The sequence below is a fragment of the Furipterus horrens genome, unplaced genomic scaffold, assembly GCF_987537825.1.
Source record: "Furipterus horrens unplaced genomic scaffold, mFurHor1.1.pri manual_scaffold_3, whole genome shotgun sequence".
Taxonomy (NCBI): domain Eukaryota; kingdom Metazoa; phylum Chordata; class Mammalia; order Chiroptera; family Furipteridae; genus Furipterus; species Furipterus horrens.
Window position 1 is genome coordinate 41,790,266 of NW_028327173.1, and position 72,089 is coordinate 41,862,354.

The following is a 72,089-nucleotide window of genomic DNA, read 5'->3' on the forward strand; positions in this document are numbered from 1 at the left end:
CAGGTATATAACTTCATAATAGAATATCTGTATAGTCTATTGTGTGCTCACCACCCGATGTCCAGGCTCCTTCTGACACTGTATTTGACCCCATTTACCCTTTTTACCCTTCTCCCAACCCCCTTCTCCTCTGGTAACCACCATTCTGTTGTCTGTGTCTATGAGTTTCATTTTTTATGTTTGTTTTGTTAGTTCATTTGTTGCTTTTCATTTCATATTCCACATATGAGTGAAATGATACGGTTCTTGTCCTTCTCCATCTGACTTGCTCCACTTAACATAATACTCTCAAGATCCATCCATATTGTCCCAAATTACAACATTTTATCTTTTTGTTTTGTCTGAGTTGTATTCCATTGTATACATGTATACCGCATTTTCTTTATCCATTCACTATCAAAGGACACTTAGGTTGTTTCCATGTTTTGGCTATTGTGAATATGTTGTAAGGAACATAGGAACACACATATCTTTACAAATAAGTATTTTCAAATTTCAGGTAGTTACTCAGAAGAGGAATTGCTGAGTCATATACTTGCCAGCAGTTAACAGCATCCAAGACTTACGGTGTGCTGACTATTCATTTCTTCATTCAACAAATATGTGTTGAGGGTATTTCTGTGCCAAGTGCCTTGCAAAGTGTCCTATGTGCACTCTTTAATTTAATTCTCTCAACATATCTGTAGAGCAGGTGCTGTTCACTTCATTTTTCTAGTCAAAGAACTAAGAGAAATACATACTTACCATGACTCAATATGTTAAGTACATGACAAAGATGCAGAAAATGTGCTCTGGAAATCCCAAAAAGGGAGAAGCCACATCTAATTAAGAGAGGGAGTGCAAGGGAGGCTCTAAAGAGGGCCAGATCAAATGTCTTCCTAGCAGATTTGGGTTCCTTTGGGGATGGGCAGGTTCCTTTGGGGATGGGCAAGTCCCTTACTCACAAAAAAAGCCAACTGCTCATAGGCCCCCTGGTTTCAATGTGTGGAAATGTAGACAAGCCACTCCTCAGGAGATTCCTATGTCAATAAGCACTTTGTATGGTTGTCAGAAACAGATCACTTCATAAACATAGTCATAGGCACCAAGAAGAAAGTGTTGAATTTTTCTATTTGATTATGAGGGAATGTAAGGTCTTTTTAAAGCAAACTGCTGTTCTTTAACTATTTCAAGTTAGTGACATTTATTTTCTCTAAATAAAAACTAAGTCAGTGTGGTATATGTTGTTACAGAGCTGTGCACATGATACCTATCAGGTAGATAGGACTAGTCAGACTGCACAACCATTCTCGGCGGTGCATATAGACTCTTAAGAAGCTACACCATCGTCTCTCGAGACGGACGGCTGCCGACGACGACGACGAGATAGGACTAAAAGGAGAGAAAAAGAATATTACATGTTGGCAGGGTGTGGTGAAATGGACCTTCTCAGAAACTGCTGAAGTTGATGGGAGTGTAAATTGTTATACCCTTTATGAGGATTATTTGGCAAGATGTGTTAAGAGGTTGAATGAATATTCATACCCTTGAACTTCATAATTCCCACTCTGCATTACTCTCCTAATGAAATAAGGAGAGACTTGGATATAGATTTATAAATCAGAATGTCCCACACACTCTGATTTTTTTAAAGGACATTAAATCAAAAACAGTTTAAACATTCTGCAGTAGAGATTGGTGAGGTAAATTATCACAAATTCACATGATAGATGTGAAATAAAATATAAGCTCCATCAACATAGGGCATCTTCATCTCTTTTGTTTGCTGTAGTATCCTCAGTGCCGATCATGGTGCCTGGCACATAACACACACTCAGAAAATATCTGTGGGATGTATTATATGATATATTGTGGTTGGAAAGCGGTGCTGAACTGTACCTCCTGGCCCTCACCTGAAGCTAGTTGTGAAAACTTTGCCTCAGTACCCTCATCTGTACAATAAAGGTGAACACAGAACCGTTTGCATAAGATCGTGTCCAGGATTGAAGACCATGATAAACACACAAGCTAGCATAAACATAGAAGCACTATTATCCATACAAATGAGAAGGGAATGGTATGGTTCACAAAAACTAGCACTTCAACTATAGTCAAGGAGATTTTGCAATAGGAGGGTACAAATATAGTATTTATATTTAAAAGACAAGATTGAAGCTAAGTGAGGTGATCTCTGGACTATGAGAAACACTCTAATTTTCATGAGCAGAGGAATATTGTGCCCCTGAAAGACTTTAGCTAAAGAGGAAGTTAAACATGTCTATACCTCAGTCTCTACATTTTTAAGTCCTGAAGGAATCAAAGCAGTTCAGCAGGATCTGAGGGAAAGGGAAGGGTGGGGGTGGGGAGGATTGAGAGGTGGGAAGGGGAGGAGAAGGGGTTAGGGAGGGGAGAAAGGAGAGGGGACAGGGAGGAGAGAGAGAGAGAGAATCTTACTGTAATCAGTTATTGGAATGGCAAACAGGAGTTTTCTGAAAACTTTATTTGCATCAAGCCACATGTTTAGTATTGATTCTTGATCTTTGCTTGCTAATAAGAGGTTCCCCAAATTAAATTAAGTTCTTGGCATACTTCTAGAATTTGTAGAGGACATCTGTGAACCTCTGGGTAAGTTCTGTCATTTGCTATTTCAAGGTTTTCCTTTAAGCACTTCTTTGACTCCAGACAAAGCACGTGCCCAGACCTCTTTTTCAGAACTTAGTCTAAGAATTTCAATTAGATCTTGTCCTAAAGGGTAATTCATGCTTTCAGAGTTAGCCATAAAACTGCCTGGTGACATGGGCAGCCCACAGCAATCTGTGGTTAAGAGCAGTGATCATTGTTTCGGGGGACTTTGTGCTTTAAGGAGATACAGACTTCATATGATGAAGTTTGAAGGTGTTGCCCAGGCCACCAGCCTTAAATACAATCTGGGAGCCCAGAGGAAAGGCTATGTCACAACGGCATTTTTGTGTCTTCATCCCCGCTGCTCTATTGTTAGGCTGGCCATGCAGATGAAAAATGGGAGAGGAACCAGTCCTACATATCCAGTAAAATGCAAATATCAGCTACCGAAATCAAGGGTGAGAGACTCCTGATTAATAGGACACTTAGAGTATTTGGGAGTACTTTTTAATCACAAAACAAGGAAAATTATCTTCTGTTTTAAGTTGCTTTTAAAAAATCAAGGCAGAGGCATTTGGTGAGGTGGTGTGCTCCCTGAAATGCGGATTCCCAGGTGGCTGGCCAAGAAATACTTCTTCAGTGAATCTGGTGTGGCCACAGTTGTATGCATTTTTAATAAGGATCCAGGGTGAAACACACTAATCTGGGAAGACTTCCTTTTAGGAAATAAATGCTCATTTGCTTGAGAAATTACTCTAATTGGCTTTTTTGCGCTCTGCAAACATAGTTGCCAGGGCTCATCTCCATGGGAGATGTCAGAAAAACAAGATGAGACTTAAGGGTTTTCTATTGTCAGCCCTTGTGGTAGTCTTAGTGCTTGAATTCGGGAGAGAAAGGAAGTGGCCCGGCCCCTGGAAGCAGGCTGTGCCCAAGAGTGAGGAGGCTGAGTCACTGCCTCCAAGAGAGGATAAATACCACTGACATGTGGTGGGACTTCTAGCTTTAATTGTTTCCTCTCTTGTGATGTGACTTCCCTCCTTCATCACCAAACCGTCAATAAAATGCCCTCTGTAACACGGCTCTGGGTTGGTGGTGTGTTGGGGTATGAAGAAGAGAGGAGCACACTAGGAATTCTCAGTGAAACGTTAGATAGATCTGGAACAGCCATGAGGAGCAGAGACAGGAGAATGAGAACTGGGTGAGAACTGAGGTGGAGGAGGAATTCATAGAACAAAAAAGCAGGAGTTCATGGGGCAATCTCCAGAAATACAAGTGGCTCTCCCTTCAGAACCTGGGAAATATCCTGGAAACCCAGGGTTTGTGAAATATCATCCGTATACAAAAATTACTCCTTTGTAAGTGTGTAGCTTAATCAGTTTTGACAAATTTATACACCCATGTAATCATCTCCACAATCAAGATATTCACCACCATCACCTAAAAAGTTTCTTTCTGCCTATCTGATCAATCAACCCCCAAACACCCCTGACCAGAAGAAACTGCCAAACAACTTTTTGTCGCTGTGCTTGAGGTTATTCTTTCTAGAATTTCACGTAAGTGGAATCATACAATATATATACTTTTCTATGTATGATATTTTATGTTCTTCCATGTGTCACATTTTTCAGAAGACTGATTGATGGATTGAGTGAGTGATTGGTTGATTTAATAAGAAGTATTTCATTATATGGATATGACAATATGTGTTTATCCACTCATCCATTGGTGATCATTTGGGTTGTTTCCAGTTTTGGGATAATATCAACAAAGCTGTTATGAATATTGTGTGCAAGTCTTTGTGTGAACATATGTTTCCAGTTCTCTTATCTAAATACCTGGAAATGGAATTGCTAGTGTAACGTAAATATACATATAGGTATATGTTTAACTTTATGAGAAAGTGCCTATTTCCCAAAATGGTTGTATTTTTTGTTGTCACCAGCAACATATTAGAAGTTTAGTTCCTCCATATCCTTGTCAACACTTGATATTATCAGCTTATATATTTAGCCATCTTAATGAATGCATCCTGGTATCTCACTGTGGTTTTAACTTGCATTTCCCTAATGACTCACATATTTATTGGCCACTCATATATCTTCTTTTGGAAAGTGTCTTTTTAAAGTTTTTGCTCACTTAAAAACATTTTTTTTTTGGTCATTTTTTTGTGTTGTAAGAGTTCTTTATATACTCTGGTTTCTGGTCCTTTGTCAGATACATCTATGACAAATGTTTTACCTATCTATGGACTGCCTCATTATTCTTTGCTGTTGTGTTTGGAAGAGCAGTTGTACATGTTGATCAAGTCTAATTTATCAAATTTTTTTCATACTATTTGTGTTCTATTGAAGAAATATTTGCCATCATGAAGGTTGTAAAGATTTTGCTCTATGTTTTCTTCTGTAAACATATAGCTTCAGATTTTCTATTTAGATCTATGGTCCATTTTAAGTAAAATTTTTTTGTGTTATGTTTTTCTTTAAATATGCTTTATTGTTTATGCTATTACTGTTGTCCCAATTTCTTTCCCCGTTGTTCCCCTCCACCCAGTGACCCCCCTCCCTCCAGTTGTCACCCTCCCCATAGTCCATGCCCATTGGTTGTGCATATAGTTCTTCTCAACATCTTCCTATCTATTCCACTCCCTCCTACTATGCTTCTAATTCCTGTACCATCTCCCTTTCTTTACCCCCTCACCCCTTCCCGCTGACCACCCCCCAAAATATTCGCCATGCCTATAGTTCTTTTCCCACTCTTGCTGCCTACTTAGTTTGCCTTTGTTTCAATTCCCTAGCTTCTGTTGTTGGTTGTTGTGATAGTTTTCATTTTAATTTCATAGTTTTGATCCTCCTTCTCCTAAACAAGTTTCTTTAACATTTCATATAACAGTGGTTTGGATCTGATGAACTCCTTCAGTTTTACTTTGTCTTGGAAGCACTTTCTCTACCCTTCTATTCTGAATGACAGGTTCACCGGATAGAGTAATTGTGGTTGCTTTTCATTCCTTTGAATATTTCTTGCCAGTCCCTTCTTGCCTGCAGAGTTTCTTTTGAGAAATCAGCTAATAGTCTTATTGGGACCCCTTTGTACATAATTCTCTTCTCTCTGGCTGCTTTTAAGATTCTCTCTTTACCATTAATTTTTGACATTTTGATTATAATGTGTCGTGGTGTGGTTCTCCCTGGGTCCAGTTGTTTTGGAACTCTGTTTCCTGGACCTGTAAGTCTATTTCCTCCCCCAAGTTCGGGAAGTTCTGCTTCATTATTTTTTCACATAATTTTTCAATTTCTAGTTCTTCTTCACCTTCTGGCAGCCCTGTGATTCAGATGTTGGTCCGCTTATAGCTGTCTGATAAATTTCTGAGCCTCTCCTCATTTTCCTCGTTTTTTTGTTTCCTCTTTCTGCACTGGTTGACTGTTTGTTCCTTCCCTATGTTCCAATTTGTTGATTTGATCCCTGGTTTTCTTTCCCTCACCACTTGTTTCGTATGTGTTTTTGTTCATTTCATCAGGAATAGCCTTCATTCCTTCCCCATCTTGTTTAAGATCTGCTGATAGATCTGTAAGCATTTTTATAACCAAAGCTCTGAACTGTGCCTCAGAAAGATTTTCTATCTGCTGCTTCATTAGATTAGATATTTGCTGTCTGGTCAGCTGTGTCACTGGGATCTCTATCATGATCTGTGCCAACCTGACAGTTTTGTGTTTACCTTTGCTTCCTGGGCAGGGCTGTCACACCTCCTACACTATAGGGGGTGGAGCTCTGTGTACTCATCACAACCGGGTGACCCGTCTCACCACCCTGTGGCATTTTGTGTGGGGGTCGGTGTCCAAGATGGATTCCTGCCGTTCACTCTCTGCTGAGAGACTGGGAGCCTCCTCCACCGACCCCACCCCTTCCAGGCCTCGCAGTCCAAGGCAATGGAGGTCTGCCTTCCACGGCTTTGGAATCACAAGCTGATGGGTCTGGTCTGCAGCTGGGGGTAGTCCCTGGGTGCTTCTCACCTCCCCTTAAATACAGGTGTCTGTGCTTACCACTGTTCTGCCTCCGTTGTTGCTGCTGCTGCGGACAGCACAGCTTAAACTCTCTTCCCCGGCTTCACCCCTCCTACCTGTCTGGATGAGCACCACTTTTTTATAACTTCATACGTTGGACTTCCATTTATTTTCTGGTACTTCTGGTTATTTCTGGTTTTGCAGTAGTTGTATTCCTTAGTTGTGGAGGGAGACAGATCGTGTCAGTCTAAGCCTCCATCTTGGCTGGAAGTCTCCTGTGTTTGTTTGCTTCTATGTCCCATGTAGAGCTGTCGCTCCTACTACGTTGTAAGGGGCGGAGCCTTAGGGATTTGCCAGTAACAGGCACCTGTTTCACCATGCTGTGGTGCTGTATGTGGGGGAGGGGTCTGAGAAGGAACAATGCCACTTGCCCAGCACTCGCCCTTTTTCCAGGCACTTCTCCCACTTCCGCACCAGACTGGCGCTCCTCTAGCTGCTGCCTTGGTCGTCGTCCCAGAGTGGGTGAGTCTGCAGATGTTCTAGGTCTGTGGGGGCCCTTTAAACAAGCAGACTCTGCTTAGAGATTGGCAGTTTCTGCCTCCGTCCCAACCCCACTGGTTTGCACAATCAAAAGCAATGAGGCTTGATTTTCCCTGGTGCTGGGACAGTGAGCTGTGTGGTCTGGTGAGGAGCTGGGAATGCTCCCCAGGTGTCCCTCCTAACTTTTTAAAACACGTAACTGCTTTTGCCAGCCTGCTGCTGTTGCTGCTGCTGCCACCACCACACCGTGTCCTCTCTGCCCCAGCTCTGCCCCTCTTACCTGTCTGGATGAGTATTTCTTCTTTATATCTTTTTATTGGATTTCCATGCAGTTTGATTTTCTGGAACTTCTGGTTGTTTCTAGTTTTGAGGTAGCTGTATTCCTTCTTAGTTGTGGAGGGAGACACAGCATTTCTGTCTATGCCTCCATCTTGGCCAGAAGTCTGTGTGTTATATTTTAAGTTAATAAGTTAATTGTCTTATTCCTGATCTTATGATGAAAGCATTTAGTCTTTCACCTTTACATATGTCAGTTATAAGTTTCCATTTATGCTCTTTATTAGGTGGTTGAAGAAGTTCCCTTCTGTTCTTAGGCTGAGAGGTGCTTTCCTTTTTATAAAAAAATGAGTGTATAAATTTCATCAAATGATTTTAAATTAAACTTGTATTCCTGTAATAAACCACCTGAATGTAGTATCTATTCCCTCTTTTTTTCCCCTAGATTTTATTTGCTAATTTTTAAAAGGGCTTTCTACATCTATGCTCATGAAGAATATTAGTGTGTAATTTTTTTTCTTACAAAGTCTTTGGTATTGATAGCAGGATAAAGATTGCTTCTATAAAATGAATTGTGAAATGGATTATGTAAGATTGGTACTATTTCTCCCTTAAATGTTTGATATAACTTGCCTCAAAAATCTTTCTTGTTAGAGAAGATTGGAGAAGTTTTAATAACAACTTCAAATTCTCTAGTAGATTTAGAGCAATGAATGTTTTCTATGTCTTCTGGAATTAGTTTTGGTAATTTGAATATTTCATAGAATTTGTACACAAGGTTGTTTATAACATTACCTTTTATCGTTTTAATTTCTGTAAGAATTATAATGTTATCCCCTCTTTTATTCCAATTGTTGATCATTTGTGCCTTTTTTTTCTCCTATTTCATGGGTCTATGGAGAGTAATTCATTTTTTGATGTTTTCTAAAAGCCAGGTTTTAAATTCATTGTTTTTCTCTAAGATGATTATTCTATTTTCTGTTATTAATTTTGCTTTTGTTTATTATTTTCTTCTATAAATTTGTTTTAAAGCAGTTTTCTTTTTCTAGTTCCATATGGTGGATCGCTGATTTTGAACTTTTCTGATTTTATAATATAAGCACTTAAAGCCATAAATTTCTCCCTGACTACTGCCTTAGCTGCAACTTGCAAATTTAAAGTATGTTTTCATTTTCATTCAGTACAGCACATTTTCTAATATACTTTGTGATTTATTTTTTTCCCTATGAGTTATTGAGAACTGTTTTGTTTAATTTGCTAATATTTGAGAGTTTTCCAGACATGTGTCTGGAAATATGATTTATAACACATTTTTATTGTAATCAAAGAGCATAATCTATATAATTTTAATACTTTTAAATTTACTGAGACTTCTTTTATTGCCTTGCATATGATAGATCTTGTTAAATGTTCCTTGTGCACTTGAAAAGAAGATACATTCTATGTTGCTGGGCAGAATATTCTTTAAATACCAATAATGTCAAGTTGGTTGATACTTTTGTTTAAGTCTGCTATAGTTCTTTATATCAGTTACTGAGAGAAAAAGCATTGGAATCTTCAAATATAGTGGATTTGTCTATTTCCCTTTCTGCTCTGTCAGTTCTTCTTGCATTTTGAAGATCTGAGGCTGGGGTTTAAGATTATTGTGTCTTTTTGTGAATTGAACTTCTTATCACAATGAAACATCTCTCTTTATCCCTGGTCATATCCTTTTTGCTAAAGTCTACTTGACTGATATTATTGTTGCCAGTCAAGCTTTCTTATAACTGGTATTTTCACAATACATTTTCTGCCTTTTACTTTATGCTTTTATATTTAAAGAGGTTTCTAACTAAACAGCATATTTTTGATCCTTGCTTTTTCATCCAGTATTTTAATACCTGCCTTTTAATCTATGTGTTTACACTACTTATAGTTAATATAATAAGCAATATTGTTGTGCTTCAACCTACCAACTTGCTTTTTTGTTTGTTTGCTTTTTCTTTGTCTTTCTCAGTGTTCTTTTGAATTGAGTATTTTTTATTATTGTGTTTTTATCTTCATTATTGGCTTATTAGTCTATCATTTTATTTTAACACATTACTTTATTTTAATTTAATTTTATTTTATTTATGTTTAGTGGTTGTCCTAGGCAGGTTTTGACAAACTGTAGCCTGCAGTCAAATCTGACCCACCATTTGTATTAATAAATAAATTTTATTAGACATAGTCTGGCTCATTTATTTATGTATTGTCTAAGGCTATCTATCTAGTTAATGAGTTTCATGCTATAATAGAATTGAATAGTTGTGATGATGACCATCTCACCCACAAAGTCTACACCATTTACTCTCTGACCCTTTACAGAAAAAGTTTGCCAACTCTTCCCCTAGGGTTTACTATATGTCCCTTTAAGTCATCACAAGCTACCTTCAAATAATATTGGGTTGGCTAAAAACTCTGTACAGCTTTTTCTGTTAGATAAAAGACACATTTTTAATTTTCACCAATAACTTTATTGATCTGGATATTTTGAATATGTCAGCTATCTCTTTCTCTTGGCTTCTAGTGGTTGGAGGCTAGGGTGCTCCTAAACACCTTCCAATGCATAAGACAGCCCCACAGCAAAGAACTATTTGGCCAAAATGCCAAAAGTATCAAGAAACTTCGAAAACCACTTTTGACATGTTCGATCAGTCACAGCACCTTCTCCATACACTGCACAAATCTCTTTTTGCTTTTCAATTGCATTTTTACCTTTCTTGAAATAATAAAACATAAGATGCCAAAATGTTTCATATTTACTTCCATTTTCAATATTAAAATTCCTGTATAAAAAAATTCACCTTATTTTTTGTTGTTGTTGTTAAATGCACACTGATATGACAGATGTCACAATACAACCTAACAAAATTGTTTAAAATGAAGTTAAAGACAACTAAGCACTACTAAAGCTATCTTACGGGGGAAGAAAACAAACATTTTGGCCAAGGCAATATTATGCCATTTTACATATAAACTCTGTAATATAATGTACTTCCATTTCCCCCTTGTTCTTTGTTCTACATTATATTTCTATATATATTAGATGTCCCAGAATATATACCCTGCAATTCTTTTTGCTTTTTTGAAGAAATTAAGAAATACAAAGTGTTTTATATTTATTCATACATTACTATACTTTGCCTTCTTTATTTCTTTTCTACATCCAAGTTTCCATTTGTTAACATTTTCTTCCTGCCTAAAGAACATCCTTCAGTATTTCTTATAGTTCAGGCCCTCTGGCAAAAATGATCTCAATTCATATTTATCTGAAAGTCTTTATTTGGTTGTTATGTTTAAGAATATTTTCATTGGCTATAAAATCCTCAGCCAGCAGTTTTTTAAAGCACTTTAAATTTAGTGCTCCACTGTCTTCCCGTGTTGTTTCAGATGAGAAGTCTGTCCTCATTTTTTCTTTTGTCTCTCTGTACAGAATTTTTTTTTTAATTTTTTTAATTGGCCACATTAAAGATTTTTTCTATATTACTTTTTTTCAAAATTTTGGTTATAACTTAGTAAAGTTCTCTTTGTGACAGTGATTACAGTTAATTGAGCTTATTTTTCATCAAATTTAGGAATTTTTAGTTATTATGTATTCAAATATTTTTGTTTCCCCTTGCCCCAACCTCTCTTTCTGGAATTTTATGTTAGACAACTTCAAATTGCCCCAGAGATTACTAAAATAGTGTTAACTATGTTTTTAAATCATTTCTTTTACATGATTCATTTTGGATAACTTCTATTACTATGTGTTCAAGTTTACTAATATTTTCTTCTGCAACTTATAACATATCCTTAATCTTTCAAAGAATTTTCATTAGCCTATATTACATTTTTTAATCTCTAAAATTTTTATTTTGTCTTTTTTATATCTTCTATTCTTCTCCTCACTTAACATTCATGTTTTCCTTTGAATAACTGAATATAATAATAGCTGTTTTAATGTTTTTGTCTGCTAATTCTATTATCTCTCATTTTTGGGTCTGTTTCTACAAATAGATTGTTTTTCCTGATTAAATATCACATTTGCCTACTTCTGGGTACGTCTAATAAATTTTTACTGGACACTGAGAATTGTGTTTTATGTCAAGTATCTGGATTTTACTGTTTTTCCTTTAGGGAGTTTCAAGCTTTGTTCTTGCTGGTTAGTTTGATCCCTTCCAGACTTTTCTAGTGCAAGTCTAGAGAAGTCTTACTCTATGGATAGTGTAATCCCATGATATGGCATGACACTCTTGTAGTCTCCACTGAATGTCTCAGGTAATCTGCAAGGACATTCTATTCTTGCTGGTTGGAGTCTCCCAACACAGCTTCCCAGTGATGCACTGCCTGGTTTTATGGATTTTTGCTCTAGGTATACATAACCTACCTTCAGCAAAGATGCTGAAGTACTTTTTTATGTTGTTCTCGGCTTTCTGATACCCAGCTCCACAATTTTGGGTCACCTCAGCCTCCCAGAGCTCTGATTTCTGACTTCTCAGCTTAGGGAGACTGCTGCATGCTGCTTGGGGATTCCCCTTCCTGCAATGAGATCCAGAATGTGATTCCAGGCAGAGGGCCAAGGGCTTACCTCACTTATTTTCACTTTCTTGGGAATCCCAATACTGTACTGTCTGTTGTTCAATGTCTGTAAACAGTTGTTTTATATAATTTTCCCAGTTTTATTATTGTTTCTAATGGGAGAAAATGTCTGGACCCTGTCACTCCATCATGATCTGAAATGGAAGTTTAGCTATTACATACTTATTTGTACATTAGGCAGAAGGGTAAACCTCAAGAGTAAGAAGCAGGGATATTCATGTTATAACAATAGTACACTGAGTGATATCTAAAACGTAAAGCATCCTAGTTTGCACTAATTGAAGTGTAATGTCTAAGACAAGGAAGATAATAATTCCAATTATTCCCACTCCACACACACTAGCCTTTTCATCCATTCATGTTGAATGAGTTTTAGTCATTTTTCATTAAGAAGCTCATAGACCAGGAGAAATAGACAAGTAACGTGGAAATAGCAATGCATCATGATAGTTATGTAGTGCAGTAGAGATAAGTCCAGGGGTTATGAGAACATAAAGGAGGAATACCTATTCCAACCAGAGTAAAGTGGGTGTCAGAAGGGACTTTCCATAAGGATAATTACTCATGAGTCATGAGTGGAGTCCTGATGGATGAGTAAGAATTGATCAGAAGAAGGAAGTAGGAGGAGAGAGATATATAGCATGCACATGAAAAAATCTATTTTACTTTTCCAGAGAATTATAAGTATTTCAGACTGGCTGAAGTGTCAAATGGAAAGAGAGGCATGGGGTGAGAAATGTAGGAACTGAGTAACATAAGGTCTTATTAACATTTTAAAATTTATTATAGGAGAACTAAGGAACTGTTGAATAGTTTATTCAGGTGAATAACATGGTCTGGTTTGTGTTTTAGAAAGATAACAATTTAGAAAATGGGGCTGTCAGGGGAAAATAATGATCCATCAGGAAGAGATAGCATTAATACAGGTAAAAGATGATTTGGGCTTGAGCTGCAATTGGAAATGGGATCAGGATAAGTAAATGAATGAAAGATGTTTAGAGGCATAATCAGCTGAGCCTGAGATTGGTTAGATCTGGGGAGTAAGGCAGAATGTGGAGCCATAGATAGATAGCGCATGGGGTTTGGGTGACTTGAATATTCTATTAAGGAATAACAGATTTTTTAGTTTTTGTATGAATTATTGTCTTCTCATGGATGTGGCTCCAGTCTCTTGATTGCTTGGGCCTGTGCACTTTCTCCGGGTGTCTGAGATTGTTTCCTGTCTGCTAAGCCACCTCTTCTAATAATCAGAATCTGTGTTGTGCCAAAACTCTGCTTGCTCTTCTGATTCTGCCTGGATTACTAGGTCAGGCAATTATCTTGGGTCTGTCTCACTGCTCTGTCTGCTCTGGACCCTGTAGCTCCAGCTAGACAGTTCTGTCTAATTTTTTTTCTATAATTTATGCAAAATTGTGACACAGAGCTGACAAAATAATACTTAGAAATCCACACTAGAAGGAATTAGGCATCATGTAGTATAATGCCAATTTTGCAGTTAAAAAAATTAAAAACATAGCTTTATCATTCATACATTCACTAATATGTGTTGATTTTACTGCCCTTCCAGGGTCAAATAGGACTAATTAATAATTACAACTCTCTCATATATAGAGGTTTAAGATTTTTATAACATTGTATAAGGTAAGAAAGATGGTTGTTTTCTTGCATTATGAATGTCAAGAGTAATGGACAGAAAGTTCCACCTATAAATGTTAGACCTAAGAACTGACTGAGAAAGATTGATGGGACTGTGGCAAAGATTGCTAGTTGTCCCATAATATGAATTTTCTTCTCCTTTTTGGGTAATGGAACCTTTAATTTTTAGGTGAGTACTGGGCCCATAATTAAAACCTTGTAGTTAAGTAGGTATGTTAAAGTCCTAGCAGAAGAGAGATTATGCACTCAAAACGAGATAAGCCAGGGAAGACTTATTTATAAAGGGTCTGTTTACTATAATTGGATGAAAATGAGCTATAAATATAGTACAGTAATCCAGAACTCATAGCAGCTAGGCTAGTACCTCCTTTGTAGCCAAGTAGGATGAAAGAAGCAAACCATTAGCAGAGCCTAGTAGAACGAGACAGATAGAATCAATCATTTTGCAGAGATCAGTAATCCTCAGTTAAGGGACAGAGCCAGTCCAATGAAACCTTGAAGGGAGGGATCCAGAGAAATAAATACCCTGATCTCACTCACCTATTTTTCTGGTCTCCTGCTAGAGCCCCTATTGTCTGAACTAGAACCAGAGGTTACCATCTCCCAATGATGTGGTCCACACAGCCTCACAAGACAGAGAGCAGATGAAAAGGAAAAGTCAATGGGTCTAGACAGGCAAATGGAAGCTAGCTAGCATGTGGGAGTTATGTAACTAAATTTTGACCAATGCGGACAAACCTTTGAAAAGAGGGGTATGTCCTCCTTCTTCCTATAGGCTGGATAGATGACATGACAACTGAGATTTAAGATGGAACTTACATTCCTGAGATTGGTGGAAAACTATAATAGAGAGAACTTGGATTCCTGAGGATCAGGCAACTAGTTCTAGTCACCTACATTCATTAGTTTCGGTCACCTATATTCACTAGTTTTGGTCACCTACATTCACTAGTTCTGGTCACTTATGTGCACTTGAGTGAAAAATAAACTCGTATTCTTTGAAAGCCACTGTTATTTGGGGTTTTCTGTCACTTGCTGCTGATGCAACTCCTAACCAATTCAGAGACCAAACAGGAAATTCTTTGGGGATTTGGACAGTATTGGTTATGATTTACTTGTTTATTTATTTTTAACTTGTAAGCATCTGGAATGGACTTTGATTAGCTTAAGCAAAAGGGGAAATTTATTGGACGGATACTGGGGGTGTGTCAGAGAACCAAAGGAAATGCTGAACAACCAAGATAGAATCCACAGCAGTGCTGGTACTTCAAAATTTGTCCTTGCCTTTCACCCTGGAGGACTGCCACAAATGTGACTCACCTCCAGCAACACCCATCCTCTTCAGGAATCTATTCCAAATTTCATATTTCTGTTACAGAGAATCTGATTGGGCCAACTTGCCCCAGGCTCTCTAGTCATTATTGGAGGAGAGTCACAATATGTACAGGGCCACTGGAGTCCCCAGGATTCTTAGAGATGTGGACACTTCGTGCATCAGACATCATGTAATAAAGGGACCATTACTAAAATTTATATCAATCTCTAAAACATTCATGCAAGTACAAGTGTGTCTCCATAATAAAGCCACAAACTCTTTGAGGGTGTGTTTTATAACTATTCTGGAAACATCATGAAAATCAAAATGCCTGATCCACAGTGGATAACAAAGTTTCTTTTCCTTTCATTTTCCTCCTCAACACCTGATGTTACAAGCCTCATTACAGGGGGAGGGAATGGGCAACAAGTCAAAGTCACAATTTTGTGTAATTCAAAATTTTTTATAACTGAATTCACCAAGATTCTCAGTATCTGCGTGTCCCAGGACCTACGATTAATAGGGAAAAAAAAAAATGACTAAATGGTTTTATGAGTTCACAGACTATCAAGGAAAAGAAGCATGTAGACAAATCATATAAAAATGAGCAGTGAGTTGTGTGCCCTAGTAGAATTAAGTATCAGATTCATTAGGAAAGAACAGAGAGAGAACAACTGGGAGAGTTGGAAGAGGTGAGGTTGGAGGTGTGTGAGTAGAAGTCCCACAGGCATAAAAAGGGAAGGAGAATTTTAAGCAAAAGTAATAGCATGTGCAACACTACTGAGATCATAAAAACGCTCAGCTGTGTTCAGAAAAAAAAAGCCAAGACCTCCATGTGACTAGACTCCTGCACACTGACTGGAAACTCATTTATTCATTCAGCAGTAATTTACTGACTACTGGTTACCAGATAAGTGAGCTCAGTCCTCCCCTGCAAAGGGAGAGGCAGGCACAGCGACTAGGCTCACAGGACTGCTGTGGCAGAGGGAGAGCATTATCTGGGGACTCAGGGAAAAAGAGCCTGGAGCTGTATGCAGAAGTTTGAGTCTTGAATGCCGTGCTAAAGCCACTTGATTTTTTTTATCTGGTAGGTCATGGGACCCTCTGAAGTTTTCCATATGTGTTTGTAAAAGCAAGAAAGATTCCAACTTGCTGAGGCTGCTTCACAACCTTCTGTCTCAAGACAAAATAAACCCCATTTGTTTTACACCTGTGTGCCCAGCACCATGTTGGGGATTTTACATATGTTATCTTATCTGAACTGTGATTGGTCTGCAGGTGGAGAGGGTTATGTATCCAACTTTGCAGGTGAGCAAGGCAGAGAATAGAGATAGAAACATTGGATGGTGTGAGTGGGGAAGGTTGGACAGGTTCGTGCCATTTTATGAGTAGCATACAAGGCTTAAACCCTTCCTCAACCTTAGAGAAAGGTCCCTGCTTTAATCACTGAGCACATCCAGTATGTCAAAGCCTGGAATACTCCATCAGTCAGGATATGTACAGCTGCAAACTGCTTAAACTAACTAAGGTTTGTTTTTTCCAAGTAATCAGAAATCCACAAAAAAAGCAGTCGAACAATGCCATTAGAGATGCAGGCTCTTCCATTTTCCCAATGTGACTGCTCAATTTTATTCCTTCCAGTCCAAGAAAGAAGAAGAAAGGCCTTTACCAAAAAAGTTTAGCTTTCTTATTTCTGTACTTCTGCTTATATTTCATTGGCCAGAACTATGTTACATGGTCACTTGCAGGTACAAGGAAGGCTGGAAAAGGGCTGATTTGCTGCCCATTTAGGATTGAGTCACTAAGGAAGGAGGAAATAGGTAGCAAGTAAGGACCATATATAATCTCACTCCATTTTCCCAACAGTTCTGTGAGGTAAAGTTATCCACATTCTACACATGGGAAAATAAACTCACAGAGAAAAGTAAATTGCCCAAAGCCATCCAAGTATGAGTCATGAAATAAAGATTTTAAAGCAAGTCTATATCATTCCAAAGCAAAGGATTTTTTTTTATGATACCATCTTGTCTCCCTTAGCAATGTGACCTTGAGCAAGTCACAAAATCTCCCTGAGCCTCAGTTCCAAGATTGATAAAATGAAGATAAGCATCCCTGACTCAAAGGTTCTTGAAGCATCAAGATAGACAGTGAATGCGAAAGTCCTGGAAAGGATAATAGTGATGAGACCCTAATTATTATCCATTTACCTTCTGCTAAAATGTCTCTTCCATGGCTGACAGGCAGGAATGGATCTTCAAGGAGCACGGCTCTGACATTGGTATGTGAGCTTGGCACCAGTAAAACCTCTTGACTGGCATTTCCTTTTTGGGCCTCATCACAGTTTCCCAGGAATTTCCACTGGCTGGGTTTCCTTTGTCCACTCCAATAGCTGCCTGTGCAGATGAGTTATGAGCCACATTCCACAGCAGGTCAGATTAAAACAACGTGCAAACCATCCATTTTGCCTTTCTTGCCTTCTTCTCCCCATTGCTGAATCCCAAGCAGAGCTAAACTCAGACTACCCCTCAGACTGTGCCACTTCTGGTGCCCTGTCCCAGATGGGATAAACAATCTGAGCACTGAAAAGTCATCCCAGCCACACACCTACAGCAGCCCACGCTATTTCATGTCCTGGACTTAAACTCTTGGAAGCCTTTGCTTGGAGAGCGGCACTTCTGTTGTTTCCCCTAGAGAGCTTTGCCTCCCCGGGTAAGGCCCAGGCTGAACCTGAGACATTATTCCCCATACATCCAGTTAGGTGTTTTATTTTATATTTCCTCAGCATTAGCATCAGGCTTTGTCCATACTTTTATTATAGTGCAACACTTGTGATAGCCAGATTGAACCAAACCTCATGATAAGTCTGGCTTTGTCTTTACTGGATACCAGAACCTTAAAAAAGAACAGATCAGGTAATACCGATACACGTCCCCTGCCTCCCCCAATGCCTGTTCATTATACTGAAGGAGGAAAGGAGAGATGGAGGGAAAGAAAGAAGGAAGAGAGGAAGGCAGGGAGGGAGGCAGAGAGGAAGAGCCCCCTTCCCTTCCCATCTCTGTCCCCTATAATCAGTTTTGTATCCAGTATGGCACAGGTATGGACCAATCAGAATAGCCTGTTAGAGGCTTCCTGTGGTGATAAGGGTTCTTTTTTTTTTTTAGTTACTAGAATCTGGTCTTTTCCATTTCACACACATAGACCTATTGAATGTGTTGTTATCATTCCATAACCATTGGTTGAATACACATAATTATTTAAAACTACTTCTCTACTTTGGAAGCTTCCAGTTTTTTACTGTTACAAATGGTGCTAGAATGAAGATGCTCGAAAACATATTTGTGAGCACAATGTGCTGGTTTTGTGTGTGACAGTCCTAGGAGTGGAATCTCAGTGGAGTCCTCAAAGTTACATCCCACTAACTGGATATAATCATACTCATTTTCTCAGAACCTCACTGACCCTAAGTAGTATTGATTTTTTAACTTTTGCAAACCTTGAAACTAGCTCATTACTAAACTTCAATTTCTATGATTATTAGTGCAGTTGGGTATCTTTGATATGATTATAGGTCATTTGTTTTTCTTCTATACCATGACTGCTAGCATCAGAACCTTGACTGCAATGCCACTCAGTCCTGAGATCCATCTCTAACAATACACCATAAGTTTTTCAACTCAAGACTGTATGACACAAGAATTTAAGAATGACTGAGACATTATTCAGGAATTAGAACTCCAAAAAGTTTTCCTTTAGAGTTTACTTGGCATCACTGTGTTCATAACTATGCTTACCATTCACTGTGGTTCTGAGGACAGACCATCCACATTAAGCAGCTGCTGAGGGGCGAAGGCAGAAGGTGTGTGTGTGTGTGTGTGTGTCTTTCTGTTATTGTTGTCTCCTCTGCACTGCTCTTGTCTTTGCTTTGTCCCAGTCTGGCTGCGTCCCTTCCGTGTGAGATGATGTCTAGCTCTGCAACACTCTGACCTGGGATGTCATCTTCTCAATTCAGAGCTCGTGGTATTCCTACTCATAATCTATTATCTTTGCATGATGAGTCAATTTTATTTCATTTCAAATTCAAGGAGCACCTACTCTGTGCTAAACTTTGGGAATACAAAGATGAATAATGTTCAGTCCTTATTTGAGGGAAGTCTGAGATCCAGTGGAAATGAAAGCCATATGCAGGAATGACATGGTTATGTGGTCAAATCAAGAAAGAGGTAAGCCCAGGGTGCTCTGGGAGCCAGGACAGCTCTCCTACTTAGTCCAGATGCCATACTGGGCAGGTAATGTACACTCTGTGTGCCTCAGTTTCTTTATCTGTAAAATGCAGAACACTGACCTCATAGGATTGTAATGAAGACAAAAACAATTAATTCAAATGAAGAGCTTATAGCCTGTCATGTAGTACGTGATCAATAAATGCTAGTTTTTAGTGCTATCATTGTCACTATTTTTCTTAATATTGTTAAAACACAGCAGAAAGGATTTAACCTAATCTAATGGTAGGGTCAAATCTTAAGGAGAAAATGGATATAGTTTTGATATAGAGGTAAAATAGTCCTTTATTATGTCAGGTTGAGCAAAGACACAGGCTGAACATTTAACCACTACAACCTCATTTACAAATAAAGATGCTTGGTCACAGAGAAGTTACATAACTTGCCAAAGATTACACAATTAATAACATATAGTATCCTTATTTCCTCTATTTTATAAATAAGAATAGGGAAGTACAGAGGAGTGTTAGGGTCAAGATTTATATCCATGTCTTAAACTCCTAAATCCATGTTTTGCCGTTCAAGGGAATGCATGAGTCTTGCCTCATGGGGACTTTCAAACAAGACATTGAGCTTCTTTATGCTTTGGTTTTCTTATTTCTAAATCAGACATCTCTACACCTCTCTTCTCTGCACATTGTCCCTCTTTCAGCCTCCAGGAGAGGCTGTGACAATGAGTGAGCTCCCTCTGCACGATGCTTTGATTCCTTTGAAGAAAGGCAGCAAGGAAATGTAAAGTGTGGGGATGGTGGCCTTTTCAAGGGTGGGTGATGAATGGAAATTTCCTGACATTTCAAGTGACAACATCTGAAAGGAAGTGGAATTTTCCTGAAGCCCAGGCAGGAGATCTCTGTCACAAGCTATTGATTTGGGGTGTATGTCTCGCATTTAATCCAGTGATTAATTTGGAGGGAGGCAGCATGCATGCTGGGCTTTCATTTAGTGCATTTAAAAGCATATGGTTTCTGATTTATTTTGTCTTCATTCGTGCAGGGCTGTTTTATTGCCAAGGGTTGAATGACAGGCTTCCCGGCAGGCTGTAAAGACAGGTAAAATTTAAATAAGGAACATAAAATCTTTCATGGCACTCTATTTATCTTTTGTAATTTATTAATCACACCTACTGAAGGCTAGTTGACCCTGTGGAAACAGTTCAGCAAAGGAAAACTATTAGGCATACTCAGCTTGCCAATCCCCTTGCTTTCATTTTCCTATTTTTATATATGAGAAAACTAAAGTCCCCCAAGTAGGAAGTGACTTGTCCAAGTAATACTATAGATTAGAACTAAAATTAAGTCCTATCCCTGCTCTGCAGCCTCAGGACACTGAAACACAAGGAGTATGGGTAGACCTCCAAAAATGTTCCTCCAATATTCAAAGTAGTCTCATAAAAAAAATTGATGGATGAATTAATATAAGCACTCCCTTGCCTATATCTTGTCCATGCCTTCATCCCCCCTCGATTGCCTTAAAAACAGACTTCAGGGCAAGGCTTACAAGATCCTTTAAGAGCTAACCTCTGCTTACCTGGCAAGCTCAATCTCTTATCTCCCTCCCTTGAACCCACCTCCATTCATATAAAACATCTTTATATTTTCCCAAATAAGATATGCTTCTTCTTCCTGCTGGGTCAATGCCTATGTTATCTACCTGCCTAGAACATTTCTCCCTGGAAGGATGGATGGATGGTTGATGGATGGATGGATGGATGCTTGGATGAACAAACTACCTCAAACCTGGGTTTATAGTTCATTTCATTAGAAGTCATTGACTCTTTGGGTTAGTGCTCATTATATCAATTCAAACTACCCCTGACTCACAAGAATTTTAATTGTTCTATCATGACTTTATCATTTGCCTGTGATTCTCCAGGTGTAACCTTTGGGTCTGAAATGACTCCACTTAATTCAGGAAGTTGTCATACTTTTCTTGGTATAAGTCTTTCCTCTTAAAAACTGAAGAACTCTCTCCATTTGATGCATTGGGAAGGCAAATCCGAAGAAATCAAACAAAAATTTAATCAAGGAGTTCAGAGTGAAAAAATAAAAAAATAAACATTAGATTTATATAAGTGAGCCACACTGAAGGGTGGTACAAGCTCAAAAAGCAGGCATTTCCAAAAGGGGTTGGAGATGTGTAAGACCTGATATAAACATGCTGGGCTGCTAAGGAGCAGCTGGAGACAACAGGGTCAGAGGAAGAAGTGAGCATGGAGAACATGGCTCAGACTATGTTGTTGGCATCACAGAAAAGACAGAAACTGAAAATAAAAGGGTGGAGGACTGGGGTACTGGGATCATTGGGATAGGTTATTCTATTCATTTAACAGCACATTTTATCAAGTATGTACTGTCAGAACATGGCAGTCTGGTCGGGAGGAAGCACGGCTTCTACTGAGGCTTCTACCCAGGCTGTGCAAGCTCCGCGCACAAAGGCTCCTCCCTCCAGCCCCGCTCCTTTGGGGCACCTGCTGCCTACACTACCCATTCATTCATTGTCAAAACCTGGCCGCGGCTGGACCGCCCGTCGGACTTTTAGCATATGCAAATGAGCTGTATACAAATTAACTGGGTTCCAGCTTCTCCCATGGAAATGGGAATGGACTTGCTTCTTCCCAGAAGAAATGTTGATGGACCTAGCACGACATATGAACTGGGGAAAAGCAGGGAAATGTAAATAACTTGTTGAATGTACTGATGGGTAAAACTCACCCTAACCAAAATGTATGTCCGGAAAAGTGTGGAGTCGGCGCCTGCAAGTGCAAATAGGGGGCAATTCCTATGGGCTTTTCTGGGTGGCTGGGAGTGTCTACTTTCTCCTTTTTCTCGTTCTTTTCTGTTTTTTTTTTTACCACAGCCCATACTCCTCAAACAGGGTCCTGGAGGTGGACCGTGAACTCTCCTCTTATCTCTAACCCATTTCCTGCCTTTCTTTCAAGAAATTTGGTGTAAAAACATAGATTGTTCTCTGAGTGATTTCTCAGAGCAAACAGAACCTGACACCTATGATGCACCAAACCCTGATCTGGGGGCTGGGTATAGAACAGAGGGAGGAAAAAAAAAAAAAAAGTGATACTTTGGAATTCAATGTCATGGGAAACTGGATTTTAACTCATCAGCAGGTTGACCTTGGACTGTTTGCTTTGGTTTTCTCATCTGTAAAATATGTGTATTCTTTCACGTTTATTGATAGCCTCCTATATTATTGTACCAGACTTTGTGCTAGGCACTGGACACCCAACAGTAAACAAGACAGATATGGTCCCTGAGTTCTCAGAAGCTTATTGAATAAGGGAAATGAGATAAAATATTTAAGAGCCCCCTATGCCTTTGATAAGAGCATGGTGTCTAGAACTGGACGGCTTGGGTTCAAATCTCACCTTGGTAACATATTAACTAAATCACTTAAGGAAGTTACTAAACCTGTCTCAGTTTCCTCATCTATAAAATTAGGATAATAATAGTACTTAACTCATGGGGTTGTTAAGGTGATTAAATAAGTTATGATATGTAAAGAGTTTAGAACAGTTCCTGGAATGCACTAAGTATTAATTGTTAGCACAGACTCTAGCCCATGGTGGCTGCTTACAATTGCTCTTCCTTTCCTCCACTCCATTGCTCTTCTGAAAGTCCCACAGCCCTGGCAGAGAACACTAATCCAGTTTTCATGTTCCATCACATATTGAAGACCCAGACTGATGACTACAAAATGGATTGTTCTCAGTATAATTTATAGTTTATCCCTGTCTCAGCAATCTGCATGTTAAGACTTTGAAGAGTGCAAGGGTCTTCCCTATGCTTGACTGGACTGAGCAGAAAAGGTTGTGGTAAAGTTAGAGCCACAGGGACAAGAAGCCTGGAAAAGAACTTGGGCCACAAATGGATGAGAGCTGGCAGTTTTTCTAGGAGTCTCATGGAGTTGAGAAAAGCCTGGTATTGCTGTTCAGCCATAGTAAGCTTGGTCTCTGGGGTCTCACACTCCTGTGAACAGTGTTTGACTCTGCAGTTACAAGCTCTGCAATCTCCTGGGTCATGTCTGTCTCGTATGACTGCTGTGAGGATCACACGAAGTGATGAATTTTCAAAGGCCTGAAAGTTAAAAGAACTGTTATCCAGCCTTATTGTCAAATAACATTCATTAACAACGTAGAGCAAGCTTCCTTCCCAGCACTGAGTGGTGCCTACTGTGGGGTTCTGGTTCTGATGGTCAAATAGCCTTTCTCCTCCAGTGTTTGAAGGACTGGTCTACTCTCTTTTGGGAATATAGGCTTAGAATTAGCTCTGTGAATGCAGGAACTGGCGAGTGTTGCTCCTTGTTTTGCCTCCAGATGATCTGGAGCATGCAGTAGAAATGCAACAAAGTCCCACTGAAAGGATAAATTGTAAGAAAACAGTCATACACATGTAGCATGTTTGGAGACAGAGCAAGATGGTGAAGGGACTCAAAGCCACACTGTATAAGGAGCACTTGTGTAACCAAGGCTGTGTAACTGGAGAAGGAAGACTGGAGGGACAGAGGTCTTTTGAAAGGTGATTGTATCAGTTAGAGTTCAACCAGTAGGAGAGACAGATGATCGATATATATAGGTGATGACTGGATGGATGGACAAATAGATAGATAAGAAGATTTATTTAAAAATTAATGCAAGAGCCCTGGCTGCTGTGGCTCAGTGGATTGAGCATCGGCCTGTGAGCCAAGTGTCGCTGGTTCGATTCCCAGTCAGGGCACATGACTAGGTTGCACATCAGGTCCCCAGCTGGGGGTGCGAGTGAGAGGCAACCACACAGTGATGTTTCTCTCCTTCTCTTTCTCCTTTCCCCCTCTCTAAAATAAACAAACAAATAAATAATTTAAAAAAATTAATGCAATATAGGCATATATCAAATCATTGTGTTGTACATCTAAAACCAATACAATGTTCTATGTCAATTACATCCCAATTTTAAAAATAAATAAATAAAAACATAAGAATGGTGTTTCAATAACACCTGGGAAACTTACAGTCCACTATTGTCATACCAAAAAGCTCATGTGCCTGACTTTTATCTTGTCTCCTTATTTTGGTTTATTAAGCAATACCACTCTTAAAAAATGAAGAGGATGCCTACAAACCTTTTTGTTACTGGAATAGCACAAGTTTATTTTTAATGAAATACCAACTGTGTTAATATAGAATCTTCCGTTACTGCAAATCCTATCAGTTTCTGTCTCAAAGCAAGAACAGCACATCAAGGAAAAAGCAATGCAGTTTATTTATAGATTTAAAAAATCCTGTCATGTTTCATATGCTCAATAAACTAAGTAGTTTTTGTTTTACATGAAGGAATCATATGCAAACAAATTGAAGAACAGGCTTAAGAATGTTTATAAACTCTGACAAAAACTGAGTATATAATGACTCATTTGTAGACAACCCCCAAAAATAAAATCTAGCAAAAAATGTACCAGAAACTCACATTTTTCTAAGCAATATATTAATAACCAATTTTATATGATCTGTTCCACAAATTTAAAAAGGTATTTTTTAAAAAAGAAAACTTAGTAATTTACAATTATTATTTTTGTTATGATTATTGATAATTATCCTGTGTAACTGTCATTGCTAGCTGAGCAAATGACATCCTCAGGGTAGGCAGTCAGGAAAGGAGACTCATAGGGAAGCCAGAGCAATTGCAGACCCTGTAGGCTTTGTGGATGGGGAGAGATCCCAGGGAGTCAGGGTTAGAGCAGGAAATTCAAAAAGAGAGGGATACAAGCAGAGAAAACAGAATGTCACTGAAAGCAGGTCAGGCTGCCTGCTGCTACAAAAGCCAACACTTGACAGGCAGGTGCTGATGGAAAGTGGTTTCTTTTCATATGCCAGCAACCTGGAAGATGGGGACTCATGTGTCAAACCCATCTAAGAAGGTGGGGAACTCACATCTCAAAGGCCCATCTCCACCTCTCCATAGAGGCAGAGGTTTTTATAAGGAGGGAAAGGGGAACAGAACAAAGAGAGCGAAGGAAGGAGTTGCAAAGTTCTCCACGTGCAGATGAGCACAGTCCATTCCGATAAGGCAAGTGATGGTCTGGTATGTGTCATCCTGGTTTAGTCATCCTGGATTCACATCATCCTGGCTCCCTGGATGAACTTCAGCAAATCTCCCAGAACTGGGATGCTTGAAGGTTGGGGTCTGTATCTTTTGAAACTTATTTCTAGGATTCTTACACAGACATGCTGTTCATCTACAAGCTACGTATTAGTCAGAGTCTTGCTTACAGAAACACTGTCAAAAGAATGGTGAAATGGGTTAAAATTTTCCACCTTTACAATTTTCCACTTTTAGAAGAAGACATTTCAAGTGGGGAAAGTATGGCAACGGTGCGGAGATTGGGGCCCCTGGTTCATTTCTGGGGCTAACAGACGGTGGGAGTGGGAAGGCATCAGACTTAGTTCAGCCTTGGGGGTTGGGTCTAGCTGGTCACTTAGAAGCTGTGTGGTTTCCCTGAACCTCAATTTCCTCACTCACTAACTGGATATTACCTGCTTCCTCTGCCTCACAAGGAAGAAGATTTGGATCCAGATGAAGAAAGAACCTCATAATAGGCAAGAGTGAGGTACAGAGGCCTTGATATTGGCAGGCCTATGGGGAAGCTGGCCTGTAAAGATTTCTCTCATGCCCAAAATTCTGTGATCCCAAGAGTCCAAGACACAGCCCCTGCTTCTGATGTTGCTACTCACATACATGCCTCATTCAAGAACTCAGTCAACATTTGTTGCTGGCCTGCTTATTCACCACACATTGGGCTAGGAAGGTAAGATTGGAGAGATAGTTAGACTAATTGAAACCGGAATCACTTCAGTTTTAACATCCAATGACTCTTTTCCTAGAAATTGATGAGGTACCATACACATCCTTAAAATTACATCACAGCACAGACAGGGCAGTTAAAACTATATATGTCAGTTTGGGGCATCACCAAATCTGTGGGTCATGTGGCCTGGGGAACATGCTTAGACTTCACTGCTGGGGCAAACACACAGGCGGCTTCCTTGCCCATGCTGGTCAGTGGTGAATCAAGACCTTTCCAAATTATACATGAGGATGGTGAAGCTCTGCAAATTTTAGAAATAATTGATGCACCCTTTCACCGCAGGAAACCTTTGCACCTCTTCCTGAAGTGCCCATGTAGCTAGTGTTGCATAACAAGCACCCCCAATGCAGAGGTTTAAAACCACAGAAACGTTTATGTTGCCTTGCACCTGCAATGTAGGCCAGCTTATCTCTGATACAGTCAGTGTTAGCTGGGGTGGCTCAAGGGCTGGGGGCTGGAAGTAGCCATAGGGGAGCTCCTCAGGCAACTCCCTCTATCACTCTGTGATTCTCCACCCCGTGCCTACAGCCTCAGGGGAACTAGACCAATAACAAGGCTCCTCAGGGCTCCTCAGGCATGTGTCTCAAGGGAGGGAGCAGCAAGCGGAAGCCAGATCATCCTTGGTGACCCAGCCTCAGAAGTCACAGCTTCCCTTCTGCCACTCTACCTGGGTGGGAGCAGCCACAGATCCCCACCCAGATTCAAAAGCAAGGAACTCAGACCCCCCCCCCCACCTGCCCCCACTTCTCTGTGTGAGGCATGCCAGTCCCATTGTGAGGGGAGATAAATCTTGGTGAGTCCATCTTGCAAAACATAATGTGCGCCCACTCTTTTTCTATCTGAAAAATTTCTTATGCTTCAAGGGCCAGTGCAAATATCACTTCCTTTATAAAGCCTCCCCAGCTTTCCCAAAGCTAGTTCCTCCTCAGTGAGATCTCTGTACCAGTCCTTTCGGAGCATTTAGCATCCTGAACTGACACTATTTGTCTGTCTCTTTTTGGAGACTGTAGACCATGCATGAGCTCTTCAAGATCTGGGACTGTCCCATGAGTTTCTGTACCCCTAGCTTTCAGCACTGGGGAGGTGCTGAGGAAATAGGTGTTGCTACAGGGTAAACTAGGGTTTCTCCTACATCCTGGGCTACTTGCATCAGAATGCCTCAGTGTTTATTTAAAATGCAGGTTCCCTGGTATGTATCAAACCCTCCTGCATTGACTCTTGGGGTTGGGGCTTGAGAAGCTGAATTTTAATAAACTCCCCAGGTGATTCTCATGGGTGTTCATCTTTGCAAGCTATTGCATCCCTACTACCTACACCATGCCTGGCTACTCAATAGATACTGTTGAATGAATAAATAAATGTGTGAGTGAATGGACTGAGCATGCAAGAGTCACTTTGCTCTTTCAGCTAATGTGACATCCAGGTCTGGTTACAGCATCAGATAAGCAGAGATCCCTCTAGGTTAAGCCCAGGTGGTGCTCAATGCCCCACTTCCCCTTCAATGGGCTGCTCTCCCAGAGGAGGTGGCTGAGACGTAGAAGGAGAGGATACTGGCAGTTGTGAAGTTGGTGCATTATCTCACCCTCTACCAGAAGGCCCCTGTACCATCCCCACCTCCTCCTTGTCTCCCCACCCCCAAGCATCCTGTCACATCCAGATCAGAACCGTTCTGGAAGCAGCATTTGCTAGTTTGACATTTCAAAATAGCATCAAGGAGGCTAAAGATAGCTAGGTTACAAGGGAGGTTAAACAGCTTGCCAAATGACGCTGAGCAAATTCAGTCTTTCTGCGTGCTGGTCGTCCAAGGAGTACTTTGATGTTTTATTTTTCTCTGCTTGGAAGAGGAGAAGTATTGAACAAAGGGAGAGAGGGTATTGAACCAAGAGCCAAAGGGCACAGCGTTAGCCTGAGTTCAGTGAATGGTAAAGGAGTGCATCTGTTTCGGAGGACTCGGTTAACAAACTTGTTTTCTCTAGTAGTCTGGGACAAAAAGCTTGACGCAGCAAATCCCTGCACTCAGGGCTCCCTGGGTGGCCCTGTGTCTACCTCTGCATCTGGTTTCCACTCAGACCGACTGATGTGACCAGGAATCATTTGATTTGAGGAAACAGTTCGTCCATCAGAGATGGTCAAAACAAAATAAATGTCACCAGGCTTCTACTTCCTTTTCAATTTAACTACATTTTTCCAAAGCCAGATTGATTGTGAATTTGGGGAGGTGGGGCCAGAACCGGGTGACTGTGGGGAGATGCCATGTTCCTTAGGGATCAAGTATGTGCTGAGAGATCAGCCTGTACAAATAACAATACCTACCGTTTATGGACTGTTCACTGTTTGCCAAGCGCTGTGCTAAGCTTATTACATACTCTACCTCATTTATTCTCACAACAATCCTGTGCATTAGGTAATATTATCTCCTCTGTATAGATGAGGAGCTGAGGGTCAGGAAAGGTAAGCAACTTGCCTTTGGGTGCCACGGCTAGTAAAGTAGCAGAGTTGGGATCCTAACTCAGGAGTACCTGACTGCAAAGCTTGCTTTCCTCCTAACCACGTTATATCGTCTCCCCTTACGGAGACAGACAAGCGACCTCCTCCCCTGCATGGCCCGAATGGAATCCATTCTAGGAATCAAACCTGCCTCAGAAAGGGGACCCCTGGGATGGGCAGACCATGTCGATAGTTACAGGAGGGACACTCATACTCCATGACTCAGCAGGCCAGCCCTCTTGTCTGACCTTTTCCCATGTCACTGATATCTAATGTACTGGTGATTCCTGCTTGCATCCTGCAGCCCCAGGGGGAAGCAGCAACCTGAGTCACAAGGGACAGACTGAATGTCAGAGTTGAAGTGAGTCTCTCTGCCTCACCCTCTCTGAATGCGACCGCCGCTGCCCATTTCGTGGTGGCAGTGCTCTCCCCGCCAGAACATGTTGGCAGAGAGGCAGGCAGGGTGGCCCAGGGAGCAGTCTGCTGGTCATCTGGCTAAAAAGGGGGGTGGGGAGGATAAGGGGACTCAGTTAGGCTTGGCTTTGGTTCCAAGTTCTGTAATAGGATTCAGGTGCATCCAACGGCCCCCTGCCTCTCCCAAGCAAATTCAGTTAAGAGCAGGGGAGGGTGCATTAATGGTTTCCACAGTCGGGCCTTTCTGCAATGAGGACTCGCAAGCTCTGGGGAAAAGAATCTGACCTCACCTCTGAGTGTAATTCTGTTCTGTGGAACACAAACATGTTTGTTAAACGCTTCTTATGAGTGAGGGTCTTCAGCCTTGCAGGCTGGACACTGAGACTATGGAATATGATAATAAACAAGCAAACACAAATACACCTTACTCTTTTATTTCATTTTCTTTCTTTTTTTTTTTTTTTTTTACATTTGCAGGGTTATTTTAATGACATGATGACAGAAACAAAAACAAAAATATTAAATCCCATTTGCAGTACAGGTGTCATAGGATGCGTTGATAAATGGTAGGGTAATAAAATAAAAGGAAGCAACCAGTTTCATCTAGCATATTATAAAATGTTTTCAAGAAAGTAAAATAAACATGAAAACAAAACCAAAAACAAGCCAACGCAGATGCAGCCTGCCTGCAGCTTACAGCCGGTGGGAGAAACAGTCATTGGGCCAGAAAATAACAAGACTAAGTGCAGACGGCTGTGAGTGCTGTGGGAGCTCTGAGGAGGGCACCTACTGGGGTTTTAAGGGTTCAAGGGAAGGGCTTATTCCCTGTGTGAGTGGCCAAGACCTGAGGGCTGAGCAGAAGTTAGCTGGGGGACCTGGAGGTGCCAGGAGCCGGGAAACAGCACAGGAGAAGAGCTTGCAGTGGGGGAGGAGTTTGGAGTGACCAGCGCAAAGGAAAAAGTGTAAAGAGATAAGTGAGGAATGTGGAACAGTTGGTGAAAACTTCAGATCTCGGAATCCATCAAGGAGAGCAATGAAAGAATAATGAGAAGGCCAGAGATATAATGCAATTCACTTAGAACTGTCTGGACGGGACCAGCTACGTGCGGGGAGACCAGCGAGGCTGCAGCAGTGACTCAGGGCGCCTTGTGGCAGGCAGGCAGTGTTACAGACCAGGGTGGTGGCTGAGGGGAGGGCAAGGAGTGGGAGGGTAAGCTAGTTACAAGGTCAAATTAACAAATTACATGGCCCTTGCCTTCAAGGGGAAAATGATTTTAGCTGAAAAAATATTTTCTCCCTTAATTCATCCCAGTCTCACATGATTGAAAGGGAATTTAGGAGTCACTGAGTTCAATCTCTCTTTGCAAGAAGTCCAGTGGTTTTCAACCTGGGTTTGAAATTCTTTTTCAGAGTTAGGCAGCTGGGTGAAGAGTCTGGGTGGGTAACTGGCCTGGACACAAGCTTTCTGGGAGTTTCAGAAACCCCTGGGCATGGGAGAGTGTATCCTACTGGCAAGGCCCATGGCTGCAGGGAATGGGGCAGTTTAGAAGAGCCACTTCTTCTGCCACCTGTGATGAGGCAGAATGCCATCATCACCAGGCAGGGCCCTGAACAGAGGGGCCACGCAGGCCGGCAGGGGCTGAGGGCCCCTTTCTGCCAACAGACCCACCCACAAGTGCTTGCTGAGTGACGGCCCAGTGCCCAGACTTGTTCCTGGAAACGGCTGTGATAACACTCTTTGGGTGAGAACCAACACTCACTGACCTTTACATGGGCAGAATCCACAGGGAAAGGTCATTCTTTTCGGAGGTCCTTGAAAATGTAATGACAGCAATTCTTTAGGCTTGTAAAACCCTCTTAACATTTTCTAAGCACAGACATCTTCTCTTTCCCCGAGCAATGGTTTACAGCTCAGCATTTACTCAGTGAGACACTGGCAGACAACCCTGGGAGGGAGACAAAGATCCTGGACCCTAGGGCCCCGGTGACCTTTCAGATCCTCACTCTACCCCCTTGAGACTGCATGACTGTGGTCCTTGCTTTGTCTCCGAGCTTCCTCCTCAGTAAGATAGGGATAATATACCTATTTTGAAAGATTGCTGTAAGCATTAAAGATGATGACACAGCCTAGCCTGTTTCCATATTGCAAACAAGGTTGCAAAATGAGAAGTAGTGTCTGGCACGTAGTGTCTGAGTCAGCTCAGGCTACTAGAACACAATACTGTAGACTGGGTGGCTTCAAAAATAGACATTTATTTCACACAGTTTTGGAGGTCTGAAGTCAAGAGCGGTACGCCAGAACAGCCAGGTCTGGTGAGGACCCGCTTCCAAGCTTGCAGATGGCCACCTCCCAGCTGTATCCTCTTCTATGGAAGGAGGAAGCCCCAATGTTTCTTCCTATGTGCTCACTAATCCCATTATGGTGGCTTCATCTTCATGACTTCATTTAAACTTTAATTACCTCCCGAAGGCTCCCACCTCCTAAATAACATCGCATTGGGAGTCAGAGCTTCACATGTGGATGTGAGGGGACACAAAATTTAGTCCATAACACAATGGGTCTAAAATAAACATTAGTTTCACTTTTCCTCCCCTTCAAGGCCCTGAATGAGAGCTATCTCTTCCCCAGGCATCTCCTTACACATCTCTAGTACTTACCCTTTGACAACGTAATAACGGCTCTGGAGCCTCTCCCCGAAAATGCAGATAAATAAGCACCACGCACACCTTCTTACCCACACAATTCTGCTTACCATTTTAAGGAGTTCACAGATTCCCTGAAACTCATCTGTGGACTCTAATGTAAAAACCTGTGATAGCAACCACACAGCACAAACTATCTTCCACCACAAATTGTGGTTCAGTTATCTAATTTCCCCTTGGCAGATTATAAATCACATGAAGTTGGGGATCGGCTCTTCTTGTTCAAGTCTGCATTCCAGATGGTGGCTGGAGAGTGATAGGTACATAGTGAATATTAATTGAATACTTCAGTGGATAAATGAGGGGGTGGATGAAAAAGTAGATGGGTGGGTAGATGTATGGATAGGTGGGTGATTTAGGTGAGTGGATGAGTGGGGGGTTGAACGGTGGATGGATACGGTGGTGAGGGGGTGGCCATGTTTCGAGCAGGGTCCAGGCAAAGAGGAAGAAGATAAGTTAGTGGTCATAGGGGACCCAAATGCTGGAGGATCTTGAAGCCCTGGCTGAAGAAGTCTGAAGTAATCAGTTGAGAATGTGGTCTCTAGAGGGATTGGAAGCCGCGGATAAGCAGAGGGGACAATGTCTTAGCAGGCTGGGTGGATCAAGAAGATTATGAGTCAGAAAGCCAAATAGGAAGCTGGGCAAGAGGGGAGAGAATCTCTGACTGAGAAAGAGGCACTGGTACTACATGGAAAGCAGAAACTGCATGACCCATTGCAACACAAAAGCAGAGAGCTGGCAGGACCCAAGGGAAACAGCTGAGCAGAGACACAAGAATCCATGGCATGTGGGATTCTCTGAATCATTCATTCAACAATCATTTGTTCATTTGTTGAGCCCCTCCTAGATGCCAGGGGTTGGTTTAGGCATGGGGGATAAGACCCAGTCCTTGCTGTCAGATAAGGCAGAAATATTAATAAAAGTTAAAATTTATGGAGCACCTACTATGCACAAGACACTGTTCTCAACAACAACCATATGAGGGAGGACTCATTATCACCCCTACTTAAGAGATTAGAATACTGAGGCACAGAGAGGGTAAGTAACTTCCCCAGAGTAATACAACTAGTAAGTGTCAGAGTCAGGATTTGAACCCAAGTTCCAGAGCCTATGTGCTTCCTCACTGCTATATTGCTCCCATTAAATGAACAATTAAACAATAGCCATAATGCCGGGTGATGAGAGATGTGATAGGACTCTGTACTGGTCACAGTGGGACACAAAGGGGAGGCGATTGACTCTGGTTGGGTGAGTCTAGGAGGACTGTAAGGAGAAGAAGGTGGGCCTTGGAGAATGAGTAAGGGGCAAAGTTGAAGAATGAGGGGAAGGACATTGCAGATAGAGAAACCAGCCTGTGCAATGTGCACAGGTACCAAGGCCTGGAACAGCAGATGCCTGTGCAGAAAACCATGAGTGGTTCTGTGTGACTGCTCTGCAGGGTGGGGAGCTGAGAGGAAGAGCAACAAGCTGCACACTGGGGATTATGCTTGGGAATCTTCCCTCATGCTTGTGTAAATACTTATAATGGTCAACATGCTTTTTAATTCTTTTGATCATCCCAAACAACCCCAAGATACAGGCAAGTCAACCATTAAGTCTAGCCCTACTTTGGAGATAAGTAAACAGGTCATCAGAGAAACTTAACGGTCAAAGGTTTCATCACTAGCCTGTAGCAGAGACCAGAGTAGACCCTCTGACTCCTAACTTTAATAATCTGGGTACTTCTGGCACAGAAAACATTTTTCTGAGCACTGCTAGAACTATGATAAGATTGAGTTCTCTGTGTTTGCTGCTACAAAGGCAATGATGAGGCAATTCAGCTCAGCAAAGGACTAGATATAAAGCCTTGACAGAAAAATAACTACCAAGAATAATCAGCATGAGCACAGTACTTCACAGTTGCAAAACAGAACCTTATTTGACATCTATGAAGACACTCTGGGGCAGAGTTTACACGTAATCCTTTTATTCCCATTTTTTTCAGATGAAAAAACTGAGGTTCAGACATAGCGATTGATTTGCTTAATGTCACACAGCTTATAGGTAATAGAGTTAAAACTCATGTACAAGTGTTTCTAATGCTAAATGTGTTAAATCCAGGAGGGGTGTTAACATGATAACAGCCACATTTATTGTATGATTACTGTGGGCTAGCTATGTGTTTAGTGCTTCCTTGCAAAATTTTATTTCTACAGATATGCCATGAAAAAGATGAGCTCATTTTAAAAATAAAGAAAATAAAATTCAAAGCACTTAAGGTCCCCCAGTTAGGATTACCACTCAACCAGCCACCACACAAAGCCCTGCTCTTTAGCATCACGCAGTGTAGTCCTCATAGTCTGGCCCTGGCCTAGACCACCTGAACTAAGGGAAAATGTGCCATGACTTTCATATCTATCTAGTCCTTTGCTGTTTCATGCCTCAGTGCCTTCGCACAAAACCTCTATGCAAGCAGGTACCTTTAATGATGAAAAGTTTCTAACTACTCCATATAAAACTATCTCCCTTGCAGGTAGGCCAGTTAAAAAAGGCCTTGACTGAAAGTCCACTGAGTTCCAAGACTCCTGAGATTCCTCTGTTATCTTCAGTCAGAAAAAAAGATCTGGACTCCTGTGGTTCTGGGATAGAGGGGGCTTGGATTGGGCATGAGCCAGGCACCAGACAAGCCTAGACTACAGGACAAATCTCATTTATCCAAGAAAATATATGCATCCACTCAACAATTTATTGAGATCCTAGTGTTTGCCAGACACTGTTCAGGATGAGCACTGTCCAACAGAAATGATGATGCTAACCACATAAGACATTCCAGGCTGTCCCTGGCTTTGGTTGAGAAGCCTGCAGGGAAGAACTGGGATAATAGAAGAATAAACTAACATTTCATTGAGAGTGCTTACTTTGTACTAAATGTCCTTCTGCACATTTAACATAAACCACTAATCCTGTCATTTACCCAGAGAGATAGTAATAGTTATAGCAATCTTTCAAATGAGAAAATCGAGGCCCAGAGAGCTTAAGAGACTTGTCCAAGATCACACAGGAAGTTGGTAGTGGAAACAGGTTTACAGCCCTGCTACTTGGGTTCCAGGCCTATGTGTTAACCTACATGTTGCAACTGGAAGAGGCTTTTGTAGTCATCAAGTCGAACTCTTCATTTTACTTATAAGGAGAGCCCAGAGAGGTCATAACACTTAATAACACACAGCAGTACCCAACTCCTACTCTGGACTCAAAAGTTTCCACTCCAAAGACATTTCATGCCCATTTCCTCATCTCTTTTCCTTGTGGTAGCCTTGCCTTAACCTGACCTTGTAAGGTAATGGCAACCAGCTTGAGAGTAAGTCAAACTGGAGTTTGAATCCTGGCCATTCAACTTACCAGTCAGTACTTGGACAAGTTGCACAGTCTCTTAGCTTCAGTTTTCATACCTATAAAATTGTTATATTGTACTATTGAACTTGAAGAGGGATTGAAAGGGCTGAGATAATGTTAGTCATCCTATGTCACTATTTTGTTTTAATTTCTTCATAGCAATTAACACTGTTTTCATCTTAGTCATTCATGAGTTTACTGCATGTTTCTTCCCAAGTCCCTCTTTGTCTTATCCATAGCTGTTCTACAAGTGTCTAGAATTATAGTGTCCAGTACAGCAGCCACTAGCGAATGTGGCTGTTAGGCACTTGAAATGTACTGGGTCTTAACTGAAATGTGCTGCCTAGTGTCACATACCCACAGAATTTCAAAGACTCTGCATGAAAAAAAAAAAAAATAATAATGCAGATGTAAAATTTCTCATTGATAATTTTTATATTCATTGCATGTGAAATGGTATTTATACTGGGTTAAATAAAATATACTGTTGAAATTATCTGTTTCTTTTTACTTTTGATGTGGCTACTAGAAAATTTAAGCTTTTAAATGTGGTTCATATTATTTATATTGAACAATGTTCATCCTGAACAACATCTGGCACATACTAGATGCTAAATAAGTTGCTGAATGAATGCATACATGTTCTTGAGTAATTGAATGTCTAGCACCAAGGGAAAAGGAGGTAAAATACTAATTTTTCTCAAGTAGGTTAACTCCATGGGACATGGCCATCTGCTTTGGCTTACTCAACTAATTTTGGTTGAGGTGTTAATAGCTGATGACAGTTTAAACTACTGTCGTGGTTCAAGATAATTCGGACATCTTAATCGCAACTTTCTAGAAGTCAGACAAAAGTAGGCTTTTTAATCCTACCTTGGGACCCTGCAGAAGAAAAGGAGAGAGAGAGGAAACGACAAATGCTAAGAGAGAACGGCAGAGAGGACGGTGACGATGCTGAAACGCGGAGAAAAGGGCCAGTAAGCGCCCTACCAGCATGTGGCCTTGTTTTCACCTCTGGCTGCCCAGAGCCAAGTACCATCCAGGGCACAGAGCGGGCCATTCGTAACTCTTTGTTGAAAGACTGAATGAGAATGAAAAAGGAAAGGGGAGCGGGCAGCACAAACCTCGGCAGGGGAAAGACTGATGAAGATAAGAAATCCGAGTCAGAACTCCAGCCGGCACGGACACGACAGTCAGAGGCAGAAAAACAGGGCGACACACGAAGGGACAAGGCAGAAGAGGAGGGACCTTGCTCGCCGGGGCGGAGTGGTCGGGGCGCCGCCAGCGGGGACGACGCACGACCGCTTTCGGCTGGGCGGGGGGCGCCCGCCGGACCTCCGCCGCCCCTTGCCCCTCCTCTCTCCCCACCCCTCCCCTTTCCCCCGCAGAAGGGCGGCGGCCGGGGCAGCAGGAGCTCACCGAGAGCCGCTGCCTCCGGGCCCCAGGCAGCAGCGGTGTGGGGCGAGGCCAAGCGAAGGTCAGCCTCGCCGCAGGGACTTTCCTGGGGTAGGTGTGGGAGGACCTGGGAACGCTGGCCTTTAGCTTCCCGGGTCACACTCGGCCGGGGACCACCCCGCTCAGCTTCTGACGCAGGGAACACGGAAGTCACCCGGCTCCCCAGTGCTGGGGGTTTGTTTTCTACCCTGACCTGTTAGGTCCCTCCCTGCCTTCAAGGCTCCAACAAAGTTTAATAAAGTCTCCTCTTTCCCCCAGCCCAGGGATTCTCACACTTAAGTGCCTCAAAATAACCTGGAGGCTTTGATAGTTTAATCATTATCATTAGAAGCCGTTGCCGGGCCCACCCTGTTTCTGATTCAGTGGTTTTAGGGTGGAGCCTGAGATTAATGCGTCTCTAATAAATCCCCAGGTCAAGCTGATGCATCTGGTCCCCGGACCGTCCCCTGATAATCGCTGTCCTGTATGGAACAGTTTTCTCCCACGTTTTCGTCCTTAATGCAATAAATACCTTGTTCAGCCTCCCATTGAGCCTGGAACCCTTGACAGCTGCGGAAACAAGTAAGGAAATGGGGCCTGCATTCGAGCAAGGCCCCGAGGGCACCTGAGAATCCCAGCTCCCCATGCACTGCATCCCCTGCTTTCTCACATCTCTTGGGAGCAGCGTGGAAGCAAGGTTAACCAAGGCCAGCTGCAGAAGAAGGAGAAAAAGTCTTTTTCTTTATGAGAGGAGAGGGTACAGGAAGGAGGCCTGTTCTTCAGCCAGTGGCATCCTAAGCAGAGCCGTTGACACTTCCATTCATTCAAACGATGTTAATGGAGCAGCTGCTCTACACCAGGCACTGTCTGGGTTTGGGGACAATGCAGGAAATAAGCTAAGATCACTGCCTTTAGGGGCGTGTTTTCTAGTATCAAAATGAACAGGAAACATAATAAGAGTAAACTTATTGAGTATATTAGAGGGTAATATTTAAATGCTATGGTAAAAAAGAGTAGGGTAAGGGAGTACCAATGGAGTTTACGATTTTAAATAAGCGGGTCAAAGTTGGCCTTATCAAGAGAGTGACATTTGAACCAGGGATTAAGACCATTGGCCATGTGCTGGCTCAGGGAAAATGTTTCAGCCAAGGGAACAGCCAGTGCAGAGGTCCTCAGACAGGATTATGTCTGGTAGTTTTGAAGCTCAGCAAAGAGATCAGTTTAACTGGAGTAGAGGTGGGGTAGAGAGAGAAGCTGAGTAGGTGAAGAGGTCCAAGAGGCTAGAAGAGGGCAGGCAGGAAGACTTTATAGGGCTAGGGGTGGGGCACGGATAGGGGCTTGACTTTTACCTAAGACATTCCTCCATTTTTCTTTACCTTTTTGCTCTGATTGTTCTTGCCTCTCCTAGCTACAACACCAGACTCAAGAATAGCCTTAACCATTCATTCCCTGGCTTACAGCTGGAGCTGGCTTTGAGGAAGAGGCCATTTTCAGTAAGTCAAGGGGCCCCAGTATCTCAGATTTGAGGCTTACAAAGGTTACGATTCCTCTTTCTGACCCGCAGGAGAGAAGACTGGGAGTTCATGTTTGCTTTGAGCACCCTCCTTTTTCTACTCCCATCATTCTCCCATCTGCTCCAGGATCCAGTTCCCCTCATGCGCCTGCAGCCTTCTAAGCAGGGCTGTTCCATCAAAATTTAATGTGAGGCCTGAATGTAATTTAAAATTTCTAATGGCCACATTTTTAAACAGAAAAGAAAAGATGAAATTAATTTTAATAATATATTTGACTTAACCCAATATATCCAAAATATCATGAGGTCAATATGTAGGCAATACAAAAAAAAAAGAATAGAATGTTTTCTGTGTTCAACCTTTGAAACCCAGTGAATTTTACACTTACAGCACATCTCAACTCAGAGTAGCCACATTTCAAATGCTCTGTAGGCTCGTGTGCTCATGGCTACCTGGGCAGCACAGTCCTAAACTATACCTGTTCTTCCCTGCCCTTCCCCTTTTCAATATACCTAACTCCTCTCGTTTCCAGGTTGACCTTACACTTCCTTCAGGAAGTCTGCATTGATTTCTCCACTTCCCTGGTTGGCCTGGGAGAATTAAGTGAATTGATATATAGAAAGCACTTAGAATAGTTCCTGGTACATACTAAGGTCAATCAAAGCCTTAGCTATCATTAGTATACCACTTACTGTAATTGTAATAAATTTTTTTATTATATAACTCTTTTTTTCATGTTTTTCTCTCCCCGTTATACTGAAAGCTCCATGAGGAGAGAAGAGCATGCCAGCCTTTCTAGTGTTCTAGTCTTGGAACCTTGTGTCTGGCACAAGTAAATAATTATTCAATATAAATTTATTGAATGTATGAGTAAGTGAATAGGAATATATACTTGGAGTTATGGTTAAACATTTTAATTCTAGCATTACAGTAGATAACAATCATAACCCTGGATGACAATGATGTCAGGTTCCATTTGTACAGTGGTTCAGACAGTAGATATAAAGAGAGATGAAATCTGGTCTTAAAATGCCAAAAACAGCCTGGTGGTGTGGTGGAAAGGGCCCAGACTTTTAATTCAGACAGATATGGGTCTGAAGTTCTGTTATCTTCCTTATTACCCCAGAGAGGGTTAGTTATCTTCTCCAAGCCTTAGTTTCCTTGTTTGCAAAATGGGGATACAAGCATCTCTTTATATTATGTAATTAAATGTACAGTAAACTTGTAAGTGGCAAAAACACAGGCTCTAATCTCGGCTCTGCCACCCTCGGACATGTTACTTAACCTCTCTGTGCTGAGACACCTACCATGTGTGTGTGTCTGTGCCTGTGTGTACTCTTTCAGTATTTAATGTGATATGACATTATACACATAAAGGTTTGATGCACAGTCGATGCTTTCGTTAGTGTCCACTTTTTCTTCAGTTCTCATCCGGCAGCATCTAAACTTTTTTCTTCTTCTCTCTTTCCTCCTGAAATGAAAGAGAAAAGTTGAAGCAGTTTATTTACTCTTTCAGGGAAATGGAGCCGTCCTGCCTAGTAGATAACGTAAAACAGATTCACATTAAGAAAAAACTCTTCGGCAAAACTAAAATTTCCATTTCAATCTTCCTGCCCTTCAGCCCCCTTCTTCATCCTCCCTTCTTCCAGAAAGTCCTCTTGTACCATGTTAGTTCCTGGCATTGTATTCTTCCCCTAGCTCCGATGGACAGAAGTAATTCCCACACGCTCTGAATTTTGCTGCGTGTTAAAGAGGAATACCAAGCACCTAGAAAGGGTTGCAACTTCTTGATGTTGTCGAAGCTCTCTATAGCTCTGCTACAGTGCTTTTTCCATTACTTCCTAAATGTCGGTTAATGCAATTTCCCCACCAGATACCTGAACAGCATGGGCAGATACAGCCCTCTCTCTTCGGATCTCAGGTCTTAGCAATCAGAAGAACACATAGTAGGTACCTGATTAACATGTGGTAAATGCATACGTGAATGCATGATGCCTGCGTGACTATTTCTGGTTACTTCCCCTTCAAAATGCGCAGAAGACTGACAGATGTGTGCAGTGAGAGCTGTATGGGAAGAGACTGGCTGCTTGTTTCGAAACGAAATTGAACACGCTGGGAAGCTCATCCCCACTGTCTGCTTCCCTTTGATGTCCTCTGGGGACAGAGAAGAGCGGGGAGGGGAGTTATGAGCCCAGGAGAGCTGACAAGGTGCCCTTTCCAGCACTGACTCAGCAATATCCAGACCTGTGGACACAGGAAGATCCCACTTTCAAGCTTTCAAGGACTGAGTCACATGAATAACTGGAAGGATTGTTTAGTTCATAATGAATTCCCAGAACCTTTTCAAGCCAACCGGCAGGCACATGCTCTTTCCCTAACCTGAGAGCTTTCCAGTTTTGTGACTTAGCAGAAAGGAAGACCCAGGCCTGAGTTTCTGGAGAGGAGGGGCAGCAGGGGGCTGGGGCCCAGGAATCCTTGCCATTCCCATCACCCGGCACTGCAGGTTGTTTCTGGACTCTTTCCTATTTCCAGGCAGTTGTAGAAAGAGATGGGCATTGCTGGCCTGAATCCTGCACAGGCTGCAAGGCTGCTGTGTCAACCGGGCGAGGTGTGGACCACAGGCCCTGGCACCTCACAGTGAGCAGTTAGTGTCAGTGGATACTCAAGTTCCCCAGAGCCTGGGCAGGTTCTCCTGTGCTGAAATGTCTTTAGAAGTCTGTGTACCTTGGATGAAACAAGATATCTAAACTGCAGCCGTAGGGCAAACCATATGGAGTCGGGGCTGACATCCGAGGTACTGTGATATGGGTGCACAGGTCTACAGATTTCATCTTATCTGCAAGTCCAGAGCCCTGAAGCTTCTAGAAATGCCTGTTCTGAGCTCCAGAGAAGCCCTTGTTCAAAAATTTGCACAGTTCAAAGGTAATGTCTCAGTGTTTCCTTCCCGAGAGGAAGATCTTCCCAAGGAAGATCTCAGGTTTCTAAGAGTTTGCTCTACCACATCTACTGTGAATGTCCCACAAAGGCCAGCAAACAGCCCCTGTTGCCATATCACTCATGCTTATGCGTGCTCCAGGGCAGTAGTTTTCAAACTTGAGCATACATCAGAAGCACCTGGAACACTTGTGAATCCCGATTTCCCGGCCCTATTCTCAGAGTTTCTGGTTTAGTAGGTCTTGGATGAGACCTGCAAACATGCACTCCTAACAAGTTCCTGGGAGAAGCTGATGCTGCTGTTTCAGGGATCATGCTTGGAGAACCATTGCTCTAAGACAAAGTTCCTAAATCTATTTTTAGGTCAAAGACCCATTGAAGAATCTGTTGATTAGACTTGCGCCACTTCCCTAAAAAAAATATGTAAATGTAAAAACTTGATTACAATTTAGGGTTCCCTAGACTTGCAGAAATTCATCCACAAATATCAAAGTTAAAAGAGCTGATTCAGGGTCCAAACCAGAATTCATAAATGAATTATAGATGTGTAAAATACAGGAAAGCAAATTTTATCCCTAAGAGCAGAGGTGTTTCATAGCAAATTGGTTGAGTATTTGTTTTCTGAAACTAAACTACCTGGTTTCAAGTCCTGGCTCTGCCACTTGCCAGCTGTGCTTCAGTGTCCTCCCCTTATATGTGGGTTCATAATAGAACCTACTTCATAGGGCTTTGTAAGGATTGAATGAGTTCGTACATGCAAAGTGTGTAGAATGGAGGCTGGTGGCATCGTATACATGCAATAATTGTTCCCAATTACTGCATTTATTTATTTATTTGAAAGAGGGAAAGGGAGGGAGAAAGAAAGGAAAAGATATTGATGTGCGAGAGAAATATCAATCAGTTGCTTTGCTCACATGCTCTGATGGGGGACTGGACCCACAACCAAGGGATGTGCCCTGACCGGAAATCGAACCAGTGACCTTTTGGTTCATGGGCCAACACTCAACCAACTGAGCCATGCTAGCCAGGACCCCAACTACTTTAGTTTAATTGAGTCCTATTGGTCCAACTTCCTGATATATTCCAATGCTCATGCCAACATCACAGTCCCAGTTTAGGTTCTAACCATGTCTAGTCTACCACACTGCAATATCCTCTCAGCTGCTCTCTTTATTCCAATTTCTCCTTCCAATGCAGCATCCAGAGTGACCCTTCTAAGACCCATCTCACTTTGTCCTTCCCAAGTAAAACCTTCCAAGGTCCCCCCATCACTTCTGTGACAAAGTCCGAGCTCTTGAGCATGGCATGTGAGTTCTGCCTGGGTCCCTGTCACCTCATAGCCCTCAGTACTCAATGTACTCCTCTTTCTCCCTCCTGTTCCAGACAGAGAAAGCCCAAATTGATTCTAGGTGTAGTGCTTTTTCATACTCTCTTGACTAAACTCATAGTTCTTACTCTGCTCCAAATGATCCTCAGCCCTCTTTGAGGCAACTTCTATAGGATATTATTCTTTAAGACCCAGCAGGAGCAGTCTTCTCTGCCACTTTCCCTGAACCCCAGGTAGAACTGATCTCTCCCTTCTTTGTGATCTATTGTACCCTGTGTAGCTTGCTTCCTCTAACACTTTAGTCCATATGATTGTTCATGAGCTTATGGAGACTGCTAGTTATTCTCCCAACAGCCACTTTCTTCTTCTATAGTACAAATCCATTTTCCAGACTTTCTTGTCGATAGGGTTCTAGATGCAAATTAAGTTCTATCGATGGATGTGCATATATGAGATTTGAAACACAAATGAGAGAAGGGAGATTTTGTCTTTTTTTTTGATATTTTCTGCTGGCAAGCACAACTGAAAAAACATGAAACTTCACTGTATTGTATTCTAGTAACTAGTAAACAGTTTTATGATTGTCACCAGTCAGTTTTAAGAGCAGCAATAATAGCTTCCGGATGCTGTCTTTCTGATTCCCTAGATTAAAAATACGTGGTTTGTTACAGATTTTAGAATCCCGAACTCACTATGCAATTTGGGGCCTCCTGATTTCCATATTTCTGACGGAGCAGAGGTAGCGGCTCTCTCTGGATGTCAACACTGGAGCCTATAATCTACTCCTCTAGCACTTACAATGACTTTCTAAGCATCAAATCCTCATATTAAACTCCATTCTGCTTGTGATTCCTAGAATGACTTTCATTTCTTGAAATCAATACTGAATGATAGTATCTATCTACCTCAACCTTTGAGAGATTTTGATAAGCGAAGACCATTTCTCATTTATTTTTGTAACCTTTGTGTTCTGAACTATCAAGACAGACTTTTGCAAAATGAACCCCTTACAGAAGAGGGTGGAGCCATAACCTAAATGGAAGAAGGGCTTGATGGCTGGTGGAATGAGGGCAGGCCATTTATCTGTCTTCACCAAATGAGCTTGTGGGCAGAACTGCTCTCAGGCCAATGAGTGGACAAACACACCATCCCCAAACTAACAAAAAGTGGGGATTGAATGAATAACTGGAACAGCTTTGAGACAGGAAGACTCAGACCCTGTTCCTCACTGTGGGATGGCGGTCTCCACAAAGGCTCTGGCCTATCTGGAGACCAATGGAGAGGCCAGGAGAGACTGAAGGGAAAGAGATGGTGGGTAGTTCATACAGGATGGCTCAAAAATATGCTTCAGGAAAACTGAAGAATGGAGAAAACAATGAGCACAGACTCAGGGTCTGAGGCACAATGCAGCTGGGGACTACATGGGTTGGCTCTTCAGGGTACAGGAGGGTGAACTGAGGAACACAGTCTGTGCAAACATCTAAAAAACACACAATAGGAAATCCATGATCTTTGGGAATCAGACCAACTCATGATCAAATCCCAGGTCCATTGTTAATCTCTGTGTGACCTGACACAAATTCTTCAACTCCATGAGCCTCTGCCCCCTCACTTGTAAACTGGGAATTCCAGCCCTATCCCAAAGGATGAGTCTCCCAGCACAGGGAAGGCCTGGCATTTAGTCAGCTCTCCTCAAGCCCCCATCAGATCCCCACTCTCTGGATGTCGCTTAAACATTGCCTGGCATTCTTTCTAATATTAACACTTTATAAAATATCTAACTTAGTGTTTTGTTCTGTTTTCTAATTATGGTGCCTGAAGGTAAGGTACTGAGGTTCATGTGAAAGGTGATTTCTCAATCTATTCATCTTGCTTGAAAAGGCTTAAGGCAGGAAGATTCCCGGAAGTTTTTAAAGCACAGAGAGGATGGGAGGTAAGAGGGAGCCCTTCCAAAAAGATTGTTGCTTCTAGCTGTGGAGAGAGTACAGAACTTGGCTTTGCTGCCCCTGTGTAATCATTTTGTCCATGCCCATCAACAGGACTGTTAGCATTTGAGTGTAAGCCAATCTTTCTGTGGCATCTCCCAGGACTCTAGATTTAATGCCCAGTCTCCTTCCATGTGCCCTTTATAATCTATTGCAGGTTTATTGTTATGAATTTATCCACCAAAAGGACCAGAAGGTTCCTACTTAATGAGAGAGATCTCTGTCTCAGATATGGCTCTTCAGCAAGATATGTCGTATTTCCTTAGGGTAGAGAATACCAGAGGTTCTTCAGGGAAGGCCTAAGCACTAAACCACTGGGGAGGCTGTTTATCCTTTAAATGAGTCTGATATTCCATAGGCCCTTGGTTGGGTTCACCCAGGACAGTAGGACTGAGGGAATGAGTCCCACAGGAGTTGAAGTGGCCCCTAGGAGGGTGGTAGTGGTGACATTTATATAGAACCTCAGTGACATCAACCACAGGGGATCTTGGAGAGGTGGCCCAGATGGCTGTTTGGGAGTAGAAATCAGAATTAAGAAGAAAACTACCGTTACTGGGCACCTATTATGTGCACAGCATTGTGGCAAGGGATTCTGTAGCTCATGCAGATTAGGCATGAAATAGTTAAACTGTCCAATTTTGAGCTTCTATAGCCAGCAGGAATATCTGATGTTACTGCACAGGAAGCATGTCCCAGAGTGAATAATTCCTGTACAGCAGAGGAACATTTTTGCAGGTTGAACCCTGTCTAGAAGCTGTTCTTTTCTTGTCCGAGAGCCAGGGGCAATAGCTATCATCCTGCTCTCCCGCCCCTGCCCTTCCTCCATCAATGCCCATGGAGACCTCAGAGCACACTGGATAGAAATCCATAAAGCTGCTACTATGCTTTGTGCAAAATGGAGTAAAGCAAAGCTCCTATTGGGTGTTGGTGTTGTATCTTTAAGGTCCTGCAGACAAAGGGACTGGAAACCCTCCACCATTACTTTAAAAAATAACCACAGGGAAGTTACTATTGTTTTGTCTACCTGAGCAGGATATAAACAAAGAAGAACTCAGAAAGGGATGAGGCAGTGTGAAAACAGGATGACCAAGAAGAGCCTTTGGATCAGAGAGTTCCAGGGTCCCTGATCAAAGACTAGTCCCACAGCAGGTACCAGGGTGTGTCCGATGTGTTGTGTGTGTGTGTGTGTGTGTGTGTGTGTGTGTGTGCGTGTGTATGATAAACCTCTTTTGCAAACTGTATATACTATACCTACAGAAGGAAAGAAAAGAAATAATAAACAAGATGCCATTCCAGATGCCATTCCAGATATTATTCTACACGAATAGCTGGCATTGAGGGGATTCTAATAATTCTTACAATCAAAATTCTCCTAAGTAGCCTCCTTTTTAGTACATGGCCTTAACAAGGGTTACTCCCATTGTTTTTATGCCATTCATTTATGGAAAGTGTTTGATTTATTCCTCACAGAAACACTTCAAGATAGGTTCACTAGATACATTTTACAGAAAAATGAACTAAGGTGCAAGGATGTCAACTGAGTTGCCTAAAGTGACATAACTTATCAAGTAGAAAAGCTGAAATAAAGTCCAAATATATTTGATTGTATCTAAACCTGTGCTCTTATCTACTAAGCCATGCTCATCTCCTTGATCTGTGCTCTAATTTGTGAAATGTGCTTTTAAAGAAGGAGGAAGCTGAATCCAAAGTGAAGTCAGGATCAATAATTTTTTATAAAATTAAACAACCCAATTAAAAACAAAGAAGACAAAAGATTTAGACAGGCATTTCAGATAAGCATGTGAAAAGATGCTCAAATATTTAGTCATCAGGGAAACACGAGTTAAGCCTACAATGAAAATACCTCTGCCTGACAACTAGAATGACTAAAACTGAAATGATTGATCAGATCAAGTGTTGGTGAGGATATGGAGCAACTAGAACTCTCAAACATTGCTCGCGAGAATGTAAAATTGTACAACCACTTGGGAAAACTGTTAGGCAGTTTCTTAAAAAGATAAACATGCATCTACCATACAACTCAGACATTGTGCCTCTAGGTATTTATTTGAATGAGAGTCTATATCCACACAAAGACTTGTACATGAATATTCATAGAAGCTCTATTTGTGTTGCTATGTGCACTGCTATACATAGCAACATTCATCCAATAAAATAATAGTTAGAAATTTAAAAAAAAACAAATTCTTGATATAATTAACATCAGGGATGGATCTCAAAACAATAAAGTTGAGAGAAAGAAGGTAGAAAAGACGACATTCTATATCATTCCAATTACATAAAATTCTAGAAAATGCAACCTGATCTACAGTGACAGAAAGTAGGTCGTTGGTTACCTGGGGATGAAGGAGAGAGAGAGAAGAGATGGATTACAAAGAGACATGAGAAAAATTGGGGGAGGGGTGATAGTATGTTATCTGACTTGCAGTGATGTTTTCATGGGTGCAAACTCATGTCAATTTGTACTGGTTATTGTATAGCATTGTACCTCAAAAAATCAGTAGAGATCAGCTGCTAAGAAGTTGCAGCAGTAGGAGGTAGGAGAAAATAAAAGCGAAATCTAGCAAGGTAAGTAACTTAAAAATAAATGCAACGTAACCGTTACAAAGCTATGCCATAGGTTCAAATCTCAGCTCAACTTTAGGCAAGACACTTACCCGCCTCTGGAAAACGCAGATAATAATAGTACCTACCTCGTAGGAGAGTTGGGACAATGGCATGAGTTATGCACATAAAGCTCTGGGCCAGTGGCTGGCACTAAAGAAGTATTAAATAGTATGGAAGGGAAAGGAAAGGGAAGGGAGGGGAGGGTAAGAGAGGGAAAAGAAGGGAAGGAAGAGAAGAAGGAAACAAAGAAGAGCAGATATGATTAGAGAGAAACAGACTGCCAAATGCTTTTGAGATCCTGGTCCCAGACCACTGCCAGGCTTGGCTGAATCCCTGTACTCGGGTTCCATGAAATACCCCTCATTTCCGTAACAATTTTGCCTCATTCATATAAGCCAAATCCAGTTCTTTTCTGATGCTTTCAACCAACAAATATCTCCCACCAATACAAATACAGACCCTTAGAATTTCAGAAGTGAACAGATTTACCCATCCATCAGAGAATAGACGCTGAGTGCCATTTACTGCTCTCTCACTCCCGAGAAGTACAGCACACCAGACAGAAGTGCTTGTGCCTGCAGATAACTGAATGCCAAGTAATAAAACTTTAAGAAACAAAGGCATCTTGTTATTAAACTTAACTAGGATGGGGCGGCAGGTAACTCCAGGTTTGTTGCAAGCCCCAACAGTGCCACCAAGCACCCGGCCGTCCCAACTTACTGATTTTCTAGCTTTGTGCTTTTGGTGCTAGAAGGCTCCCACTGCTCTGGGCATCCTGGCCAAAATTCAGTGGCAAACCTGAAGGGACTGTGTTTCCTCCCCATTGTGTGACAGACCCAATATCATGTTCCTGGCTCACCTCTAGCTTCCTTCTGGGCCTGTTCTGCAGGCAGCTGTGATTTTATCTCCATTGAAGTCTGAGACTGGAATCTGTGCCCTTGTTTTTCCTACTCACTATTTTACCTTGGAAGAGTCCCTGAAGCTTTCTTCATCTCAATTTTCTCATGTTTAAAAAAGAAAACAAACAAAAAAGGGAAAACATTTACTTTTGGTGGTTGTAGAAAGTGAATTATATATCACCTAGTTTAATGCCTTAAAACTTACAAGTTTCTCAAAGAATGAACCTTTCCTTTCTTCTTTCTTCCTATATCTTAGTTCCCTCAAGGAGAAAGTACAAGGGCAAGTTCAGGAAAAGCATGGGCCTTGGAGTCAGAGAGATTTTGTTTCAAGTCCTGCTCTACCATTTATTAGCTGACTGTGGTAAATTATTTCATCTTGCTCACTGACAAATATTTATTTGGTACCTACTATGTGCCAGGCACTCTTCTTCCTGCTGAAGATATAGGAATGAACCACAAAGACATTGAGCTTATATTCTAGTTTGCTCATTTCTTAAGTAAGAATAATAATAATGCTTTATATTCTACTATTGCTGTAAGGGTTAATTCATGAAGGATTCATGAAGAATTCATGAAGGGAATCATGAAGAATTCCTGTGACTTGTAGATGCTCAATAAATACTAATTCCCACTCCGCCTTCCTTTTCTTAGGCATTATAAGATGCTAAAAAAGCATTCGATTGCATGTTATCCTGGCATTCTAATCCTAGCCCTCATATTAACTAGCTGTGTGATCTCAGGAAAATACCGTAACCTCTCTGGGTCTCAATATCCTTCCTTATAAAATAAGAGTGCTGTATGAAATAATATGTAAAATATTTTTTGTTTGGATAAGACTCTGCATTTCCCAAAAGCAATTATTCTTCTTAATATATTGTGGCAGAGTGGGTACACTATACTGTGTGATGATCCAAAAACAAATTTATAACTAACATTCATCAATGACTTACTAGGTTCAAGCCTTGTGCTACATCCCTATGCTTTTTTGCTTTAATTTCACAACAGCTCTATGAGCCAGATGTTATTATCTTTATCTGATATGAGGAAACTGAACCTCAAAGAAACAAATTTGGTCAGTCACTCAGCTAGTCAGAGGCAAAAGTGGTATTGATACCAACACCTGTGTGACTCTAAAAGCCAATAGCTTTTGCTCTCTACTGTTGCCGTGTGGCTGTTCAGAGCATGTTTGCAAAACCAGTGGAATACAGTTAGTTACTCCATGAATTAATCAGTATGCCTCCTGCATGGTCATCCAGGGGAAGATGCAGACATGGGCCTGGCCCCCTTCTGTATCCCAGCTCTTAATCCTGTCCTCAGCACAGCTGCCTCTTCCTGCCCCTATTTCTGTGGCTGGGTCCATGTGATGAATGGGAAGCCAACTACTATTGTTCAGGGATGATATTTTTCCAAACTGGACATCTGCTGTTTGTTTGGCTGAAAGTTTGGCAAGTGTTTCAATTCATTGTGGTGATCAGACCTAGAGGAAATAATTAGGTTATCATGGCAACCAGCATCCCAGACACACAACAGTGATGCTGAGGATGGAACACTGTATGGAGAGTCCAGATGTCCACTCTGCCATGAATGTTCTGGCCTCAGGTTCCTCAGCAGGGCCTCTGCTCCTCTAGTTTTACAATTCTCTCAATAGTAGAGTGAAATACTTAATCCCGTGTGAAAAGGTATAGATCCTGAAATCCACAGAGCACCCAGGTAAGTGGCACAGAGACAAAATTCATATGAAGCTGAGAAAGTCTAAAGAGAGGTGCAATAATTATCAAATGAAGCCTCCACTATGTCACAGGAACTGTGCTATGTGCTTTGTATGATTGCTTCAGTTTATTCTCCCAGTGGTCTTCATTGGACAGAGGATGAAGCTAAAATGTGGAGACTGAAATGTTTTGCCTAAGCTCACATAGCTAGATAATAAAGGAATCAGAATTTGAACCTTGGTCTAGATGATCCTAAAGTTTTATTACAGCACCTATGCCTAGCTGCCATTGGAAACTTTCCTAAGATTGCTTTCTGCTGGAGATGAAGGAGGGGTGGCTGCAGGGTAAGATGGCACCAGTTCTGAAGCCCATGTCCTTGGTGGATATCCCCACCCCTACTTTGCCCAACTTGGTGGGATTCTGCCCTCTGGTGAGACCTAAACCATCCCAGCATAGGCTGTATATCTCTGCCCCACCCCCACCCAGTTATTTTCAATCCATGTTCTCTCTACAGTGTTTTTGCTGTGCCCAAGACTATACTGCAGTTGAGTCCAAGCCCGATTGTCTTTCTTTGCCTTACTGAAAAAAATGACAGAATGTGAATGATGCCCCCAACTCCTCAATCACACACCTTCCATCTGGCCCTGAAGTCAAATGCTTGCTACCTTACAGGTCTCTAAAAATTCCTGTTCCCCATGGGTAGTTTCAGAAAAATCACAATCTTTACTGATTTTTTTCCTTCCCTTTTCCACATTTCTGTAAATTTTTAGTCCCAAGAGATTATTATATACCCTTTGCTTGGTGAGGGCAAGTTATCTGGCACTTCCTGCCCAGAAGGCTCTAGGAACAGAAACTTATGCTATTGAATCATAGGACCTGCCTTTGAATCTCCTTCCCACCACTAACTAGCCCTGTTACCCTGGGGAAGTCACTAGACATTTTTACACATGTGAAATAAGAGGTCAGACAAACTATTCCTGAAGGTGTATTTCAATGCTAAGATTGGTCATTCAAGTCTTCCTGTGGTAAACAAAATTTCAGTTTCCATTTGATGAAGAGTGTTCAATGTGTTCCTCACTTCGGAGTGGACGGTATTACCTCTCAGATTGGTGCCAATCCTCAGTCTTCTCTCCTTGAGCTTTTATTTTTTAACATTTCAATTTTTCTCTGAGTTTTCAAGAGATAATCTATAAGATTTTAGAGAGCTGTCTTCTGTCTCTCCTGATGGGTAAAACACTGGATGAAGGGCAAATGGAGATGGTGATGGTGCCAATGAAGAAAGTAAACAAAGTAAATGATACCTTTAAAAAACTGAAGACAAGGGTTTCCTGGGTCAGGCTGCATTCACTATTCCTATATTTCACTGAGCTTTGGCCACAGTGGATAATAGTCAAATAGGAAAGGCACAGCCTTTAGATCTTGGGCAAATCATGTAACCCCTCCAAGCTACAGTGTCCTTCTCTGTTAGATATGGATAATGGTACATGGATGGTTGTTGTGACGATCACCGATAAGGTGGATAAAGCACTGAAGTTCAGAGAGACATGTTGATATATTTATGGATGAATGACATGATGTCTGAAATTTTCTTTAAAATAATTGAGGGTAATGGTCAATGGATATTCTACAAGGGAACTAGGACAGCTCAACAGTTTTTTAAATGTTCTTTTTAGCAAATGGTGTTGAGATAACTGGGTATCATGCAAAAGAATGAAGTGCGATCCCCCTTTCTCACACCATCTATAAAAATGAACTCCAGATCGACCAACTACCTAATTGTAAGCGCTAAAACTATGAAACTCTTAGGAAAAAAAAAACCCAAAATATCAGTGTAAATTTTTGTGACCTTGAATCAGGCATTTCTTGAGAATATGACACCACAAATACAAGTAACAACAACAAAAATAGGTAACTTGGACTTCATCAGAATTAAAAACTTTTGTGCTTAAAGGATACTCTCAAGAAAGAGAAAAGACAACCTATAGAATGGGAGAAAGTATCTACAAATTATACATCTGATCAGGGACTCCTATCTTGAATATATAAGAAACTTTTAGATCTCAATAATAAAAAGACAAATAACCCAACTTAAAAATGGGCAAATAATATTAATATATATGTCTCTAAAAAAGATATGCAAATGGCCAAAAGCATATGAAAACAAATGTTCAACATCCTTAGCCACCAGAGACCTGCAAATAAAAAGAAGGATGCAGATATAGTTTTGGGGTTGTGAAAATACTCTTTATGGTATGATTAGTAATGAAAAGATGTCATTATACATTTATCCAAACTCATCAACTATACAATATCAAAAATGAATCCTAATGCAAACTGTGGACTTTAGGTAATTATTTTGTACCAATATAGGTTCATTAATTGTAACAAATGTACTATTCTGGTGGAGGATGTTGGTAATTAGAGGATGCTATGCATGTGGTAGGGTGGGGAGTATATGGGAAATGATACCTTCCTCTCGATTTGAAGAGCCTAAAACTGCTCTAAAAAATAAAGTTCTTAAGAAAATAAAAATTAAATTAAAAATTAAAAGTAAATAATAAAAAGTGTTTGGGGAGATGTGGAGAAATTGGAATCCTCACACACTGCTGATGGGATGTAAAATGGTACAGCCTCTGTGGAAACCTGTCTAGCATTTCCTCAAAAGCTTAAGTGGAGAGTTTCTGTATGACCCAAAAATGCCTCTTCCAGGCATATACCCAAGAGAGATGAAAACATTTATTCACTTGTACATGAATGTTGTTGTACACAAATGTTCTTAGTGGCATTATTCATAACAGCCAAAGAGTAGAACTCAACGTCCATCAACTGGTGAATGAATAACTAAAAGGTAGTATATCCATACAATGGAGTATTATCTGTCAATAAAAAGAAACAAATTACTGATATATACTGTAAAGTGGATGAACCTAGAAAATATTATGCTAAATGACAGAAGCCAGTCACAAAAGACAACATATTATATGATTCCATTTACAGGAAGTGTCCATAATAAGCAAATCTATAGCAACAGAAAGTAAATTAGTGGTGGCTTAGGACTAGGGGAAGAGATATTTGGGGATGGGGGTGATAACTAAGGAGTATAGCATTTCTTTCTGGGGTGATGAAGAGTTCTAAAATTGATTGTGCTAATGGTTGCACAATTCTATGATTATACTAAAAACCATTGAATTATGTACTTGAAATAGTTAAATTGTGTGGTATGTGAATTATGTCTTAGTAAATTGTTATTAAAAAAAAAAGACAAACAAACCTGGGCTGGGCTATTAGGGGAGCACGAGTGAAGAAAGTAAACAAGATCGATTGGCTAGGATTTGATCATGTTGAAGGGTTCATTATCCTATGCTCCCTAGTTTTGTATATGTTTAAATGTTCTATGTTAAAAATAAATTTGAATAAATTTTTTAAAAAGCAAGACAAAATAGATTGGCAATAAATTGTATTATTATCATTATTATTATATCATAGAGCCAAGTATCACATTTAAGAATTTTAGCATATAGCCCTAAGTAACCCATTATACATCTGACAGTTTTCTTTTTTTGCAAGAGAGCACTATTTTTTCGTCCTGGCCACTGACTCATCCTCTTCTTTATCTCCCCATGGCAAATCTATCGCCCACTCTTGCCAGTTTTCCATCCAAATGACTCTCCTCTTCACCCACCCTTCAAACCCATTGCTACCTACCTAGACCAAGTTTTTAGCAAATTCCACCAAGGCTACAGCAACACTGGTCTTCTCCCACAGCCTTCCATCATTCCCTCCCCAGAGTCTAGTACTGATCTCTCCTACACACCACACCACCAGCAGACTCTTCCCATGAATGTTCTTATGTGTTCCTCTGCCCTGCTCAAAAATTTAGAGGCTCTATATTTCTTATGAAATAAACTCTCAAATTTTCTACTGGGTTCCTATTATCTGATGTCACCCTGGGAATTCAATCTTCTCACCACTTCATAATTTGTACCTGTTGCTCTGATTTAGCAATTTCATCCAGTATATTCGTTCAGGCATTCATGTGCTTCAGGTGAGAAAATCTTAATTTTTCTTCCCCGTGATTGGTTTTGGGAATGAGCATGTGGTGAGATTCTGAGCAGTAATGCATGAAAGAAGGTCTGTTGGGGGAAGTACTTCTTGGGGGGAAAGAAAGTGTTGTTCATAAAAAACATGAAAGAATAAACAGGCCCTCTCCTTCTCCCTCCACCCCCAGGAATCTAGGCATTGAGGAACAAAATGTAATGCCTGGAATTGCTGCAGCCCTCTTAAGACCAGTGTGAGAAAACCAAGGGAATGAGAGAGACACCGCTGCGCTAGAGCCAAAATGCCACTGAACTGCTGAATTTAACCAGTCTTGGAACTGAACTACCTCTGCACATCTCATCAAATGAAAGAATGGATGTCTTCACTGTTCAAGGCAATTTTACTTCAAATCCTAAAATTTTGTGAACAATCAGAGCTCCACTGGCTCTGGTTTAGGAGTCAGCCAGACTCTGATTTCCAAATCTCTTTCTGCCACTTTGTTAGCTCTGAATTTGGCAACTTACTCATATAGTTTCTAGTCCCCAGCTCCGGTAAACTGTAGCCTGCATCAGAATCACAGGGTAGGGTGTGGGATGTGTTGAAAACGGATTCCTCCTAGTAATTCTTATTCAGTAGATTGGTGGTGGAGCTGGAGGATTTGCATTTCTAACAAGTTCCCAGGTAATGCTGTTTCTCCCCGGACCACACTTGGAGTAACAAGGGTCTAGGGCTAAGTTTCTCCATTCATAAAATAGACATGGTTGCATTCCTTAGTATGTTTTATGGGCATTAAACATGATAATACAGATACCATGCTTGGAACAGTGCCATAACAATACAGTTATGGCTCAGAGATGGTAGCTGTTATTATTAACTTGCGAGGATGAGAATCTTGCAGTTGAGGGCTCAGTTTGTGCAAATTCCAGTACAGACTCATTCCGGCAGTGTTCGGGGCCCTGTGCAGCGGGCTTTCCCAGACAGAAGAGCCAGAAGAAACCTGTTGACCCTGGATATTAACTAGGTGGCTATGGGGAGTGACGTGAGTGATTTGCTGAGATTATTGAAAATCATCTGAACGCTGCTAGGCTGAGAAGCAGACAAGAGCAAAAATGATCTTCACTTAATCAGCCTTCCATTACAATGGTTTTTAGTGTGTCTCGGCATTATCCAAGTGATTAAACAGGTGAAACCTTGAAGTGGAGCAGGGATGGGAAGACTGACCTGCTGTCTTTAAAAGAGGGAAGGCAATAAAAGATTAGTTATTAAGTAAATAAAGTTCAGAACATGATAAGCTGTCTTGGGAGTGTTCAGTCACAGGAGAGGAGAAGCTTCTGAAGTCTTAGAGTCAAAGCAAATTCATAGAGAAGTGTGCTACCGCAGACATGCCATTCTCTTGCTGGTTCTCAGCATAAGGAGAAATTAAGAAGACTGAGGACCCTAGATTTTTAACAATTTCCCTTAATTCTTTTCCTATAATTTTCAATAGATCTTAACTTTCTTTACTCCCCAGCAGTAAAACAATGTTTCTACTGCTTTTGGTGTTGGTATCTATCAAACAAAACACAGTCACTTTTTGAGTCCTTAAATGCGCCAGACACAGTAGGAATTATTTACTGCCATTATTTCATTTAATCTGTTTATCTATGCCATGGCATAGGTTCTGTTTTTATATCTTTTACAGATGAGTAAACAGGTCCAGAAAACTAAACTGCTTTGGGTCATATGTCTAGTACAATAAAAATAGTGACTTTAAACTGGACCCAAGTGGTATTTTCAAATACTATGTACCTCAAATTTCTCACTTTGTTTTCCCCAGAATGTCAGGTAGATATTAATATTTCTGTTATACAGATAGGGACCTGGAAATTTGGAACAACTCACATGACATGTCCAAATGTACTCATGGATATGAAGTTGTGAAATCAGAGTTGGAACTCTGTCTCTACTATATCACACTGCCAGTGAAAATCACTCAGAATTGTTTTTAAAGGTAATTTGCATGACATACATATTCACAATGTATTTCCCATCAATAAGTGAGACAAAAAAGTTTCCAAAATCTTTTCTCACACCAGTTTCTTAGAAACAGAGTTCACCCTTTTTATGTTCTTTTTCTCTCATTTTCATTGCCTCCCATTTCCAGAGTAGACGTCACCTCTTCAAACAGCTCATCTTCTAACTTTGTTATGAATTTCTGTGTGTTGACATTTCTATGGCCATAGAGAGCCTGAAAGACTTAGTCATAAATCTTCTTTCTTTTCAGTCCTAACCACTGTGTCTTGCAAAAGGTCAGATATTATTATCTCCATATTTAAGATGAGGAAACTGAGTCAATAGAAAGGTTAAAAACATGGGCAGCTTCACAGTTTTAGTCTGATTTTAAAGCCTGCATTCTTTATAAGGCATTGCATTGAGTTGGCCAGAGGTCTGACATTGAGAAGAGCCAGAATTGGCCTATGATCAACTTAAGATCAGACTGACCTTAAGCAAATTTCTTATCTTTTATGATTTAAGTTTTCTTTTTTTGTAAAATGGCATTTCTGTGAAGTTTGGAGATAGTATGTGTGAAGTGCTTGCTACCATGCCTACAGTAGAAGACATCAATAACAATAGATTTTATATAAATTAAATGTATTTAAACATCTGAAAGCTTTATAGTTTTAGTACTTTTTTTTAGGTATATTTTATTGATTATGTTGTTTCAGTAGTTCCATTTTTTTTCCCCTTTGCTCCCCTCTGCCCAGTACCCCTATTCCCTCCAGCAATCCCACCCACTTTAGTTCATGTCCATGGGTCATGCATATAAACTCTTTGGATTCACCCTTTCCTATATTATTCTTAACTTCCCCCTGTCTATTTTGTATTTGCCAATTATGCTTCTTAATCCCTGCACCATTTCCCCATTTTCCCCCTTCTCCCTCCCAGCTGATAACCCTCCAAATGATCCCCATACTTATGATTCTGTTCCTATTCTGGTTTGCTTAGTTGGATTTTGTTTTTATTTTTTATATTCAATTGCTGATAGTTGTGAGTTTGTTGTCATTTTACTGTTCATAGCTTTTATCTTCTATTTCTTAAATAAGTCCCTTTAACATTTCATATAATAATGGCTTTGTGGTGAGGAATTCCTTTAACTTTACCTTGTCTGGGAAGCACTTTCTCTGTCCTTCCATTCTAAATGATAGCTTTGCTGGACAGAATAATCTCGGTAGTGAGTCCTTGCTTTTCATCACATTGAATACTTCTTGCCAGTCCCTTCTTGCCTGCAAAGTTTCTTTTGAGAAATCAGCTGATAGCCTTATAAGAGCCCCCTTGTAGGTAACTCTCTGCTTTTCTCTTGCTGCTTTTAAGATTCTCTCTTTATCTTTCACCTTTGGCATTTTAATTATGATGTGTCTTGGTGTGGTCCTTTTTGGGTCAGCTTGTTTGGGACTCTCTATGCTTCCTGGATTTGTATGTCTATTTCCTTCACCAAATTTAGCGAATTTTTCTTCATTATTTTTTCACATAAGCATTGAATTTCTTGCTCTTCCTCTTCTCCTTCTGGCACCCCTATGGTTAGGATGTTGGCATGTTTAAAGTTGTCCAAGAGGTTCCTAAGCCTCTCCTCATTTTTTTCAATTCTTGTTTCCTCATTCTGTACTGGTTGACTGTTTTTTTCTTCCTTATATTTCAAATCATTGATTTGAACCCCAGTTTCCTTCCCTTCACCATTGGTTTTATGTGGATTTTACTTTGTTTTATTTAGCACAGCCTTCACTTCTTCCCTTATGCGTTTGCCATACTCAAACATATCTGTCAAGCCTGTGAGGATCTTTATCACCAGTGTTTTGAATTCTGCATCTGTTAGGTTGGCTATCTCCTCATTGCTTAGTTCTCCCACTGGAACCTTTATTTGTTCCCCATTTTGGGCCATACTTATCTGTCTCCTCATCTTGACAGGCTCCTTTGTTTGTTTGCCTCTGTGTCTTAGGTAGAGCTGTCGCTCCTGTTACATTGTAAGGGGCAGAGCCTTAGGTATTCCTCAGTACAGGGCAACATGTTTCACCACATTGTGGCGCTGTATTTGGGGGGGAGGGGTCTGAGAGGGAACAATGCCACTCTCTCAGTACTTGCCCCTTTTCCAGTCACTTGTCCCATTTCCATATGGGACTGGTGCCCCTCTAGCTGTTGCCCTGGCTGTTATTCCCAGAGTGGGTGGGTCTGTGGACATTCTAGTACCGTGGGGACCCTTTAAACAAGCAGACACTGCTGAAAGACTAGCAGTTTCTTCCTCCACCCCAACCCCTACTGGTTGTCACAGTCAGAAGCAATGAGGCTTGATTTTCCCCAGTGCTGGGACCATGAGCTGTGTGGTCTGGTCTGAGGTTGGGAACCCTCCCCAGGTGTCCTTCCTGACTTCTTAAAATTTGTGACTGCTCTTTCCACCAGCCTGCTGCTGCCACCACCACACCACATCGTCTCGGCCCTGGATCCACTCCTCCTACCTGTCTGGATGAGTATTTTTTCTTTATATCTTTGTTGTTGGTCTTCCATGCAGCTTGATTTTTCTGGAACTTCTGGTTATCTCTAGTTTTGAGGTAGTTGTATTCCTTAGTTGGGGAGGAAGATGCAGCGTGTCTGTCTAGCCCTCTATCTTGCCCAGATGTCTATAGTTTTAGTTCTTATGTTTAGATCCTTGATACACTTTTATTTAATTTTTTTATATGGTATAAGATAAGGGTCAAACTTTATTTATTTGCACATGGATATCCAGTTTTTAAAACAGCATTTGTTGAAAAAAACATTCTTTACTCCTTTGAATGATTTTGGTACCCTTGTTGAAAATCATTTTGCTTTCATTCTGTCCCATTGTCTATGTATCTATCTTTGTGCTTTATTTTGCTTTTGTTCTGTTCCATTGATCTATATATCTCTTTATGCCAGTACCTCACTGTTTTGATTACCACAGCTTTGCAATATGTTTTTAAGTCAGGAAGTGTGAAACCTCTAAGTTTGTTGTGGACTAAAAAGGAATCACATACTAAACCTGAGAAGCTCAGGGAGGCAGCATGACCAACCTTTTGAACTCAGAGACCTAAAGTAACCACATAGGATGGTCTGTAACATAAAAGTTCCTAACCAAAGCAGGTCAAGGCAGGTAGTCACATCCTAGGCCTGTAGCTTTCTTGACAAAGATCAACCTTAACCTTAAGTAAGTCTGTCTGTTGTCTTTTTACATCAAAGATAACATACCTCCTTTTCCTGTCATCTTCTTTTCCAGACCCCTTGGGGCACACCCACACACCAGATCATAAGACCACAGAACCCCTAAATGTTATCTTGTTCCCCAAGTACCCTCTCTATGTGCTGTAAAGGTTAATTATTAACTGTAAAAAAAGGATATGTCTCCTTTTTTATTCTGTCCCAGAGATTTCCCCACTTTGCTTTCTCTTGTCTCCTTAATCTACCACCAATGGAATTCATGTAATCCTCCTTTTATCTCCTCCTTTGATTCTAATATATAAAATAAGCTGCAAAACTGCCATTCTCCAGAGCACTTGCTCAATCTATTGAGATTTTGCTTCCTGGCAATATTTATCATTTTGGCTCAAATAAATTCATAAATATTCTTTACAGGTTTATACATTTCTTACATTGACATTGTTCTTTTTCAAAAACATATTGGCTATTAAAAGTCCCTTGAGATTTCATATGAATTTTAGAATTGGTTTTTTTATTTTTGCAGAAACATCATTTGGAACTTTAATAGGAACTGCATTGAGTCTGTAGATAGCTTTGGATAGTATTAACATCTTAACAATACGTCTTCCTTTCTTTCAGCAACATTTTGTCATTTTCAGTGTATAAATCTTTTGCAACCTTGATTAAGTTTATTCCTAAGTATTTTATTATTTTTTGATGCTATTGTTTTTCTAATTTCCATTTCAAAGTGTTCATTTTTAGTGTATAGAAACATAATTAACATTTTGTGTGTTAATTTTGTATTTGCAACTTTGGTGATTCATTCACTAGTTTTAACAGTTTGTGTGTGTGTGTGTGTGTGTAATCTATGGGATTTTCTACATATAAAATCATGTCATCTGTGAAACAAAAATATTTTACATCTTCCCTTTCAACATGAATGCCTTTTATTTTATTTTCTTGCCTAATTACTCTGGCTAGAATTTCCACCATTGTGTTGAATATAAGTGGCAAAAGCTGGTATCCACGTCTTGTCTGATCTTAGAGGAAAGACTTTCAGTCTTTCACCATTGAGCATAATGTTAGCTGTGGATTTTAAATATATGGCCTTTATTATGTTAAAGTGGTTTCTTTCTACTCCTAGTTTTCTGAGTACAGATTTAAAATTATTAAAGACACCTTGGTTGCTAAGTGGAGGATTTATGGGGTGGGAGGTTGAGCTGATATCAAAGAGACCCTTTTGGAAGCTGTTGTAGTGGTTTAACCAAAAGATTATGTAAATTTGAATGAGGGAATTATCAAAAAGAATGAAGAGAATGGAAAGGCTGTAAGAAAGTTTTAGGAGGTAATATTAGTAGATCTTAGTGATCCACTTGATGTAATAGAAAGGAAAAAATCAAGGATGCCTTCCAGTTTTCTGAGTTGGGAAACTCAAAAAAGGGAACCCTGGAGAGAAAGAGTTTTGTGAGAAAAGATGATGAGATAGTTGAAGATGAGGCACTCAGGGACAGGCAGTTAGAAGAGGTAGAGGCTTCAAGAGAAAGGCATGAATTGGAGATGAAAGTTTTGAAATATTTCCACCCAGGTGGCAGTCAAAACTATTGCATGGAAGAGTTGAGCAAGGGTTACAAAAACAAATGCTTGCAGGGGTCAGACAGGTAACAACCATAGGGAATGGGACCTGATGCAATACTCTAAGAGAGCTCTAGGACATGGGCAAATAGCCATGCATGCCCTGCCCAAAGGCTTTCCAATGTCATCAGAAAAGTAAGGACACTGGTTTGTATGCAGGCCCTCTCCCATTCCAATGTTGTCCTTTATGAACCTAAAGAAACAGTTTCCGTCATCTCAATGGAATTTTAGGGAGCATGGCCTATCAGTTAGGAGGTAATTAGAGTCATGCCCCTCACCTTCCCCCTAGTGCATGTGACAACATTCCACATAGGCAGATGTGGCTCCAGCTGCCACTGATTTTGTTCTTTGCTGTGTTCTTTAGCAGCATTACTAAGAGCAGTGGCTCCTGGGGGGCTCAAATTTGAGAGCCTGGGGGTCCTTAATACAAGAGAGCCAAGAGAGCTTAAGGCCCAGGCCAGCAGACCTGGCTCTTATTTCAGGGCCTGGACTCATAGTTCTTCAAAATGTCAACATATTAATGACCTGCTGAAGGCTTGGCTTCCCATGTGTGGGATATTTGGAAAGAAATGGTTATTTTTGTTGTTGTTTTTATAAAAAAAAATAACACCATCTGACTTCTTAGCACTGCACAGAGGTCTGGGCAGCCAGGAGAGGAAGACCCCCCACTGGAGTGAACTTCTGAAGCCAGTTCTTGCATGAGCCTGAAGCTCCAAGGGGACTGGAGTGCAAGCAGCCAGAGGTCAGCATCTCTGTTCCTGTTTTTCTAATGAATGGCAGGCCAACTAGGGCAAAGGATCGAGACAACTGGCCTGGGTTGTTGAGGTTGTTTGAAATGCTAAACTGAAAAATTTTAGCAAATCTGAATTTGCCTCCCTGATGGCTGTGTGGACCAGGGAGAAGATTTTAGGAGGCTCTTTCCTATGGTAGAAAAAATCAACTCCATTAAGCAACCAGCAAGCAAACACATTCATCCTTCAAAGCCTGGCTCAGATGTCACCTTCTGCATCCAAACCTTTGCCTAGCTCATTGCTTTGAGACCCCATAACATTTATTTCTGTTATGAGCCTGGCAGGATCACACTTAGAGATTCTCAAATGCAGGGAGAGTCTTTTTCCAGTCCTGCATGTACCTGCTCCAGGGACAAGCAAGATATCTCATATATACTCATTGTTTGAAATAATAGATGGCTTTATTGTTTCATTAATGCATTGTTCATCCTTCTCATGGCCTACTTCCTGTGGTTACTGTGTAACCTTTCTTTCTTTCAGCGATTGTGTTGGTTTCCTAGGGCTGCCATAACAAAGCACTGCAAACGGGGTGGCTTAAACAACAGGAACATATTGTCTCACATTCTGGAGGCTAGAAGTCCGAGATCAAGGTGTCCACAGGGTTGGTTGTTTCCAAGGACTGTGAGAAAGACTGTTCTATGCCTCTTCCCCAGCTTCTAATGGTTTTCTGGCCATTTTTTCAAGTGCTTTGCTTATACACATGTCATTCCAATCACTGCTTTCATGACTACATGGAATTCTCCCTGTGTATGTGTCTGTATTTCCCCCTTTAATAAGGACATCAGTCCTTGTTATACTCGGGACCCACTCTAATATGACCTTATCCTAATCAATTACATCTATACTGACTCTATTTCCAAATAAGGTCCTATTCTGAGGTAATAAAGATTAGGATTTCAAATTATGAATTTGAAGAGGACACAATTCAACTCCTTAAGAGCCCCGTTTTACACCTCGTGAATTTCAGAGCACTCTCCACCCTCATAGCCTTCTCTCAGTCAGGAATCGTATCCTGTTCTGCTCACAAGGCTGAAGTGTATTAAAAGGAGCTCTGCTTTAGAAGAACAAGTCACTTTTCCTTCTTGGCTTTGGTTTTCTCATAAGTAAATGGTAAAATTAGAGTAAATAATCTTTCAGGGCACTCCCAGCTCTGAGATTCTTGGTTTTCTGGGAAGCAATAGCCCAGGGGGCTGCTGTTTTTTTCCAGTTCTCCTTCGTTAACTAGCCCCTGACCTCACTATTGGTTTGCTGCTGTTGTTACCAATCAGTGGCATTTCTGATTTTTATTCAGTAATTTGCATAATTCTATATTGTTTGTCAGTCTACATTTTTTGCTGTATGTAAAGATGCTCTCATAATTTAACTGTTAATAACCTTGACGATGTTGTTATCCAAGCAGTCTAAAAGGAGTTCAAGCAAAAAGGAATAAGGACCCATGGACAAAAAGGACAACATTGTGGTGATTGCGGGGAATAATGGGATATAAAAGGGAAAAATGGTAACAGAAAAAAATACAATGAAAATAAAATAATAGAAGTTCACAATCAGTTGTACAAATGATAATCTAGCCTCCTCTGGCTTCCTGTTGCATTAAAGAAATACTAGGTCTGGTATCTGTCTGATATCTGTGTGGCCCAGACCCATTTTGTTCACCCCTATCAGCCAGTTCTTTCCTTTAGGTACTTTTCCCTAGCCACATTGCATGTATATGTCTCTGTGGGTCTCTCTATGTATTATCATTATTCCTACCTTCATGCTTTTGTTCTTTTTTTTTTTTTTAAGTATATTTTATTGATTACAGTAGTCCCTATCTATATCGCGGTTCACTTATCACAGCCTCACTGTATCGCAGGATTTTTTAAAATACTATATTTAATTATTTATCTCGGATTTTTCACTATATTGTGGGATTTTGCGGTACTGTATATGTATATTGTTAAAGTTACGTAGGTTTAAGAGTGTAGAATATGTTTAAGAACATAAGTGTTTATAAAAGTGTGGAAAAGGTTAATAAGGAAATGGGAAAGGTTAATAAGGGACTGGGAACGATTTATAAGTGCCTGGGAAGGGTTTATAAAGCCTTAAAATATATATAAATACTAAAATAAATGTAAGGTTCCTACTTCGTGGATTTTCATCTATCGCGGGGCAGGTCTAGAATGTAATACCCACAATAAGTGAGGGAATACTGTATGTTGTCACAGTAATACCAATTTCTTTTCCCTTTGCTCCCCTCTGCCCAGTACCCCCTTCCCTCCAGCAATCCCACCCCCTTAGTTCATGTCCATGGTAGTGCATATGAGTTCTTTGGCTTCACCCTTTCTGATATTATTCTTAACTTCCCCATCTATTTTGTACCAACCAATTATGCTTCTTTATCCTTGCACCATTTCCCCCTTTCTCCCCCTGCCCCTCCCAGCTGATAACCCTCCAAATGATCCCCCTACCTATGATTCTGTTTTTATTCTGGTTTGCTTAGTTGGATTTTGTTTTTATTTTTAAGATTCCATTGCTGATCGTTGTGAGTTTGTTGTCATTTTACTGTTCATAGTTTTGATCTTCTTTTTCTTAAATAAATCCCTTTAACATGTCATATAATAATGGCTTAGTGATGATGAACTCTTTTAGTTTTACTTTGTCTGGGAAGCACTTCATCTACCCTTCCATTCTAAATGATAGCTTTGCTGGATAGACTAGTCTTGGTTGTAGGTCCTTGCTTCTCATCACATTGAATACTACTTGCCAGTCCCTTCTTGCCTGCAAAGTTTCCTTTGAGAAATCAGCTGATAGCCTTATAGGAACCCCTTTGTAGGTAACTCTCTGCTTTTCTCTTGCTGCTTTTAAGATTCTCTCTTTATCTTTCACCTTTGGCATTTTAATTATGATGTGTCTTGGTGTGGTCCTTTTTGGGTCTAGCTTGTTTGGGACTCTCCGTGCTTCCTGGACTTGTATGTCTGTTTCCTTCGCCAAATTTAGCGAGTTTTTCTTCATTATTTTTTCACATAAGTGTTCAATTTCTTGCTCTTCTTCTTCTCCTTCTGGCACCCCTATGATTCAGATGCTGGCACATTTAAAGTTGTCCCAGAGGTTCCTAAGCCTCCCCTCATTTTTTTCAATTCTTGTTTCCTCATTCTGTACTGGTTGACCTTTTTTTTCTTCCTTATATTCCAAATCATTGATTTGAACCCTGGTTTTCTTTCCTTCACCGTTGGTTTTATTTGGATTTTATTCGTTTTATTTAGCATAGCCTTCACTTCTTCCCTTATGCATTTGCCCTACTCAAGCATATCTGTCAAGCTTGTGAGGATCTTTATCACCAGTGTTTTGAATTCTGCATTTGTTAGGTTGGCCATCTCCTCATCGCTTAGTTCTCCCACTGGAACCTTGATTCATTCCCTCTTTTGGGCCATACTTCTCTGTCTCCTCATCTTGACAGGCTCCTGTGTTTGTTTGCCTCTGTGTCTTAGGTAGAGCTGTCACTCCTGTTATGTTGTAAGGGGCGAAGCCTTAGGTATTCGTCAGTACAGACTCATTTCCCTACCTTATGGAGCTGTGTGGGGGGGAGGGGTCAGAGAGGGAAAAATGCTGCTTGCTCAGCACTTGACCCTTTTCCAGGCACTTCTCCCACTTTTGTATGAGGCTGGCTCCTCTTTAGCTGTTGCCCTGGCCATTGTTCCCAGAGTGGGTGGGTCTGCAGGGCATTCTAGGGGGCTCTTTAAACTAAGTGGATTCTGCTGAGAGACTGGTAGTTTCTTCTTCTGCCCCAACCCCCATTGATTTACATGGTCAGAAGCAATGAGGCTTGATTTTTCCCTGGCGCTGGGACCATAAGCTGCGCTGTCTGGTCGGGAGCTTCGAACGTTCCCCAGGTGTCCCTCCCCGCTTTTTAAAACATGTGACTGTGCTTTCCACTGGCCTGCCGCTGCCACCACATCGCATCCTTTCCACCCTGGCTCCACCCCTCCTACCTGTCTGAATGTGTATTTCTTCTTTATATCTTTGTTTGTTGGACTTCTATGCAGCTCGATTTTCTGGAACTTCTGGTTGTCTCTAGTTTTGAGGGAGTTGTATTCCTTCTTAGTTGTGGAGGAAGACCCAGTGTGTCTGCCTAGGCCTCCATCTTGGCCGGAAGTCCATGGCTTTGCTTTTGATATTCTTTACTCTTGTCACATAGCCTTTCCCTATCATCTCTTACTCATCTATCAAGACAGAGCTGAAATGCCACCTCTTCTATGAAGTTCTCTCTTTCCTCCCCAGGCCCCAAAGTAGGAGTATAATTCCTGAATTCTAGAAAGTACAGGACCAGTGAGAGAGAAATTGGGAGCAGATGTGACTATCAAAGCCTTTGAAGTTCCTACTAATCAAAAGGAAGGGATATGTTAACCACTTTGTAAAACTGCATGACAGTATCTACAAAAGGCGAGTATGTACAAATCTTAACACCCAAAATTCCACTCAGACATATGTACTCAGCAGAAATGCATTCACCAAAGACACATACAAGAATGTTTGTAGCAGCCAAAATCCAGGAAGCTTTCAGGTCCATCAATAGTAAAAAGAGTCAATAAAGTGTGTATACACTGAAACACTGTACAACAATGAGAATAATCAAGCAAGCTACAACTATACACAACTATATGGATAGAAGTCTCAAACATTGCCTAGAGTGGAAAAAAAGCCAGACATTAGAATACCTATGTGTGATTCCATTTGTATGAAGTATATAAAGACAAAATTACTCTATAATATAAGATAGTCATTACTTTCAGAGGATGTAATGAGAGAGGCTTCTGGGGTTCTGATAATGTTTTGGTTCTTGATGTGATAACATGGGCAGAGTCCAGTCTTTTTAAAAAATTAGTATTATACACTTAAGATTTATGCACTTTTCTATGTGTATGTTATATTTCAATAAACAACTTACCTTTTCTAAAAAATCTTAAATTTTTAAAAAGGAAATAAGTGTATTTGAGAGCAGTACAAAGTTTAAAAAGATCTTGCTTTATATTAAGAAGGGGATGGAAAATTCCTGGCCTGTCATTAACTTGTGCTGGACCTCAGTTGCCCAATAATAACAAAATAACAGTTAATATTTATTATGTACTACCTATTCCTAAAACATTATGTCAGGCAGATCAGTAGGGCATTTTATTTAATTTCAAAATATTATTTCAAGAAAGGTAATATTATACTCATTTTACAAATATAGAAACAGAAGTCAAGAGAAATTGAGTAACTTGTCTAGAGTTATGACATGTATCAATGAACCTGGACTTTTCTGTTCTTAACAATGCCATATCATACTGAAAAGAAGGGGGTAGTAAGGTACATCTTATATGTCTCTCATACAAAATTAGGATCCATGCTAGTGTAAATCTACATGTGTATATTATATATATACATATATGCACGTATATCTGTATTTTTATATGTACATATACATACACACACACTTGTCTATATGTGTGTGGGTATATGTGAGTGTTCATGCAGTGGCCAAGGTTCTATCTGCCGAGTGCCAATATCTAGAGGAAAATAAAAATGTGAAGATACACTGGTACTTGATTTTTGGCATTGGGTAATTCAAACATCTGAATAAACTCCCTCTCTTTGTTTTTCATACAGATATTTGTTCAATACAGACACAGGCTCAGGCTTAGGGACCCAACAAGTGAATGAATCAAAATTCATTTCCTTGATGTTTTCCTTGCTTCTGCTATTCCTGATCTTGAACTTAGAATAATAAAACTCCCAAATTGAATCTGGGCACAGGGTGACTCAGCCAGAGACTATATTTTTTGTCCTGTGAAGTGTGGGAATGTGGCTGAGGGTAAATGATACATGAAACCTTCAGGTCACCTCCTGAAGGACAATGTGTCTTATGCCGGACTTGCTTCTTTTCCTTTCTGCAGGTTGCAAGTTGAACAAGATAGTAAGCCAGTCTCAGCTAGAGATACAGACAACACTCTGGGGATGGTACAGAAGCAAGATGGAACAAACCTGTGGTGGCTTATAGAGCAGAGTCACTCCATTAACCCAGGCTATTTTCCTCTGCACTGTTAGATAAGAGAGAAATAAGCCTATTTTACATAAGCCCAATGTACCGCTCGCAATGCAAGGGTTTTACAAGAAGGGGATTAATTCACAAAGACACATGAACAAGCACCCTGGCCAATGGCCAATAACTCAGCCCTCAAAGAGAAGACAGTTGGGTCCCCAAGTAATAGACTACTCTGAGGGAGACAACCTCAGAGGGACAGGTAATATCCCCTTCGTTGGTTATGACACAGCCTCATATACACCTTTTAATTTGATCCTTACCACAAATATATAGGATATGAATTAACTTTATTTCCATTTTGTATGAGAAACTGAGTCTTAAATAAATGTCTGGGTCATGTTAATAAATGACATAAAGCCAAAATCTTTTCATTTCTGGTCCCCCTGGAAAAAGAGTTACATGAAAACTTGAAGCAATGAGGTGGTTCCTGGCAGATGTGTTTTCACCATTGTTGTAGAGCAACAAAATGCAGAGTTTAAGTTCAGGCTGCATCTATAAGAGGTCAAATGAAAGAATTTAAGGAAGTGTCTTGGCTGAAAATCCATTGTTGCACTTGACTTCTATTTTGCAGCTTTTCCTCCCATGTCTCCCTGTCCCCGAGTCTGCCTTGGTAACACCTGATAATTATGGTGGCATCACTGATGTGGTGCGTACTTTGTGACAGGAACTGTTCTACTTGCTTTCCATTTATCAACTTGTGCCCAAGCCCTCCAGCCAAAGACCACCAGCAACACCTCTGTAGTTGAACAACATTGGGTTGATTGACTCATTGCAATGAGGGAGAATGCACATCATCAGGACCATGGGTGTCTCACTGGAGGGTGTTGGAAAGGATTCATAGGGTGTGAGTTTGTGGTAGGTGATTTTGGAGAGAGTTCAAGGAAGCAAGGGTTTGTTCTGCACTATCATAAACCATATGTAACACTCTGATTGGATAATTTAATGAATCTCCTCTAGGAAAAGAGTAGAAAGAGGCTGAAGAAGTAATTAGTAAAGGAGCAGCAATCATATTAGCTGGACAGGGGCATGCTTGGTATTTTTGTGGTTTGCATAGTGCCCATTTTTGTATGTGCTTAGAAGAAATTATAAAAGTCTTTTTTTTTTTTGTCTCATTTCTGAGATCCTTTATGTTCAGTGGGAGAGTTTTACAGTCTAGGCCAATTCACATACATCAGGAACTGCTTTTCTCACAACAAATGTATGAATTAGATGTTATTAGCATCCTGGATGGGAAGTGTGAGACACACAGCCAAGGTAACACAGCTAAGAGCTAGAGTGAGAGTTCAGGCAGCATGGCTTCAGAAATCTTCTCTCCTAACCACCATAATATATGAAGTCTATCTGAAAAAGTCCAGCTGTTGTTAATATAATGAGAACCATTTCCACAATATCAAGGTAACCTGGCAGCCAAGGAGAGTGGACTGGAGTGCACAAGTGTGAACAATGATGATTTCACTGTACTAGTCAATGGGAGCAGTAGACACCATTGACTGAGCATGTGTACTGTGTGGCCATCACATTCAAAATAACTGAGCGAGGAGAGCAACGAATCTGCATCAGATTTTGTATTAAGCTTGAACATTGCTCCCTGGAAACTATTCAGATTATTCAGAAGGCTGCAGCTACGGGCAATTGGTGATTGTCAGCTTCATCACAATGTGCCCACTCATGCATCATGTCTCATGCAGAGTTTTTTGGTGAAACATCAAATCACCCAGGTGACTCAGCCCCCCTACAGCCTGGATTTGGTGCCCTGTGACTTTTGGCTTTTCCCAAAACTAAGATCACCTTTGAAAGGGAAAAGATTTCAGACCATCAATGAGATTCAGGAAAATACAAAGGGGCAGCTTATGGCGACTGGGAGAACTGTGAGGTCCCAAGGTGCCCACTTTGAAGAGGATGGAGGAGTCATTGTCCTATGTACAATGTTTCTTGTATCTTCTTCAATAAATGTCTCTGTTTTTCATATTACATGGCTGGATGCCTCTGGAGAGACCTCATATATGCCACCTTTCCAGTTATCTTCCTGGGACTATATCCTACCTATAACCTCCCAACATTTGACCCTCACAGGACACTGTTGTCCACTCCCAACCATATGCTGTGGATTCACTAGCTTACTTGGACACTCACATGGCTGGATTCCAGAGAGCCATGGTATCCCAGATTTACCCTCTGGAAAATAGCTGGAATGCCTGAATTAATAGCCTTCCTGGACCATTTGCTCATTCGCATGCCAAACTCTGTGAAAACCTGCTCCGCCTGCTTCGTTGGACAGGCCCCACCATCACCTCCCATTCCTCCCCAATGTCCTCCCCACCCTGGTGAATGAAGCTTGTTTCTGGAGAAGCTAGATTTATGGCCTGCCCAACCCCAAGTGCCTGCTGTTGTGACATCCTAAAAGAATCTGAGCAAGGCCCCCTAGGGTGTTAGACTCTGCTTGCAAGCTTGGAAAAGTGCTAGCTCAGTCCCCGCTTAATAGTTATGCTCTCGGCAAGTTACTTAACCTCTCTGGGTTCATCAGCTGGACAAATAAGGGCAATAGAGTCCATCTTGTGGTGTTGTTGGGAGGATCAGGTGACATAAGATTTAGCAGGAAACTGAGGAAGGGGTTAAGTTTTCTGTATGGGTTGATGTGGAACAGAGAGAGCAAGCAAAGAGGGCAAAAACTAGCTGTAAACTGTCCTACACAGAGAAGCCTTCCAGAATTGTTCATCTGCCTTTCCTCTCGGGAAACAGAAGTAGCCTCATTTTGGGGACTGTACCCTAGAGGTTTTGAGAACAGACACTGGCATCAGAGTTCCAAGTGAGAGATAGGACAGTTAGCCTGTTAACAGCCGTGGACCCGCTAACAAAAGACTGCTCACATTCATATATATGTGTTGGAATTTTGTATTAACTTCCAGGTGGCTATTTCTGCAATTATCCAAAAGGGAGACTAGCAAGGCGCCAGGAGCCTCTGCTTCATATTTATACATGAACTTTCCAGACCTTCTCACAACCTATCCAAGGGAGCAAACACTTCTTCCTTGGACTCTGCATCTATCCCAGAACTGCCCCACCTCAGCTTCTCCTACCCCCTTTGTCTATAGCTAATGTGAATTCTTTCAGGACTGCTTATACCCCCCACCCCCAAGCCTGATGTATAAAAACACTCAACAACTCTAGAACTGAAAGTTAAATTTCTTTTGTTTAGTACATGGTTCAAATCCTGGTTACATTCAGGGCTTATTTATCTTATAACTGAAGGTTTGTGTGGCCTAGGGCAAGTTGCTTAACCTCTCTTCCTTCTCTTCACATGCGAAGCTGGAATAACTGATTTGTACAGCTAGTGGGAAGGAGTGGGGACCTGTCATCTGTGGAGGAATGAGACCATGCCAGGCTCCCAGCCCAGGTGGGTTCTCTTCCATCCCCCTACTCCACTAAGACATTTGCATATAAAAAGATGCTGAAGGGGAAAGGGCAGTGCCTGACTCCTGGGTAGGAAATGTTAACACACTGATTCAGGCTTCAGGGAGCTAAGAGGAGGGAGGGCACTCCATAGCCACATCACCTGGTGATGACCACTTACTGTGTGCAGCTCAGCACAAGGGCAGGCCCTGCCAAATGAGAATCACTGGAGTTTCAGTCTGTGATGAGCCTGGGAATGTAAGATATTAGATGTAATGGAAAGACTATTGGATTTAGCATGAGAATGAATATCTGAGTTCAAGATCTGGTGCCACCATTTTGTGGCTTTGGGCAAGTCACTTAACCTCCATCTTTTTCGGTTCATCCTCCTTAATAGCAGAAGGGAAGTTCCCATAAGCCAAAGGCTAAGCACTTTACTTTTATTTAGCCTTTACCACAACCCTTGCCAGTAGTTACTATGATGCCATTTTACAGAAGAGGAAACTTATGCTTAGAGGGGTCAGAGAGCTTGTCCAAGATCACACAGCCAATGAGCCTGGGTGGTGAACCCAGGCGAGCAGACTCTAGAGCCTGTGCTCTTAACTTCTATTGCAAGCATGAGCTTCCCCTTGCATATCTGAAACCCTGGGAGAATAAATGCCCCTCTGCCTTGTTCTAGACAGCTCTGAGGATCAGATGTGTGGGTGGGTAAAAGCAGGATAAGCTTTGTTAACTCTTGTTACCTTAGCAAAGACATGGTGGTATCCTACTTGCTGTGGCTTTGGAAGGCAGGATCAGCACAAAAGTCCTTAGTTTGGACCAAGGAAGGCAGATAACAGGTCCAAGTGAATACAGTCTTTCCACAGTGAGTTCTGTTGGGTGATCTGGGCTGCCTTGGGGGCAGAAAGCCCTCCACCAACCCCCACTCTTAGCAAAAGTAGAAGCTGCCCTTAGTGCGCAGCCTGGAGTGTCATTCAGGGCTCCACCCAGGGTAGGTACTCCATTCAGTGGGGTTCCCCTCCTCTTCCTCCGTTCTTCTCATGTTAAATGCTCTCGGCCACCATTTCCCTTTCCGATTTTGTGAATTCTCTTGTTCCTGTGAGGTTGCCAGAACTGGACTTGACCTGAATGGTGTTTGCCAACTCCATCACAGCCCCTGGGGCAGGGGTGGATATGCAGGAAAACATTTTTCCTAAACTCTGGCTCAGACTCCTTCAACATCTGTGGAAAACAAGGGAGTTTACCACACAGCTCTCTCACAATCAAGCATTCAATTAATGCTTGGCTCTCCAGAGCAACCTTTCTCAAGAAAAATACCATTTCAACATTTTTCTCCACCTCTCTCCACCTTTCTGAGAGGGGGAGTTTTGAGGCCAACCATGGAGAAAGAGTCTTTGGTTTCCCTCCTGCAGACTGTCATTTTAATACCTGGGCCAGAGCATGCAGAAGGGACCCCTGAGCTTACCC

At 41.1% G+C, this 72,089-nt stretch overlaps 1 long non-coding RNA gene across 2 annotated transcripts; it reads left to right on the plus strand.

Moving 5' to 3' along the window:
• Positions 1–36,474: 36,474 nt before the first annotated feature.
• Positions 36,475–54,992, plus strand: LOC150014987 (uncharacterized). 2 transcript variants are annotated; one of them, XR_016509955.1, is made up of 4 exons: positions 36,475–37,112; positions 37,939–38,023; positions 45,323–45,439; positions 53,755–54,992. It is a non-coding gene; the product is annotated as an uncharacterized LOC150014987 (long non-coding RNA). The 2 variants fall into 2 exon arrangements; XR_016509956.1 differs by lacking the exons at positions 45,323–45,439; positions 53,755–54,992 and adding an exon at positions 42,977–43,132.
• Positions 54,993–72,089: the final 17,097 nt, after the last annotated feature.